Raw genomic sequence first — 72,089 nt, forward strand, 5'->3', positions numbered from 1 at the left:
GCGACGTGTATGCAGGTAAAACTTCAGCTCTCTTCACTCGACCAGCAACCTGTTCACTGGGAAAATTGAAACTGGAGATGCTACTCCTACAAGCAGAAACCCCAAAGCACTTAGTTTATGATGCAACTTGTTTCATTAAACTGGTTTAACCAGTATTCCCACTAGGAATAAACAAGTTGTTACACCTCCTGTAAGGTTCAGAATTGCAAAACCAGCAGCTCAGAACCCAAAGCACCCAATGTGTTTCCTTCAGGCAGCTAAATTCCTATAGTCTCAGACTAGACCTCCTGCTTGGTCACTTGTGCACTAAGTAATCAGGGGGCTCCACTTCACTGTACTTACTGCCTGCATCAACTTATCAACTAAACAAACTGCTCCTGGTTAAGCAATGCCTCAATTTTAAAATTCTCAGCCTTGTTTTCAAATCCCTCTATGGCCTCATTCCCTCTCTATCTGTAATCTTGGGTCCCACAACCCTCCTAGATATCTGCGCTCCTCGAATTCTGGCCTCTTGACCATCCCCGATTTTAATCACTCCACCACTGGTGGCTGCACCTTCACCTGTCTAAGCCCTAAGCTCTGGAATTTTTTTTTAATTTCCAAAATATACTTTATTCATAAAAATCTGTAAAAATTACATTACCAGTTTCAAACAGCACCAAGTCAAAAAATACGAACAGTGCAAAGGAGGTCCGTTTGCTTCATTACAATCATGAGTTGCCTCACAACCCTTCCATTTCACATTTGTCATGCCAATTAGATTTTTACATTTTACAGCAAATGAAAATTTTCCCCGATACAGTTCGAGGGATTTCCCATGGATCCAGCCCCTCAATTCAGCTTGGTGGGGGGACCTTACACTGTGGTCTTTCCCCATTGAGCCTTTGCTGCGGCTGAATCAAGCTTTAGTGCGTCCCTCAGCACGTAGTCCTGGACCTTGGAATGTGCCAGTCTGCAACATTTGGTCGTGAACAACTCGGGCAGACCAAAGGGCGTCTTTCACCGAATTGATAGCCCTCCAGCAACAGTTGATGTTTATCTCAGTGTGTGTCCCTGGGAACAGCCCGTAGAGCACAGACTCCTGTGTTACAGAGCTGCTTGGGATGAACCTCGACAAAACCCACTGCATCTCTTTCCACACCTGCTTTGCAAAGACACATTCCAGGAGGAGGTGGGCAACTGTCTCTTCCCCACCACAGCCACCACGGGGGCATTGTGCGGAGGGTGCGAGACATCGGGCGTGCAGGAAGGATCTGACGGGGAGGGCTCTTCTCACCACCAGCCAAGCTACATCTTGGTGCTTATTTAAAAGTTCTGGTGATGAGGCATTCTGCCAAATGACTGACGGTCTGCTCGGGGAACCATCCGACAGGATCCATCGTCTCCTTTTCCCGTAGGGCCTTGAGGACATTCCGTGCAGACCACTGCCCGATGGATCGGTGGTCAAAGGTGTTTTCCCGCAGAAACTGCTCCACGAAGGATAGGTGGCACAGCACAGTCCAACTGGATGGAGCGTTCCGCGGCAATGTGACCAGGCCCATCCTTCGCAACACCGGGGACAGATAGAACCTCAGCACGTAGTGACACTTGGAGTTTGCATACTGGAGGTCTACACACAGCTTGATGCAGCCACACACGAAGGTGGTCATCAGGATGAGGGCCACGTTGGGTACATTTTTCCCGCCCTTATCCAGAGGTTTGAACATCGTGTCCCTCCGGACCCGGTCCATTTTAGATCCCCAGATGAAGCGGAAAATGGCTCGGGTGACCGCCACAGCGCAGGAGTGGGGTATGGGCCAGACCTGCGCCACGTACAGCAACAACGTGAGCGCCTCGCACCTGATGACCAGGTTCTTATCCACAATGGAGAGAGATCGCTGCCCCCACAAGCTCAACTTGTGTTGTACCTTGGCTACTCGCTCCTCCCAGGTTTTGGTGCACGCCCTGGCCCTTTCCCTCCCTAAATCTCTCCACCTCTCTAAACAAAGCTTGGCAGTTAACTGTCAGTCACCATAAACTGGTGCATTCTCCAAGGCAACGCCTCTAGCAATCAGAGTCCATTTGCCAACCAACCAGCACTCTCTTCTCATATAATATAAATCTGTTGTTTCCCTTACATTGGTATTCTTGCGAATTGTCCTGATGAGTACAAGACGAAAAGCTTTGACAAAATGTCTCTGTTTTCGGCAATACACATTTCATGTTCAAGGTCCCATATAAATACAAGGCGGCGTTGTTGATAAATTGTTCAAACTGACCAGGTCTGTCATTGGCATGGGTAGTGATGTAAACCAACTTAGAAGCACTTTCATACAGCTGTACTAGTCACTTGACACTGAGACATTGGAGAAAGTACAAGAACATTACCAGAATTGAGAGGATCCAACTAACAGGGGAACATCTGATCAGCCAGGGGCTCTTTTCTCTGGAAAAGAGACCTGATAGAAGTCTTGAAAATTATGAATGGGGTCGATGGGGAAGATGTGGAGAAACTGTTTTCACTTGTGGGTGAGCCCAGACGATAGAGAATAGATTATAAGATAGACACTGACAGACAAAATAGAGAATTTGGGATAAATTTCTTTACACGGTGAGTGGCAAGAATGTGGAACTCACTGCCACATGGAGTGATTGGAGCAGCGAGCATAGATAAGTTGAACAGGAGACTTGATGCATCCATGGGGTGTAGGGAATAGAGATTTCCAGGGTCTGGGTGGGGAAAGGTCATTATAGTGGGGGGGGTGTGTGTAGTACAAACACCAGCATGAAATTGTTCGCAGAATTGCCTGTTTCTGTGCAATAGATTCCAAACAATTTGACAGCTGTTGACCAATTATCCCTTTATAGTCTATCTCTGAGAAATCATAATTTGCATTAAAATAATTATGCAATAGTTTGAATTCAGCAACATAAACAACAAAGTGGGAACTTAGTGCACAAATTTGCATTATCAGATAATGTGAATTAAACAACTTTGAATAAACAAAGCTTAGCGTGCATCTCCCAGACTCCACGCTGCAAAACGTTTCTGGACTTCCCAAAGTTGTGAAAGATGCTATATAAATGCAAGTCCTTTGTTCTTCCTCATTTTACTACACTATCACACCAGTATCGTATGTTATTGCATTACTCCAGTCTCACCCCATGCCACCGGGCTATCACTCCAGTCTCACCTCTTAATGCCTCCTCCTATATTATTGCTTACTGCTAATGTTCCTTCTTAAATGTCAGGTGTGGTTCAGTGGGTGGCACTCTAGCCTCTGAGTCATAAGATTCCAGGTTCAAGTGCCACTCCAGGACTCGAACACAAAAATCAATGCTGACGCTCCAGTGCAGCACTGAGGGAGCGCTGCACTGTCAGAGGTGCAACTTTCAGACGAAATGTTAAACTGAGGCCCCATCTGGACATACAAGATCTCATGATGCTATTCAAAGAGCAGGGGAGTTTATCCCATGTCCTGGCCAATATTTATCCCTTAATCAACATCACAAAAAAATGATTATCTTGTCATTATCACATTGCTGTTTGTGGGATCTTGCTGTATGGAAATTGGCTGGTGCTTTCCCTACATTAAAACAGTGACCACACTTCAAAAGTATTTCATTGGCTGTAAAGCACTTTGAAACATCTGGGCAATCATGAAAAGCACTATACAAATGTATTTGCATGTACAAATGTTTTTGTAACATGTTACTGGGTAATACTCCAGACTTTCTCACTATACCATCAAGCAATGTTACTACACTCCTATTCCACTCTCCCTTATTTACTGTGCTATTAGGTAAGTCACCTCATATTACTACACTATTATCTGAATCTCATACATGCTGCTGCTATTACACCAGTCTCATTCTATTCCTACACCATCACTTCAGTTTGCTGTCTCACTATCTTATTTTATTTGTCTCATTTGATGTACCATGCTGTTATTCTAGTCTCCCCGTGCAACTGCACAATTCCCATGATATCAGAAACTTAACTGGATGAGCCACATAAATACTGCAGCTGCAAGAAGAGGTCAGAGGCTGGATATTGTGCAATGAGTGACTCAACTCCTGACCCTCCAAAGTGTTTCCACCATCTACAAGGAACAAGTCAGGAGTGTGATGGAATACTCTTCACTCACCTGGATGAGTGCAGCTCCAACAACACTCAAGAAGCTCAACACCATCCAGGACAATGCAGTCCGCTTGATCAGCACCCCATCCACCATCTTAAAACATTTGCTCCCACCAACGACACAATGGCAGCAGTGTGTACCAGCTGTAAGATACACTGCAGCAACTCGCTAGCGCTTCAACAGCACCTTCCAAACCTGCAACCTCTATCGAACAAGGGCAGCAGACGCATAGGAACACCACCACCTGCAAGTCACACACCATCGTGAACTGGAAATATATCACTGTTACTTCATCATCACTGGGTCAAAATCCTGGAACTCCCTCCCCAACATCACTGCGGGTGTGCCTACACCACATGAACACAGCAGTTCAAGAAGGGTGCTCACCACCTTCTCAAGGGCAATTACGATTGGCAATAAATGCTGGCATTGCCAGTGATGCCCACATCTGCTGAATAAAACAAAACTGTGCTATTACTCTCATCTCAATCTTCATTTCTGTGCCACTACTGCAGACTCTGCTTACTGCTGCACTTACACAGATGTGGAAAGGATGTTTCCCCTTGTGGGAGAATCTAGAACCACGGGTCACTGTTTAAAAATAAGGGGTCGCCCATTTAAAGCATGAGGAGAATTTTTTTCTCTCAGAGGGCAGTGAGTCTTTGGAACTCTCTTCCTGAAAAGGAGGTGGGAGCAGTCTTTGAATGGGTTTGAGGCAGAGGTAGATAGATTCTTGATAAGCAAGGGTAGGTGGTAATGTGGAGAAATCAGTTCAGCCATGAACTTATTGAATGGCAGAGCAGGCTCGAGGGGCCGAGTGGCCTACTCCTGCTCCTAATTTGTATGTTCATATATTATATATAGTCTCCCTAGACTTTCTTTTGCATGTTGAATGCACTCACCTTACATTCTTGTCTTATTGTATCACTCTTTCCAATGTTCTCACATTATTACTACTCTTGCCCCGTTTTATTGTACAACTGCTGCAGTCTCCTTTGTATTGCTGCACGATTACTCCAGTCTCTCATATGAATGTGGTGTTACTCCAGTATACCCATGTTTTTGGAGCACTCTAACTCTCCTCTTAAATTCCTACATTATTAATCCAGTCTCGCAATGGTACTGGAGTATGACTGCATTATTACTCCACCCATCGCCAAGTTGCTGCATTACTCCAGTCTCTGTGTAGAAAACTATTACTTCAGTCTTCCTGGACTATTACTCCACTCTCCCAACACCTCCCACCCCCCCATGCAAATGCAGGAGATGCAACAACTGCCCTTTTAACTCCTCCCTTCTCACCGCCCAAGACCCCAAACATTCCTTCCAAGTGAAACAGCAATTTACTTGTACATCTTTCAATTTAGTATACTGCTCACAATATGTTCTCCTCTACATTGGGGAGACCAAACGCAGACTGGGTGACCGCTTTGCGAAACACCCCTGTTCAGTCCGCAAGCACAACCCCAAGCTTCCCATCTCTTGTCATTTCAATTCTCCACCTTGCTCCAACTCTACCCTTTCTGTCCCCTGGCCTGCTGCAGTGTTCCAGTGAAGCTCAAGGAATAGCAGCTCATTTCTCAACTGGGTACTTTACAGCCTTCTGGATTCGACATTGAGTTCAACAATTTTAAATCATAACCTCAGCCCTGGTTGTTTTTCCTCTTTGCCCCAGCCTTTGTTTCTTTCTTAATCCCTTTACTTTGTGTTTGGACAGCTGCTATCCTGCCATTTACACCTCATCCAGACACATCTTTTGTTTCTTTACTTGTCCCATTACCACTCCCTTTGGCTCTGTACCATGAAACCTTTTGTCATTTAATCAGTCCTGCCCTCCACCCTATCACAGATCTTCCCATCCCACCATTTCACTTGCTCAAAACCCATTACATTTACAACTTTTGCCAGTTCTGATGAAAGGTCACAGACCTGAAACATTAACTCTTGTTTTTCTCTCTATTTTCTGTTTTTGTTTCATATTTCTAGCATCTGGAGTATTGTGATTTTGTATTACTCCACTCTCATTGTGTTACTCCATTATTGCTCCAGCCTCTCCCTGTATTACTGCACTATTATCAAGTCTTTCTGTCTACTCCAGTCTATCCAACTTTTTCGCATTACTCCAATGTTTGCCCAGTACTCCATTAGTCCAGTCTCTCCTCATTATCCCCAAGGTCTCTCCCAGTTACTCCACTATTACTTTAATCTTTTCCCAGTCTTTCCCTGTTGCTGTCCTATTACTCCAGTTCCATCATTTAGAAGAATGAGAGGTGATCTAATGGAAAGATATAAAATTCTTAAGGGCAGAAGCTGAGAAAATGCTTCCCCTGGCTGACAGGGTCACTGTCTCAGAGCAAGGAGTTGAGCATTTGAAGGTGGAAGGATATATTGGGAGAGTGGTTAACAAAGCATAGGAACTAGAGCATGGCTCCCCGACCTGAAGCCGATGACGGGTTGGGTCACTCTTTCAGATCCGGCATTCAGGCTCGGGTTGGGTCAGACACATTCTATCGCCACCTCCGGTACGTGGCTCCAATCTTAATGTACTTTTTAAACAACCTTTCAAGTCCAGTTACAGTTTTTGTTGCTTATCTGAACAAGCTTAAAAAATGAAAAAAGAAACTAGGTTAACTGAACATTCCGGTGGTCGAGGTGGGCGTGGGAAAAAATGAAAGGACTTGGGCTGGATGCGGTTCTGTCGGGCTCGGGTCAGGTTTCATTTGCAGTACCAAGCCGGCCTTTAATAGGAACACAGAAAATATGAGGAATAGGCCATTCGGTCCCTCGAGCCTGCTCCATCTATCATTCGACTAGATCATAGCTGATCTTCGACTCAATGTCATTTTCCCACACTATCCCCATATCCCTTGATATCTTTAATATCTAGAAATCTATCGATCTCTGTCTTGAATATACTCAATGACTGAGTCTCCACAGCCCTCTCGGGGTAGAGAATTCCAAAGATTCACCACCCTCTGAGTGAAGAAATTCCTCATCTCTGTCCAAAATGGCCTATCCCTTATTCAGAGACTGTGTCCCCTGGTTCTAGACACCTCCCCCACCCCAACCAGGGGAATCATCCTTCCTGCATCCACCCTGTCAGGCCCCATAAGAATTTTGTATGCTTCAATGAGATCACCTCTCATTCTTCTAAACTCTAGAGAATATAGGCCCAGTCTCCTCATAGGACAATCCTGCCATCCCAGAAACCAGTCTGGTGAACCTTTGTTGCACTCCCTGTACGGCAAGTTGGGTGAGGAGACCAAAACTGTACACAATACTCCAGGTGCGGTCTCACCAAGGCTTTATACAATTTCAACAAGACTACTTTACTCCTGTACTCAAATCCTCTTGCAATTAAGGCCAATAAACATTTGCCTACCTAATTGCTTGCTGCAACGGCATGTTATCTTTCAGTGACTTATGAATAAGGACACCCAGGTCATGTTGGACATCAACACTTCCCAATCTCTCACCATTTAAGAAATGCTGTGTATTTCTGTTTTTCCTACCAATGTGGACAACTTCACCTTTTTCCACATTATATTCCATCTGCCATGTTCTTGCCCACTCACTTAAGTCTGTCCAAATCTATTTGAAGCCTCTTTGCATCCTCCTCACAACTCACATTCCCACCTAGTTTTGTGTCATTAGCAAACTTGCCAACCTGTGAATTTATTCCTATTTATTCTATTTTCTGTCCGTTAACCAATTGTCAATCCATGCCAGTATATTACCCCCAATCCCATGTGCTCTGATTTTGTTTACTAACCTCCTGTGTGGGACCTCATCGAAAACCTTCTGAAAATCCAAATACACCACATCCACTAGTTCCCCATAATCTATTCTGCTAGCTACATCCTCAAAAAACTCCAACAGGTTTGTCAAATGTGATTTCCCTTCCATAAATCCATGTGGATTCTGCCCAATCCTACTATTATTTTCTAAGTGTCCAGTTATCACATCCTTTATAATAGATTCTATTACTTTCCCTACTACTGATGTCACGTTAACAGGTCTGAAGTTCCGTTTAATCTCTCGCTCCTTTCCTAGATAGTGGGGTTATATTTGCTACCTTCCAATCTGCAGGAACCGTGCCAAAATCTACAGAATTTTAGAAAATGACCACCAACACATCCAATACCTCTACAGCCACCTCTTTCAATACTCTGGGATGTGGGATATGGGATCTTGGGCTTCATAAATAGAGACATCAAGTACAAAAGCAAAGAAGTTATGCTGAACCTTTCTAAAGCTCTGGATAGGCCCCAACTGGAGTACTGCATCCAGTTCTGGTCACCATACTTTAGGAAGGATGTGAGGGTCCTAGAGAGGGTGCAGAGGAGATTTACCACAATGGTTCCAGGGGTGGGGGATTTTAGTTACAAGGTTAGGTTGGAAAAGTTGGGGTTGTTCTCCTTGGAGCAAAGGAGATTGAGGGGAGATTTAATAGAGGTGTACAAGATCATGACAGGCTTGGATAAGTTGGACAAGCAAAAACTGTTCCCATTAACTAATGGTACAAGGACTAAGGGACACAGAGTGAAGGTTCTGGGCAAGAGATGCAGGGAGAATGGGAGGAAAAACGTTTTTATACTGCAGGTGGTAATGACCTGGAACTCGCTGCCTACGAGGGTGGTGGAAGCAGAGACAATCAATGACCTCAAAAGGAAATTGTATAGCCACTTGAAGGAATTAAACTTTCAGGGATCGAGCAGGGGAGTGGGACTGACTGGATAGTTCCGTGGAGAGCAGACACGGACTCAATGGGCAGAGTGGCATCCTTTTGTGTTGTAAATAAATGACTATGACTGAGATGAGGAGATATTTCTTCACACAAAGGGTTGTGAATCTTTGGAATTCTACCCTAGACAGTTGTCGATGCTCAGTTGTTAAGTACATTCAGGACTAAGATCAATAGATTTTTGGGTACTAAGGGAAGTCAAGGATATCACAGAATTGTTACAGCACAGGAGGCGACTATTCTGCCAGTCGTGTCTGTGCTGGTTCTCCGAAAGAGCAATTTACCTAGTACCACTCCCCCGCCTTCTCCCCGTAGCCCTGCACATTCTTCCTTTGCAGATAACAATACAATTCCCTCTTGAATGCCTTGATTGAACCTGCCTCCACCACACTCTCAGGCAGTGCATTCTAAAGGCCAGCTACCCGACCCAAACCCGACGGGACCCAATGACATGTCAGGTTTGGGTTGGGTTGCAGTTCCGGCATTCGGGCTCGGGTTGGGCCGGGCCAGACATGCTTATCACAGGTAAGTGGCTCTACTGTTGATTTAATTTTTGGAATAGAAAGGTGGTTTTGTTACAGTTATTCTAAGCTTGTGCAGATCAGGAACAAAGTGAAAAACGGAAACTCGGTTTGGGTCGGGCATGGGAAAAAATGGAAGGACTCGGGGCGGGTCAGGTTGGATGTGGTTCTGATGGGCTCGAGTCAATTTCCTTTTGAGGTCATTGATTGTCTCCGCTTCCACCACCCTCGTAGGCAGTGAGTTCCAGGTCATTACCACCTACAGTGTAAAAAAGTTCTTCCTCACATTCCCCCTGCATCTCTTGCCCAAAACCTTCACTCTGTGTCCCTTAGTCCTTGCAGACCCGAGCAGGCCTTTAATGCATTCCAGATCCTAACCACCCTCTGGGTGGAAAAGTTTTTCCTCATGATGCCATTGGTTCTTTTGTCAATTACCTTAAATCTGTGCCCTCTAATTCTCAATCCTTCCACCAGTGGTAACAGTTTTTCCCATCTACTCTGTCCAGATCCCTCATGATTTTGAACACCTCTATCAAATCTTTCAACCTTCTCTTCTCCAAGGAATACAGTCCCAACTTCTCTAATCTATCCATGTAAGTGAATTTCCTCATTCCTGGAACCATTCTTAGGAATCTTTTCTGCACTCTCTCTAATGCCTTCATATCTTTCCTAAAGTGTGCTGCCCAGAACCAGACACAATACTCCAGTTGTGAGCGAACCAGTGTTCTATACAAGGTTAACATAACTTTGTTGCTTTTGTACACTATGCCCCTATGGGGCGGCACAGTGGTTAGCACTGCAGCCTCACAGCTTCAGGGACCCGGGTTCAATTCTGGGTACTGCCTGTGCGGAGTTTGCAAGTTCTCCCTGTGTCTGCGTGGGTTTCCTCCAGGTGCTCCGGTTTCCTCCCACATGCCAAAGACTTGCAGGTTGATAGGTTAATTGGCCATTATAAATTGCCCCTAGTATAGGTAGGTGGTAGGGAAATATATAGGGACAGGTGGGGATGTGATAGGAATATAGGATTGGTGTAGGATTAGTATAAATGGGTGGTTGATGGTCGGCACAGACTCGGTGGGCCGAAGGGCCTGTTTCAGTGCTGTATCTCTAAACTAAACTAAGAAACCTAGGATACTGTATGCTTTATTAACCATGCTCAGCCTGTCCTGTCACCTTCAATGCTTCTGCACCTTTAGACCCAGGTTCCTCTGCTCCTGCAACCCTCTTTAGAATTATACATTTTATTTTTTTTGTCTCTCAGCATCCTTCTAACAAAATAAATCACTTCACATGTCTCTGCATTAAATTTCATCTGCCACTTGTCCGACCATTCCAGCAACTTGTCTATGTCTTTTTGAAGTTCTACACTATCCTCCTCACAGTTCACAACGTACCCAAATCTATCATCCACAAATGTTGAAATTGTGCCCTGTACACCAAAGCCTAGGTCATTAATACATCAGGAAAAGCAAGGGTCCCAACACTGACCCCTGAGGAACTCCACTACAAACCTTCCTCCAGCCCAAAAAACATCCATTAGCCACTACTCTTTGTTTCCTGTCACTCATCCAATTTCATATCCATGTTGCTACTGTCCCTTTTATTCCATGAGTTATAACTTTGCTCACAAGTCTGCTGTGTAGTAGCACTTTATCGAATGCTTTTCGGATATGAAGATAGAACTGGAAGGTGGAGTTGAGGTAGAAGATCAGCAGTGATCTTATGAAATGGTGGTACAGGCTCAAGGGGCTGAATGGCCTCCCACTAATTCTTATGTTCAACAGTGACCACACTACAAAACGACTTCACTGATTGCAAAGCGCTTTGAGACACCGTGGTCGTGAAAGGCGCTATGGAAATGCAAGTCTTTTTCTTTTTTTATTATACACATTCCCGCATTTGCCTGAGGCCAGATTCTGCCAGGTGTTGTCCAGGCCTGTTGTTACCCGGAAGCCCTCAACCGGCGGGCTTTAAGCGCGAAGCCCGGGCCTTCCCCGCCGCCCCCCGTCCGCTCCCTCCTTCACTCACTCACGGTATTGCCGATCTCTGCCACTCCTGCACTCGCTCTCCCGCCGTCCGCTTCTTTCCGCTTCCGCCCTTCGGGTCGCCCGGGCAACGGCTCCACACGGGGTCTCCAGGGAGCTCCGACAGGGGCTGGGACGTCACCGTTTCCGCGGCAACCAGCGACCCGCCGGCAGGTCAAAGTACGCCTGCGTAGAACCAGATAGGGGCGGGGGCCTGGGCTGAGGGCGCCTGCGCAGTAGGGGCGGAGGCGACTGCAGGCTACGCCCTAAACTTTCCTGGAATTAGAGTCATGCAGCTCAGAAAGAGGCCCTTTGGCCCATCATGTCTGTGCTGGCCATCAAGCACCTAACTATGCTAATCCCATTTTCCAGCACTTGGCCCGTAGCCTTGTATGCTGTGGCGTTTCAAGTGCTTATCTAAATACTTCTTAACTTCTCCTTCAACTCCACGCACTTCCTTCAAGTAAAAGGTGTCGCTATGGGTACCCGCATGGGTCCTAGTTATGCCTGTCTTTTTGTGGGATATGTCGAGCATTCTTTGTTCCAGTCCTACTCAGGCCCCCTCCCCCAACTCTTTTTCCGGTACATTGATGACTGTATCGGTGCCGTTTCCTGCTCCCGCCCCGAACTCGAAAACTTTATCAACTTTGCTTCCAATTTCCACCCTTCTCTCACCTTTACATGGTCCATCTCTGACACTTCCCTTCCCTTCCTCGACTTCTCTGTCTCCATCTCTGGGGATAGGTTGTCTACCAATATCCATTATAAGCCCACTGACTCCCACAGCTACCTCGACTACACTTCTTCACACCCTACCCCCTGTAAGGACTCCATTCCATTCTCCCAGTTTCTCCGTCTCCGACGCATCTGCTCTGATGATGCTACCTTCCATGACGGTGCTTCTGATATGACCTCCTTTTTCCTCAACCGAGGATTTCCCCCCACTGTGGTTGACAGGGCCCTCAACCGTGTCCAACCCATTCCCCGCACCTCTACCCTCACCCCTTCCCCTCCCTCCCAGAACCGTGACAGGGTTCCCCTTGTCCTCACTTTTCATCCCACCAGCCTCCATATCCAAAGGATCATCCTCCGCCATTTTCGCCACCTCCAGCGTGATGCCACTACCAGTCGCATCTTCCCCTCCCTTCCCCTGTCAGCATTCCGAAGGGATCATTCCCTCCGCGACACCCTGGTCCACTCCTCCATTACCCCCACCACCTCGTCCCCGTCCCAGGGCACCTTCCCTTGCAATCGCAGGAGGTGTAATACCTGCCCATTTACCTCCTCTCTCCTCACTATCCCAGGCCCCAAACACTCCTTTCAGGTGAAGCAGCGATTTACTTGTACTTCTTTCAATGTAGTATACTGTATTCGCTGCTCACAGTGTGGTCTCCTCTACATTGGGGAGACCAAGCGCAGACTGGGTGACCGCTTTGCGGAACATCTCCGCTCAGTCCGCAAGCAGGACCCTGAGCTTCCGGTTGCTTGCCATTTCAACACTCCCCCCTGCTCTCATGCTCACATCTCTGTCCTGGGATTGCTGCAGTGTTCCAGTGAACATCAACGCAAGCTCGAGGAACAGCATCTCATCTACCGATTAGGCACACTACAGCCTGCCGGACTGAACATTGAGTTCAATAATTTCAGAGCATGACAGCCCCCCACTTTACTTTCATTTTTAGTAATTTTTAGTTATTTTTTCTTCCTTTTTTTTGCATTCCTTTTTACATTTTTTGCATTTATTTCATTTCATCTTAGTTTGTTCAGTTTGCTTACCCACTGTTTTTTCAGGTTGTTTTTCTTCAGGTTTGCACTTGCTGATGTTCTATATTCAGTATATTCACACCTAATCTGTACTAATGCTTTGTCTTTCAAAACACCATTAACATATTGTTTGCCTTTGCTCCGTGACCTTTTGGTCAGCTATGTGGCCTGGTCCAATCGGCACCTTCTCCTTTGTTATCTCTTGCCCAACCCCCACCTCACTTGTTTATAATCTGTGACTTTTCTAATATTTGTCAGTTCCGAAGAAGGGTCACTGACCCGAAACGTTAACTCTGCTTCTCTTTCCACAGATGCTGCCAGACCTGCTGAGTGAATCCAGCATTTCTTGTTTTTGTTTCAGATTTCCAGCATCCGCAGTATTTTGCTTTTACTTCTTAAATGCTGTAGGGTTCCTGCCTCTACCATCTCTTCAGGCAGTGTGTTCCAGATTCCAACCACCCTCTGGGTGAAAAATATTTCCTCAAATCCCCTCTAAACCTCCTGCGCCTTACCTTAAATCTATGCCCACTGGTTATTGATCCCTCCGCTAAGGGAAAAGTTTCTTCCTATCTAACCGATCAATGCCCCTCATAATCTTGTACACCTCAATCATGTCCCCCCCCCCCTCATCCTTCTCTGCTGTAATGAAAACAACCCTAGCCTTTTCAGTCTTTCCTCATAGCTGAAATACTCCAGCCCAGGCAACATGGGTTGTGAAAAATGCTTCTCTTATAGAAGAAAACAGAAGCAAAAAAAAAGGCGGCACAGTGGTTAGCACCGCAGCCTCACAGCTCCAGTGATCTGGGTGCAATTCTGGGTACTGCCTGTGTGGAGTTTGCAAGTTTTCCCTGTGACCCTTTCAATGCTAATGTGTTCAAGTATATCACAATCCCCCTCCCTGGTCTCTATGTCTACATTGTCCTTCTCCATAGTGAACACAGATGTAAAGTAATCAGTTAAAACCTCACCTATGTCCTCTGGCTGCACACACCACTTTGGTCCCTAATGGGCTCCACTCTTTCCCTGGTTATCCTCTTGCCCTTAATATACTTATAAGATGCCTTAGGATTTTCCTTTATCTTGCCCGCCAGTGTTTTTTCATGTCCCCTCCTCGCTCTCCTAATTACTTTTTTTAGTACACCCTACACTTTCTATACTCCTGAATCATAGAATGTTTAAGGCACAGAAAGAGGCCACTTGGCCCATTGTGTCTGTGCTGGCCAAGAAACGATCCACCCATTCTAATGCCACCTTCCAGTATTTGGTCCGTAGCCCTGCAGTTTACGGCACTTGAGGTGCATATCCAGACTTCTTTTAAATGAGTTGAGGGTCTCTGCCTCAACTACCCTTTCACCCTCTGGGTGAAAAACCTTTCTTTGTCTCCCCTCTAATCACTTTAAATCTATTCCCCCTAATCACTGACCTCTCTGCTAAAGCAAATAGACCTTTCACATTCACTCTATCACAATTTTGTACATCTCAATCAAATTTCCTCTCAGCCTCCTCTGTTCCAAGGAGAACAACCCCAGCCTATCCAATCTTTCCTCATAGCTGCATTTTTCCAGTCCTGGCAACATCCTCGTAAATTTCCTCTGTACCCTCTCTAGTACAAATTACATCCTTCATTGATCAGCCCTAATAGAGTAGGACAGGGGCTGGAGGGCGAAAACCAAGAGTGTGCTTCAGCTAAAGCACAGTTAGTGGCGGGACATGACAACAAAACTCAGGATGACATTCCCAATGCAATACTGAGGGAATGCTGCATTGTCAGAGGGGCAGAACTGAGGACGCACCACGCTGTCGGAGTTGCCATTTTTCGGATGAGATGTTAAACTGAGACCCTGTCTGCCCTCTCTAGTGGATGTAAAAGATCCTGTGGCAACTATTGCAAAGAAGAGCAGGAGAGTTATTCCTGTTGTCCTGGACAATATTTATCCCTCAACCAACATCAGAAAAACAGATAATCTTGGCATTATCACATTGCTGTTATGTGAGATTTTACCTGGACTGAGTGGGGAGAGCTGGTGGAGACATATTTCCACAGTATTGCCTGAACTCAAATATAAATAATCCCAACAGCATTGCAGCAGCAGCACAGACTCACTTTTACTGATGAGTCACCTGATCTCCCACCCTGGTAAGAAACCTCTTTGCCCAGTTAAACATATTGAGCATGGGAGGTAATGGCATATTGGTATTGTCACTGGGCTAGTAATCTAGAGCCCAGATTAATGCACTGGGAGCATGGGTACAAATCCCACCACAGCAGATGGTGAAATTTGAAATCTCTTAATAAAGCTGGATGAGTCTCTGAATCTAGAAAGTAATCTAATGATGACCATAAAACCATTGTTGATTGTTGTAAAAACCCATCTGGTTCACTAATGTCCTTTAGGGAAGGAAATCCTGCTGTCCTTACTTGGTGTGGCCTACATGTGACATCAATGTGGTTGACATTTAAAATGACCTAGCCATCAAGGGCAATAAATATTGGCCTGGCCAGAGACACCCACAAATATTTAAAAAAAGCCACGACAGTGCATCATTATGTGAAATAGGAACTGGAGAAGGCAATTCAGCCTCTTGAACCTCTTCTGCCATTCAATGAGATTGTAGCTGATTAGTAATATAACTGCCTTTGCCCCATATCTCTTAATACCTTTGGTTAACAAAAATCTATAAATCTCAGATTTCAAATTAACAGTTGATCTAGCATCAATCAGCCTTTGTAGAGTGTTTCCTAATTTTACTCCTGATCCGTCTCCGACGCATCTGCTCTGATGATGCTACCTTCCATGACGGTGCTTCTGATATGTCTTCCTTTTCCCTCAACTGAGGATTGCCCCCACTGTGGTTGACAGGGCCCTCAACTGTGTCCGGCCCATTTACCGCATCTCTACCCTCACCCCTTCCCCTCCCTCCCAGAACCACAGCAGGGTTCCCCTTGTCCTCACTTTCCAGCCCATCAGCCTCCATATCCAAAGGATCATTCTCTGCCATTTCCACCACATCCAGCGTGATGCCACTACCAAGCGCATCTTCCCCTGTCAGCATTCCAAAGGGATCGTTCCCTCCGCAACACCCTAGTCCACTCCTCCATTATCCCCACCACCTCATCCCCTTCCCATGGCACCTTCCCCTGCAATCGCAGGAGGTGTAATACCTGCCCGTTTACCTCCTCTCTCCTCACTATCCAAGGCCCCAAACACTCCTTTCAGGTGAAGCAGCGATTTACTTGTACTTCTTTCAATGTAGTATACTGTATTCGCTGCTCACAGTATGGTCTCCTCTACATTGGGGAGACCAAACGCAGACTGGGTGACCGCTTTGCGGAACACCTCCACTCAGTCCGAAAGCTTGCTTACCATTTCAACACTCCCCCCTGCTCTCATGCTCACATCTCTGTCCTGGGATTGCTGCAATATTCCAGTGAACATCAACGCAAGCTCGAGGAACAGCATCTCATTTACCGATTAGGCACACTACAGCCTGCCGGACTGAACATTGAGTTCAATAATTTCAGAGCATGACGGGCCCCCCATTTTACTTTATTTCTAGTTATTTTTTTATTTTTTATATATTTTTTGTGTTTATTTTATTTTATCTTAGTTTGTTCAGTTTGCCTACCCACTGTTTTTTTTTCATGTTGTACTTGTGGCTGTTTGCAGCTTATTAACACCCTCTCTGTACTAATGCTTTGTCTTTCAACACACCATTAACATATTGTTTGCCTTTGCTCCATGACCTTCTGGTCGGTTATTCTCTGTGACTTTGTCCTATCTACACCTTCTCCTTTGTTATCTCTTGCCCCATCCCTGCTTTACTTGCTTAAAGCCTTTCACATTTCTAATATTTGCTCGTTCTGAAGAAGGGTCACTGACCTGAAACGTTAACTCTGCTTCTCTCTCCACAGATGCTGCCAGACCTGCTGAGTATTTCCTGCATTTCTTGTTTTTATTACTCCTGGAGAGTTTGACTCTAATTTATAAACTATGTCCCCAAGTCCTAGATTCCCTAACAGGTGGAAATAGTTTATCTATCCTAACTGTTCCTCTTAATATCTTGAAAACTTCGATTGAATCACCCCTTAACCTTCTAAATTCCAGGGAATACAACTCTAATTTGTGTAGTCTCTCCTTGTAATCTAATCAATAACTCTTAATTAGTGCTTAAATTTACTATGGACACTGATTTTGAGAAACTGAAACAAAAAAATCTTAAGCATAAAAACATCTTTAAAAACGAACTGGAATTTATATAGTGCCTTTGACCAAGTAAACTATCCTAAGATGCTTCACAAGAGCATTAAGAGACAAGTAAAGATATTAGGGCTGGTGACCAATAGCTTGGCCAAAGATGTAGGTTTTAAGGAGTGTCTTAAAGGAGGAGAGAGAGGTGGAGAGATTTAGGGAGAGAATTCCAGAGCTTAGGGCCCAGGCAGCTGACAACACAGTCGCCAATGGTGGAGTGATGGAAATAGGGGATGTTGAAGTGGCCAGATGCAGAGGAGCACAGAGATCTCAGCGGGTTTTGAATATGACACACCCTTTCTTGCCTTAGGGGAAGTGTCTGAGGTCTCATTTCCTGCTTTCTTGTTTGTTGCTTCTATATTTAATCCTCTGCATATCGCAGTGCGATATGAAAGCGCAAAACGTGCATTGGTTACTTCACAAGTTGAATCACAAAGATGCTTACTTTGCACATCAACCTGTTGCAGTGATTAGAATTTGTCGGAAGTCAAATGAGGCCCAGGCTTAGGGAGGGTTTGAAACTCATGCCTGTAAAAGTCAGAAATGAAAGTAATGCTGGATACTCCTTCCCAGTGAGTGAGAACACTGTTTTTTTAAAAAAAATCAGTGAGTTCAAATCCAACTCCATTAATAATGGGGTGAAAGCCTCCTTTCTCTGCCAGTTCTAAAAAAGACTTGCATTTATATGGTGCCTTTTACAATTCAGAATGTCCCAAATCGTTTTATAGCCAATGAAGTACTTTTGAAGTGTAACCACTGTTGGAATGTATTCCCTATGGAGTTCATTCACTTCCAAGTGAGCAAAGGAAATCAGAGGATGGGATCAGACTTGACATTGAAGCTCTCATGGTTACATTTATCATGGACACTGACCATTTAGGATGGTGTGAAAAAGAGTGGCCATTTGGCCTTTTCCTGATATATATTAATGATCTAGACCTTGGTGTACAGGGCACAATTTCAAAGTTTGCAGGTGATACAAAACTTGGAAGCATTGTGAACTGTGAGGATAGTGTAGAACTTCAAAAGGACATAGCCAATTCCACCAACTTGTCTGACAGGTGTCAGATGAAATTTAATGCAGAGAAATGTGAGGTGATTCATTTTGGTAGGAAGAACATGGACAGACAATATAAAATAAAGGGCACAATTCTAAAGGGAATGCAGGAGCAGAGGGACCTGGGTGTATATGTGCATAAGTCATTGAAGGTGGCAGGACAGGTTGAGAGAGAGGTTAATAAAGCATACAGTGTCTTGGGCTTTATCAATGGGGGCATAGAGTACAAGAGCAAGGAAGTTATGTTGAACTTGTATAAGACACTAGTTCAGCCTCAGCTGGAGTATTGCGTCCAGTTCTGGGTGCCACACTTGAGGAAAGACATGAGGGCATTGGAGAGAGTACAGAAAAAATTCACAAGAATGGTTCCAGGGATGAGGAATTTCAGTTTGACAATAGATTGGAGAAGTTAGGACTGTTTTCCTTGCAGAAGAGAAGGCTGAGAGGTGATTTGATAGAGGTATTCAAAATCATGAGGGGTCTGGACAGAGTAGATAGAGAGAAACTGTTCCCACTTGTGAAAGGATCGAGAACGAGAGGGCACAGATTTAAAGTATTTGGTAAGAGAAGCAAAAGTGACATGAGGAAAAACTTTTTCAATCAGCAAGTGGTTAAGGTCTGGCATGCACTGCCTGAGAACGCGGTGGAGGCAGGTTCAATTGAAGCATTAAAAAAGTAATTAGACAGTTATATGAAAAGGAAAAATGTGCAGGTTTATGGGGAGACGGTAGGAGAATGGGACTGAGGGATTTGGTCTTTCAGAGAGCCAGTGCGGACAGGATTGGCCAAACGGCCTCATTCTGTGCTGTAACAATTCTGCGATTCTGTGATTTGGACAAATGTCCAATAGCACCTTCCTGCCACTGGTTAGGGAGCCATATCCCACCGAGTTATACCATCTTCAGGGAAAGAGGGAGGAAAATTGGAGAGGTGGAGTGAGGGAGATAGCTAATTGAATACACTGCAAAAAATGTAACCCCATCTACTCCCAATAATTCATAGTTCGTCCCAGCTAAAAATGTAAATGATCAGATAATGTAAATTAAGGAATCAGCCCTGGCTCAGTGGGTAGCACCCTCACCTCTGAGTAAAAGGCTGTGGGTTCAAGTCCTATTCCAGAGACTTGAGTACATAATCCAGACTGACACTCCCAGTGCAGTACTGAGGAGGTGCTGCACTGTCAGTGGTGCTATCCGACAGATGAGATGTTAAATTGAGGCTCCATCTGCCCTCTCAGGTAGACACAAAAGATCCCATGACACTATTACGAAGAGAGCAGGGGAGTTAACCCCGGTGTCCCGGCCAATATTTATCCCTCAATCAACATCATAAAAACAGATCATCTGGTCATTAGAGCATTGCTGTTTGTGGGATCTTGCTGTGTGCAAATTGGCTGCCATGTTTCCAACATTACAATAGTAACTACACTTCAAAAGTACCTCATTGGCTGCAAAGTGCTTTGGAACATCCTGAGGATGTGAAAGGTGCCATCCTAATGCATTTTTTCTTAATTTTGTGGGTACAGTGCAACAGTTCAGTCCCTAATTTAAGTAATAAATTGCTTGCAAATGGGAACAAGCAGGACTAGACAAAATGCTATTCCTGCTTTTATTTTTGAAATAGTTCCAGTACTCACTACTTCCTTCAAAACCTTAATTTCCCCTTTGAGTTGGCCACAGTCCACCTGACTTCACTGCACCTACTTGGGAACGGAGATAGAGGTGAAACTCCTGACCAACTTCCACTTAATACACAAAGTACCTTGTCACCCTTTGCCCTAACATCATCTATATTTGAGGAACGAGTTTTGAGGTGAAGATTCAGTAGTTTGTAAGACTGGAGTACAAGAGAAATCAGATACATTCTTTTCATCATTTTGTGACAACACCCACCTTGTTATTTTCTTTCCCTCGGCTTCCCTGAAGGGTGTAACTTATTGTTAGTTTGCAGGGCGTCAGCAGCTCTTGACTGCCTTCCACAGGCCAACTATTTTTCTCTCTTAATTTTTAACTATATAACCATGAGTGGCATCTCATGGCTCTTTGATCCGAACCTTTGCTCCTGTTTTTTTGACAGGAACTGTTGGTAATGATTCTGCTGTTGCTATTTACATCTCCTCTGGACCCAAATTTTGTTTCATTTCTTGTCCCGTTTCCATCTCCTTTTGCCTTGCATCATCATCATCATCCCTTTTGTTATTTGACCTCTCCTACCTTCTTCCACCCGATCGGAGACCATCACTTTTGTTCTATCCTCCCCTTTCCCTGCCTCTGGAATTGCTTAAAAACCTGTTACATCTCTAACTTTTTCCAGTTCTGATTCAATCTGATCATAGAATGGTTACAGCACAGAAGGAGGCCATTCAGTCCGTCATGTCCATGCTTCCTCTCTGCAAGAGAAACTCAGCAAGTCCCGTTCCCCTGTAGTCCAGAATTACTTTCCTCTTCAGGTGCTTCTCCAATTTCCTTTTGAAATCCATGATTGAATCTGCCTCCAGCACACTCTCAGGCAGTGTATTCCAGATCCTAACCACTTACTGAGCAGAAGCTTTTCCTCATGTTGCCATTAGTTCTTTTGCCATTCACCTTAAATTGATGTCCTATGGTTCTTGACCCTTCTGCCAATGGGCACAGTTTCTTTCTATCTACTCTGTCTAGATCCCTCATGATTTTGAATACCTCTATCAAATCTCCTCTCAACTTTCTCTAAAGCAAACAGCCCCAGCTTCTCTAATCTATGCATGTATCCAAAGTTCCATTCTTGTAAGTCTTTTCTGCACTCTCTCTAAAGCCTTCACATCCTGCGTGAAATGTGATGCCCAGAATTGGACACAACACTTTAATTGAGGCTGAACCAGTGTTTTATAAAGGTTCATCACAAGTTTCTTGCTTTTGTACGCTGTGCCTCTATTTATAAAACCCTGGATCCCAAATGCCTTACTAACTACATCAAAATGTAACACTTCACACTTAAATTTCATCTGCCATGTGTCTGCCCATTCCACCTGCCTTTGTCCTCTGGAAGTACATCACTATCCTCCTCACAGTTCACAATACTTCCAAGTTTTGTGTCTAATTTTTGAAATTGTGCCTTGCACACCCAAGTCTAGCTCATTAATATAGATCAAGAAAAGAAGTGGTCCTAATACGGATGCCTGCGGATCCCCACTGTATACCTACCTCCAGTCCGAAAAACAACAATTCACCACTACTCTCTGTTTCCTGTCACTCAGTCAACTTCGTAGCCATGATCATCAACCTGAAACATTAACTCTTTCCACACGTGCTATCAAACCTGCTATTTCTGGCATTTTCTGTTCGTATTTCAGATTTCCAGTATGTTGTTATTACATCCACTTGAAAGGGCAGGCAGAAATACAGTTTAACAGCACCACCAACAGTGCAGCACTCCCTCAGAACTGCACTGGAGGGTCTGCCTAGATTGTGTGATTAAATCTCTGGAGCAGGATGTGAATGTATAACCTTCTGATCCGGAGGCAAGAGTGTGACTTACTGAGCTGTGGCTGACACCGTTTGGTGGGAGGGTGTGGAGATGTGCTTGTTGGGCCTGATTGTCTTTTCCTGTTCCTGGATTAAGAAAGTGACACTCTTTTAAAATAATCTCAGAGAACTCGTGACGTTACATAAACACGTCTGTTATTTCACGGTACAATGATTGATTTACAGCACAAGAAGGCCCAAAAGTTCAGTACCATTCGAGACTGCTCAGATACTGAATCAGCCCGTGTCCACATGTAGCAAGACCTGGACAACATTCAGGCTTGGGTTAATAAGTGGCAAGTAATATACATGCAACACAAGTGCCAGGCAAAGATGGTCCCCAACAAGAGAGACTCTAACCCTTGACCATTCGCCTACCATCAACATCCTGGAGGATACTGTTGACCAGAAACTTAACTGGACCAGCCACATAAATACTGTGGCTACAAGAGCAGGTCAAAGGCTGGGAATTCTGCAGTAAGCAATTCACCTCCTGACTCCCCAAAGCCTGTGCACCATCTACAAAGGACAAGTGTGATGGAATACTCTCCATTTGCCTGGACGAGTGCAGCCACAACAGCACCCAAGAAGCTTGACACCATCCAGGACAAAGCACCCCACTTGATCAGCATCCCAACCACTAACTTAAACATTTATTCTCTCCACCACCAGCGCACTGGCAGCAGTGTGTACCATATACAATATGCATTGCAGCAACTCACTAAGGCACCTTTGACAGCACCTTCCAAATGCACGACCTCTACCATCTTGAAAGAAAAGGGCAGCTGATGCATGGGAACACCACCACCTGCAAGTTCCCCTCCAAGTCACACATCATCCTGACTTGGAACTATATCACCGTTCCTTCACTGTCACTGGGTCAAAATCCTGGACGTGGTTCAAGAAGGTGGTTCACCATCACCTTTACAAGGGGCAATTAGGGATGGGCAATAAATGCCAGCATTGCCAGTGACAGTCACACCCTGGAATGAATTAAAAAAAACACTTTATGAAGAAAAGAATCCCAAGAAGTGGCTGGTTAGGTGATTTATACAGTTTTAATTTTTACTCTGATCAAGGCAAATAAACATTACTATCCCTTTATGACATTTAAGAGGATCACTGACTCCATGATAGAGTGCTGAACCAGCTTGAGAACAAACAAATTAAACAACTCACACAAATATCGAAAAAAAATTGCAAATTAAATATTAATGAGTACTGTTAAACTTTAAATAGCTGATCCATTCTTTTCCCTCCATAAGCCTGAGGTAAACCAGACACACTGGAAATTCCACAACAGGAACTCAGCCGAAACATTTTATCTTGTGGTAAATGGTTGAACAATATAAGCCCACTGCCTTTACCCAGGACTACTTGTCGACTGGACCACCTTCCAGAACAGTCTTAGACCATCTGTCCATCAGCCCCAGTGTGATGTATCTAGGAATGGGGTGGTATAATGTGGCGTGGTGTGTGGTGCTGCACGGAAACCATGTACTTACACAGTGACACACCCTTCATCTGTTTGGTCTTGCTCTGTTTACAGGCCAGGACTTTAGCATAATCGTGGTGGAACTCCAGGCAGCTCAGAACTGCAGGATTTAAAGTAAACTCAGATTCTAATAAAACCAGTGCTGCCATAAGGTTTAATGGAAACTTTCAGAACTCCTCCATTCTACTCAATTTCCTTCCCTCCTCCCCCCAACATTTAGTCTTGCTTCAATTCTATGGGACACGGCACCATGTCCAAGTGGCCATGTGTGTTATCAAGATTGTTGACGGTGTAGGGAATTATGGACAAGGGCATTTCCCCATGCTCAACACCCCCACACACTCGCGTCCCTGCAGAATGTTACTAAATCAGGGGATTGGACCCTTGTTCCCTTTAAAATTTTGTTGTGTGTGGCCAGTTTTTACAGTGCATGATCCCTTTAAGTATGTTTGCAGGGCCGCGCACATGCAATATTTATCACAGGACAAGATTAGTGCTCCGACCCGTGCAGCTTAACAGGAGCATTGCTGCGGACACTGGCTGATATTTCAGATAACGTTTGAGATCTGGAGTTTTGACAAAGGGTCATGATCCTGAATGGTTAACCCTACCTTCCTGTTCCCACAGCTGCTGCCTGACCTGCTGAGTGTTTCCAGCACTTCCTCTTTATTTCAGATTTCCAGCATCCGCAGTATTTTGCTTTCTGTTCTGGGTGAAGATTGGCCCTTGCATACCTATTCCGTTTTCAAAGCTTTATTCACTCATCTTTCATAGACATAGTCTGCAAAAGTAGTTCCTCATTCTGATTGTAATGTAGGATCAGGTAAACTTCAGAACATTTTTTAATTCAAAGCACAGAATAAACATTTAAAACAATGAACTCAGAGGTGGGATAGTGACTCGAGTTGCCAACCCTCCAGGATTGCCCTGGAGTCTCTAGCAATTAAATATTAATCTCCAGGACACTGCTGCAAGCAACACATCCAGGAGAAAAAGCACCAGGGCATTAAAAGATAATTTTTTGAACTGTTCTTTGGAAAATTGGCTTCACTAATCACAAAAATAATGGACATTGGGGCCAAAAAGCTGCTTGTCTGGCAGTCAGGAATTATCTAATCAGGTAATGAAGAGTGTATTGGCTTTCTGATTGGCCGGGGCACAGCGAGGATAGACATGAAAGGTGACCAATGACGGGAGAGTGGGGGGAGGTGGAGAGGCAGAGCGGTTGGAGGCAGGATGTCACATCCAGGAGTATGTCCAACCAGAGTTGGCGACCCTATCTGCTACTGCAGTGAGAGAGCTAAATCCTATTTTTGCTGGACAATTCTTGTGTTGCAGTGCAGGACGGAATTAACTGAGTCTCAGTGACTGACCTTAGAATAAAGAGGAGCAGCACAAGGCAGACTGAAACCAACAACCTGAGCATTAGGAGCATGAGTGGTGGCTGTCACTGGCACTGGGGATGATTATGTATGGCACTTGCATTTTGTTAGATGAACACCAGGTGTCCCTCTGTTTGGAGGATGTGCATTGAAGCAATTGGACTTCAAAGTTTGACGAAACATTCTATAGGCTCTGAAGATAAAAGTAACTAGTTATTAGAACACCCACAGGAATGTTCATTCAGACACAATAGGGGTTAAAAAGCAAGGAAACCATCAGTGATACTTCGTTATGAGACTGGGAATTTGAGAAGATAACCATAATCACGGATGACACTTTATATCTTTTGGGGCTTCCCGAGACATTTTGAAGGGAGATAAACATCTTTGTTTAGCACAATGGTATGCCTGTTTCTTATACATGTAGTAAACTCAAGTCTGTATTATCCCTGGCCTCACTCAACGTATTCTAAGACAATCTGAATGAAGGGAAGGGGCAGAGTATAGAATAGAAGAAAGGCACAATGGCGACATGAGAACTGACTTTGGCAACTGGCATCAAAGGCTAAGCATAATGGAAGTTATAAATGCAGTAATAGCCCTATAGAGAGAATAAGGTGCAAAAGGTAGTCTGCATTGACTTCAGACAGTGCTGACCAATACATTATACACTAACCAGATGTGGCCGATTAGTAATCCAGATGTGGCTAATTGCATTTTTAATTAGCAAATTTAAAAAATGGCCATTTTTGGACATGTGGTCTACAATGATTCTAGTGAAGAGACTTGTGGACAATAGGAAAGCATTTTGGGGTTAAATGGTGTTTTAGTGGAGTTTCAAAGGCTCTTCTGGTGAATGAATGGGAGACCCTCACCCCTGAAATTCAACCTGATGCATTTATATTAGGAGTCAGGAAAACTGATTGGATCATTACAATGACTAGAGGACTGTTATAAATCATCATAAAGGCATGACAGAAATACTCTGTATTTGTGTTCAACTGCAGGATGTTGGATCTGCCCCTTGTCCAGCAGATTGGACTAAGACCCAGAGAGACTCTTTGCTTTTCTCAAGTGGGGCAACATGGTAGGTCAAGGTATAGAAAAAGAGGTGAGGACTTGGAAGAAATGGCGGACGTTTGGTGTGATTGCTGTGGCAGATGGTTTGAAAAGCTCACTGAGAAGTTGGGTAGTATCAAATGCCTGTCGGAAAATACATGCGGTCCCTTAGTTCAAATCCAGGAACCGTAGACCAGTGAATTTACCCTCTGAGGTGGACAAGATGTCGGAAAGTAGCATTAATTTCAGGATGCCAAAGTCAAGGCAGACAGGGTCCTGAAATGAGAACATAATAATTAGGCCATAGAAGGTAAGACACAATTTGAATATCTTGGGCCAAGTCAGGAAAGATGTTGTTACTTTGGAGAAAGTGCAGAGAAGCTCGAGTGACTGCCTGATAACACTGAGTTATGGAGATACCCTTGATGTTAATTTGTACAAACAGGAGAGGCTTAGCATGGACCTGGTCCATAAATTTAAGATTGTTAAAGACAGAGACATCATTACAGTGGATAGTGAGTTTGAGGTGGTGGAGAAAGATAGATCTAGGGGCCAACCATGTAACCTGGGCAATGGGGGAGGTGAGGCTGCAGCTGTTGCAGTTTTACTTATCTCAGAAGGTGTAGAGGAGCATTCCAGAGCAAAGAGGGATTCTTTGCAGTCCATCAGGAAGGTGACAGATGGAGAAAGGGGTAAACACATGACATGGAAGGGTAGGAGTGAATCATTTTGGGGGATAATTATGGGTTTGGGGCTTTGTGGTCGCAAATGGAGGAAATGTTTCACAGGATCCACTGAACTGGCAATAAGTTCATTGGCTGTTCCTTGGAGGTATGGGCTGAAGGTCTCCTTCTGTGCCATAACTTTCCTATAGTATGGGGTAGGAGAGAGGACGAGGGAGAGTTGGTACATGGATATGGAATAGGCCAAAGATGGAAGAAGCATGTATGAACCTGATGGCTTTTTCATGCCCTTGATACATAAATGTAAACATTGACCCACCAGAGTTTGGTCCTCATTCTCCCTGGTTTCATCAAGTACAAATTAGAAATCAGTGCAGTTAAAATAAAATGACACATTTCATCTGTGAAAAGCAAACAATGGACCAGACAAATCTAATAAAACACACTTTCTTCTGCTCTGTTGTCTAGTTACACTATTATCCAGAACAGCGCATCACCCAAATAAAGATGAGACGGTGTTTATGTTGGTTGACCAGCTCAGCTCCGCTTAATTTGGCACATTTACACATCTAGAACTCATTTACTGTACTATGTCACGATCTGTTTCTTCATGCAGTTTCTTCATCTCATGGAAGGATGCTCAGTTTTGGCAGATGCCAGTGTTCTGTTTGCCTGAGCATGAATTTATTTTCCACCAGTGTCTTTGCCGGTCCACTCTTGGGTTGCCATTGACAGGAACGGTGGGAGTAACCGAATCTGTTCCGCCGGACAGTGTCTCAGAACTGGCCTGCGGTGCTGGGGTCACATTGCAAGAGGCGAACGATGGATGGGTCTTTTTTTGCTCCATTGATGAACTCTTCTAGAGAAAGTCTGCCTAGAAATCCAATAATAGATAGTTAAGAATGAGGTTTTCAGGACCAGGGAGAAACAGGCGGCACAGTGGCGCAGTGGTTAGCACCGCAGGCTCATATCTCCAGCGACCCGGGTTCGATTCTGGGTACTGCCTGTGCGGAGTTTGCAAGTTCTCCCTGTGACCGCGTGGGTTTTCGCCGGGTGCTCCGGTTTCCTCCCACAGCCAAAGACTTGTAGGTTGATAGGTAAATTGGCCATTGTAAATTGCCCCTAGTATAGGTAGGTGGTAGGGGAATTGAGGGAAGGTGATGGGATTAATGTAGGATTAGTATAAATGGGTGGTTGATGGTTGGCACAGACTCGGTGGGCCGAAGGGCCTGTTTCAGTGCTGTATCTCTTAAAAAAAAAAACCATGATCCTTCCAACATGCTTGACTCTTTCTGATAGATTAGCCTTCACCTACCCGCCTCTCTCCAGAAACATACTTGATAAAACTTATATTTATATAGCACCTTTAATGTAATAAAATGTCCCAAGGTACTTTACGAAATGTTATAATGCAAAATTAGACACCGAGCTACGTAAGGTGATATTAGGGCGGTTGGTCAAAGAAGTAGGTTTTAAGGAGAATCTTAAAGGAGGAAAGAGAGGTAGAGACGCGGAGGTGTTTAGGGAAGAAATTCCAGAGTTTAGGCCCAGGCAGCTGAAGGTGCAACCACCAATGGTGGAGTGATTAAAATCGGGGATGCTCAAGAGGCCTGAATTAGAGGAGCGCAGAGATCTCAGAGGGTTGTGGGGTTGGAGGAGATTACAGAGATAGGGTCATGGAGAAATTTGAAAACAAGGATAAGAATTTTAAAATTGAGGTGTTGCTTGACCACCCTTTGAGCCCAATATTCCAAAGTTCTTCCCAAAATCTGCTCCAAAATCCTTCCCTGGTAACTTATTTCACAACTTTATTACTCTTTGAGTGAAGAATTCCCAACAAATAATAAAGTAATTAAGGAGGAAAACATTTTTCCATTGGCAGGAGTGGACACAGATTTAATGTAATTGGCAGAAAGATCGGAGGGGAGATGAGCAGAATTGTTATTTTTACGCAGTGGGTTGTTGTGATCTGGAATGTGCTGCCTGAAAGGGCGGTAGAAACAGATTCAATTGTAACTTTCAAAAGGAAATTGGATCAATACTTGAAAAAAGAGCAGAGGAGTGGGATTAATTGGATAGCTCTCTCAAAGAATCAGCACAGGCATGATGGGCTGAATGGCCTCCTTCTGTGCTGTATCATTCTATGATTACTTCATCTTAAATGACAAGAGTAAAGAACAGCTCGTTGACTGCATTTCCACTTACCATCTGCGTTGGTGTCCATCTGACGGAAGATTTTTTCTGTTCTTTTCTCCGGAGTAGCTTCATCCTCGGACAACTTCATCACTGATGAAACCATCTTGTAGATAGCCTGTCCGAGGAGAACAAACATCAGTACTAAAGATCCCCTCAGTTTGAAAACACTCGTCTGACTGGAGAGGCAGAGTTCTGTGCATGCTCCTGTTCAAAGCACCGAGAGGGTTATTATTTTTATTTTTTGAAGGCAGTGGTCCAGAAATCAGATCAAACGGTGCCCAATTTTCTAGCACCAAAGGGTCCAATATGGAGTGTGCCTCGTTGATTCTGGAGATCAGAGCACGCCCAATTGGTTAGGGCACCCAGAGTTGTCCTGCACCCACAACTGACCCAGTGCCAACCCATGCCCAAGACTTCTTAATACAACTCTGCGGGAACAGGTGCTCCGCCATGAGAGTCTGCCTCCCATTGGCCAACACGCGGGACAAGAGAAGACAGGATAGCGTTTGGAGAGTCGTACTTAATGAAATAAACCACTTTTCAAAAACCGTGTCTGGCCTCAAAGTAAATCGATTCTAAATCAGATGGAACTGTGCCTCTTGGTAGAGTTAAAGGGCTAATTAGTGAGACACTGCGGAGGCGGTTTTGGGGAAGTGGTCGTATAAAGATACACGCAATAATGCAGTGCAGAGAAAATAAAAATCCACTTAATTTCTGAGTCTCATGATGGGCAAGTTATTGTATAATAGATATTGAGGTTATTGCTTTTTAAAAAATCATCATAGAATGACATAGTACAGGAGAGGCCATTCGGCTCATTCCAACTCCTCCCGTTCCTCCCTCCACAGCCCTGCAAAGTTTTACCCTTCAAACATTTATCCAATTCTGCTTCCACCACCCTTTCAGGCAACACAATCCAGATCACAACTCACTGTGTGAAAATAATTTCTCTTTGTCTCGCCCTCTGGCTTTTCTTTTTGCCAGTTGTCTTAAATCTGTGTCCCCTGGTTACCGATCCTTCTACCACTGGTTAAAAGTTCTACATCAATATAGCGAATCCAAGCCGTGATCTACCTCCTCCCTGCTCCTGCTTGGCACTGACTTAGGAAAAAGGGAGGAATTTTCGTCTAGAATCTCAGCTATTCCAAAAAGAGAGGCAGGACAGGAAAAAAACTGAAGGAAACAGCAAAGGGTGGGGGAGATCCAGATAAAGAAATTCCCCTTTTCTCTGATGGGGAATCCCATACCTGGACAATCTCCAACATCTCAGATTTGCTGATATAACCATTCCCGTCAACATCATACATGTTAAACGCCCACTTCAGCTTCTGCTCCAAGCCCCCTCTGGAAGTCACACTCAGTGCGATGATGAACTCGCGGAAGTCTATCGTGCCGTCTCCATTGGTGTCAAAGGTACGGAAAACGTGCTCCGCAAACTTGGAGGCATCGCCGTAGGGAAAGAAGTTGCCGTAGAGCTTTTTGAACTCGTCCATCGTCAGGTAGCCGCTGGGGCAGTCCTTCACAAATCCCTTGTACCAATCCTGAATCTCATTCTCAGTGAACTCCGTGTTTTCCCGTAAATCCTGCAGCACCTCGGGACGTAGCTTGCTGTTCTGTTTCCCCATTCTCACCGCCCCACAACGTATCTGCAATAGGAAGGGATAGAGTAGCAATGTTGCCTTGTCAAAATTGCTTCACAGAGTGCATTACTCCTAGAGTGGGCTTACTGACATTTTAGCAAGAACGTGCTCCTTTCATGACTTCAGGATGCCCCAGTGAAGCGTAGTCACTGTTGAAGTGCAGGAAACGCAGCAGCCAATTTGCGCACAGTTAAGATTGCAGGATGGAAGATGGTCACATACCCAAGGACCTTCTGTATGGTGAGGTTGCCAGGGCCAGACGACCAGTGGGGCACCCAAAGCTCCGCTTCAAGGATGCTTGCAAGCGTGACGTGAAGACCCTAAATGTTGACTATCACACTTGGGAGTCACAAGCTGGCGAAAGAGGGAAATGGCAACACATCCTGTGGACTGGTGTGCACTACCACGATGACCAGTGGCTACAGCAGCTTGGCAACAGGCACCAACATCAGAAACAACAATTCATGGTGTCACTTGGCAGCTTCACGTGCGGCAGTTGTGGCAGAACCTGCCTCTCAAGGATTGGCCTTCACAGACATCAGCAAAGGTGCACCAAGAGAAGACATCCCACCTAAATGGATTGTTTGCTGTGTGTCCATCAGCTTTCATAGATGGAAGGATGGCAAGCACGATCCCAGAAACTACAACAACCAGATAATCAGTTTCAGTGCTGTTGATTGAGGGTTATACTTTCCTGACATCTTTTAAACACAAAATATTAAAATAGTGATGATAAAAAACCTACCCTCACCAACTTTCCCTACCTTTCCCAAACAGAATACGGGATTCAGGAAGCTCCTGCCTCTGGGAGAAGGCAAAACGAATAAAGAAAATGGAAGAGTTCACTAACTTCCTCTTTTACAGAGACTCTATTGTGACTGAACCAGGAAGTGGCATCAATAACAGAACAGAATCCATGGCTCCCATCCAGCCAGTTTCTATAACTATTTGAAAGTAAATAATGTGTGAGGCTGCAGAAGAGAAGATATATGGTGGGAAGGTGATCTGTGTCACCAGATTACTGTCCAATCGCTGAAGGTGAAAACATAGTTTCGGTTACTTGGATCAATTTGTTCCAACTTCCTGCTGTACCAGGAACTGACAAGATGGAAGTGCTTCCCAATCACTCCCGCTCCAGGATTGCTTCTCAATCACTCCTGCTCTGGGACTGCTCCCCAATCACTCCCGCTCCAGGATTGCTTCTCAATCACTCCTGCTCCAGGACTGCTTCCCAATCACTCCCGCTCCAGGATTGCTTCTCAATCACTCCCGCTCCAGGACTGCTTCCTAGTCACTCCCGCTCTGGGATTGCTCACCAATCACTCCCGCTCTGGGACTGCACCCCAATCACTCCCGCTCCGGGACTGCATCCCAATCACTCCCGCTCCGGGACTGCATCCCAATCACTCCCGCTCCGGGACTGCATCCCAATCACTCCCGCTCCGGGACTGCATCCCAATCACTCCCGCTCCGGGACTGCATCCCAATCACTCCCGCTCCGGGATTGCTCCCCGGTCACTTCCGCTCCGGGACTGCTCCCCAATCACTCCCGCTCTGGGACTGCTCCCCAATCACTCCCGCTCTGGGACTGCACCCCAATCACTCCCGCTCTGGGACTGCACCCCAATCACTCCCGCTCTGGGACTGCACCCCAATCACTCCCGCTCTGGAACTGCACCCCAATCACTCCCGCTCTGGGACTGCACCCCAATCACTCCCGCTCTGGGACTGCACCCCAATCACTCCCGCTCTGGGACTGCACCCCAATCACTCCCGCTCTGGGACTGCACCCCAATCACTCCCGCTCTGGGACTGCACCCCAATCACTCCCGCTCTGGGACTGCACCCCAATCACTCCCGCTCTGGGACTGCACCCCAATCACTCCCGCTCTGGGACTGCACCCCAATCACTCCCGCTCTGGGACTGCACCCCAATCACTCCCGCTCTGGGACTGCACCCCAATCACTCCCGCTCTGGGACTGCTCCCCAATCACTCCCGCTCTGGGACTGCTCCCCAATCACTCCCGCTCTGGGACTGCTCCCCGGTCACTCCCGCTCTGGGACTGCTCCCCAATCACTCCCGCTCTGGGACTGCTCCCTGGTCTCTCCCACTCTGGGATTGTTCCCCATCACCCGCTCTGGGACTGCTCCCCAGTCACTCCCGCTCTGGGACCGCTCCCCAGTCACTCGCAACTCAGAGGTTATTGATAATAGGAATGGAAACAGGCCATTCAGCCCATCGAGACTGTTCTGCCATTCAATTAGATTATGGATGCTCGGTATCTCAATTCCATTTATCTGCTTTAGTTACATATCCTTTGATATCCTGACCCAACAACATTTTAACAATCTGTCTTTAAAGTTCTAATTGACCCCCTGGGTCCACAGCCTTTGGAGGCAGAGAAGTTCCAGATGTTTACTCCCCTTTGTGTGAAAAAGTCTTTCCTCATTTCACCCCTTAACAGCCTGGCTCTGATTTTAAGATTGTGTCCCCTTGTTCTCAATTCTCCTATCAGAGGAAATCCTTTCTCTCTATCTAACCTATCGAATGACTTTATCATTTTACACACCTTGATTGGATCACCCCTTAACCTTTTAAACTCAGAGGGATACAAGCCAAGTTTAAGCAACCTGTCCTCATGATTTCACCCTTAAATCCCTATGTCATCCCAGTGAATCTGTGCTGCCCACCCTCCAAGGCCAATGGATGTTTGTTTCATGAGTACAAATCCCACCATGACAAATTGTGAAAGTGAATTTGGTAAAATCTGGTGTCTACCTACTGGGTAAGACAGTGTTGTGGTTATGTTACTGGTTCAAATCGCACGGTGGTGTTTGAGAACTTGAATTCGACTTAAATAATCTGAAATGACAATAAAGTTGACCATGAAGCTGTTGGGGTGTTTTAACAAAACACCAACTGCCTCATAATGGCGTTTAGGTGAAGGAAACCTGCTGTCTTTACCCAGTCTGGTTGAATTTTCACTGACACCCTGAAGTGCTCCAGTGAGTCACTGTCAGTTATATCAAATGTGGCTCTGCATTGCCCACATTCTGAGGACAAATAAAGAAACAAACAAGACTACAGTTGAAGTGGGAAGGGGTCAGTGTTGGGTCTAGAGATGATTCTAACAGCACCGTACATTCGAGCGAAAATGGATGGTGGCCACCAGTGTCTCCACTTCTCACCCCAGTCAATCCTTACCCACATGAACCCACAGTTAACACAAAGCGGAGAATAGAACCTGGGATCCTTAGCGGGCTGTACATGTACCAGTCGTCAGCAAGTCAGAACTGTTAACAGGCACCGAACAGCAGCAAATGTAACTCCTTTATTCAAAAAGGTGGGGGGACAGAAAGCAGGAAACTACAGGCCAGTGAGCTTAACATCTGTCTTAGGGAAAATTTTAGAAGCTATTATTAAATACGTTATAGCAGGGCATTTAGAAAAAAATCAAGGTAATCAGGCAGAGTCAACATGGTTTTGTGAAAGGGAAATCATCTTTAACCAATTTATTGGAGCTCTTTGAAGAAGTGACATGCGCTGTGGATAAAGGGGAACCGGTGGATGTATTGTACTTAGATTTCCAGAAGGCATTTGATAAGGTGCCACAGCAAAGGTTATTGCAGAAAATAAAAGCTCATGGTATAAGGGGTAACATCATGGATAGAAGATTGGCTAGCTAACAGGAAACAGAGAGTAGGTATAAATGGGTCATTTTCTGGTTGGCAAGATGTAACGAGTGGTGTGCCACAGGGATCAGTGCTGGGGCCTCAATTTTTTACAATTTATATAAATGACTTGGATGAAGGGACTGAAGGTAAGGTTGCTAAATTTGCTGATGACACAAAGATAGGTAGGAAAGTAAGTTGTGCAGAGGACATAAGGAGGCTACAAAGGGATAGAGATAGGTTAAGAGAGTGGGCAAAGATCTGGCAAATTGAGTATAATGTGGGAAAATGTAAAGTTGTCCATTTTGGCAGGACGAATTAAAAAGCATATTATCGAAATGGTGAGAGATTGCAGACCTTTGAGATGCAGAGGGATCTGGGTGTCCTATTGCATGAATCGCAAAAGGTTAGCAGGTTCAGCAAGTAACTCGGAAAGCTCATTGAATGTTATTGTTTATTGCGAGGGGAATTGAATACAAAAGTAGAGAGGTTATGCTTCAGTTATACAGGGCATTGGTGAGACCACATCTGGAGTACTGTGTACAGTACTGGTCTCCTTATTTAAGGAAGGATGTAAATGCGTTGGAAGCTGTTTAGAGAAGGTTTACAAGACTAATACCTGGAATGGGCAGGTTGTCTTATGAGTAAAGGTTGGACAGGCTAGGCTTGCATCCACTGGAGTTTAGAAGACTAAGAGGTGACTTGATTGAAACATGTAAGTTCCTGAGGGGTCTTGACAGGGTGGATGTGGAAAGGATAGAAACCACAGAAAAATTACTGCACAGAAGGAGACCATTCACTAGGGGTCACCCATTTAAGACAGAGATGAGGAGAATTTTTTTCTCTCAGACGGTAGTGAGTTTTTGGAACTCACAAAAGGCAGTGGAAGCAGAGTCTTTGAATATTTTTAAGGCAGGGGTAGCTAGATTCTTGATAAGCAAGGGAGCGAAAGGTTATCAGGAATATGGAGTCAAGGTTACAATCAGTTCAGCCATGATCTTATGGAATGCCAGAGCAGACTTGAGGGGCCGAGTGGCCTGCTCCTAATTTGTATGAATTCTGGGTTCACACTGTGCATGTGCAGAAATGCCCAGCAGGAGTAAAGAAGTCAGGTGTCTTGGTTTAACACCAATTGAAACCTGATTGGTTACCGTCATGCCTAAGCCAGCATTTTTTTTTTATTATTTGTTCCTGGGATGTAGGCATTGCTGGCAAGGCCATCATTTGTTGCCCATCAACTGAGTAGCTGGCTATGCCATTTCAGAGTCAACCACATTGCTGTGTAGTCTGGAGTTACATGTAGGCCAGACCAGGTAATGACAGCAGATTTCCTTCATCATTACTGAGAGTAGCTTTCAACTCCAGATTTTTATTAATTTAAATTCTACCAGCTGCTGTGGTGGTGGGATTTGAACCCATGTCCCCCAGCATCAACCTAGACCTCTGGATTAGTAAGCCACTGTTACTGGAAGCAGTCTGCAGATAGAGAGTCCGTGGGTTAAACACATTAACATTACCTCTTGCCTGGTTCAATCTTCCACCAGTTATATTCATTGAAAATTTTACTGTTGACTTTAGATATTACGAGGAGCTGCTTTGGTGATTCTTGGCACTGCTAACCTTCCTCACCGTCTGAAGTAATTTTCTTTTTCTGTTTCTGTGCAGAGCACACAGCAGAGTGTGGAAGGCACAAAGCTCAATGCTGTGCTTCTGCGACCACATCCGAGCTGCCTATTTGTGGAGCTCTGCAATCAGGCTGACAGGAAGCTAGGTACAGCTGCATGGAGAAATCTAGAACATCCAAAAACCCACAAGGTGAAGTTTTAGTAGCTCATTCACAGACCATCACTAACACGTTACAGGCATGCACAGAAATAAAATGCACTCTGCACTGAATCAGAGCTACTCCCTCCCCACCCTGCTTCCTCCACTATAGTCACTTCCACAGCTAGCAACCTGCCTTGCTGTTGGCCGTGACTCAAATGGTAGCATTTTCACCGTTAAAACAGAAGGTATGTGGGTTCAAATCCCACTCCAGCCAGCTGAGCACATAATCCAGGCTGACAATATTAGTGCAACGCTGAAGGAGTGCTGCACTGTCAGAGGTTCCATCTTTCAGATCAGATGCTGAACCAACGTGCTGTCTGCCCTCTCAGGTGGATATAAAAGATCCCATTGCCACTATTCCGCAGAAGAGCAGGGGAGTTTTGCCCGATGTTCTCGTCAAGATTTATCCCTCAACCAACAGCACTAAAACATACTATCCGGTCATTATCACATTCCAGTTTGTGGGATCTTGCTGTGCACAAATTGGCTGCTGTGTTTCCTACGTTACAACAGTGATTACACTTTAAACGTTCTTCATTGGCTGGAAAGTGCTTTGGGAAATCCTGAGGTTTGGGCACAAGTGTCCTTACTGTTTGAAATCTAAAAATTGAAGCTAGCTAGATGAGGGCTGGAAGGTAAATTGGCCGTCTCTATTTTAACTGCCCACCCACAGGGTTGTCAGCCAGGTGGGAGGGGGAGTGGGGGCTTTAAATTCCCTGCCCCCACTCTGTGTAAGTAATATTTGGGCCGGGGCTTGTACGGTGAGTTAACAGGACTGGGAGTTGCAGTACTGCAGGAAGGGACTGAATACTTGCCTTTGACACAGAGCTACCAGTAACCAGACAAGTGTCTGGGAGTCCAGAACAATGGCAAAAATAACAGGCAATTATGTTGAAATAAAACTAGGGAGGGCAGCTTTAAATATCAGCAAACCTCAGTTTAAAAACAAGGGACTACAGGAAGATAGAAACATATTGAAATTTCAGCTAATGACAGTCATATCGATTTGTTCATATTTGCACAGTTTGATGAACTAATGTAGGATAGATAATCACCTATTCTCTTTTACACAGCAACTGGCTGCTGTCATCTCTCCCATATGTTCACGTTTGATTAACTATGATAGCTCTGTGCAAAGTCTGCTATCATCAGCAGCTATTTGAATTTTGATTAGCCACGGTAAATCTGACCTTGGGTTGCCAACTCCGGTGGGACGTATTCCTGGAGAACTCATCATGCGAGCTCCCAAACCGCCCACCCCCCACTCTCCCGCCATTGGCCGCCCAACAAATACTAGAACTACTTCTGCATCTTGCATTTACAATGTGCCTTTAATGTAGTAAAACATCCCACAGTGTTTCACCGGGAGCGTAATCAAATAAAAACTGACACTGATCCAAAGAAGGAGATATTAGGCCAAATGATCAAATGCTGGGAGTATCTTAAAGGAAGAGAGAGAGGCGGAGATGTTTAGGGATGGAATTGTCGAGCTTGTAGCCCAGGCAGCTGAAGACACGGCCTCCGATGGTGGAGCGAAGGGAGTGAGGGATGTGTATTCAATCCAAATATAGATGAGCATAAAGACCCCCAAGCAAGAAGTGCAGTGTGTCCACGTCCTGTGATGTGACAAGACAATACATTGTCTTTCCACAGATTAATATAATTTTGTTTAAAATTATAATTATTTTTAAACTTCCTGTTACCTGTGTGAAGTATCATGTTACAAAAGCAAAAACTTTGAAATCTGGTGGGGATGCTTCAATTTGGAGAGAAAGGCAAGTGAAATTTAAAAAACTATAGATTATAAAAATAAGCAGGACCTGCTTCTCCTCTTTCAATGAATGTTCTCCTTCACCCACCCATCCTTCAGTATTTCTTCGGCAAAGCTTTGTTGAGTGTATTATTTCCATCGAGACAAGTATCAATGTTCAACGAATTCAGCAAAAGGTTCTACAGTCTGTTAATAATTGTGAGTAAAAGCATGAATCTTGGGCTCGGCTCAGTGGGGAGCATTCTCACCTCTGAATTAAGAAAGTCATGTGTTCAAGACCCACTCCAAAGACTCAGAGCACAAAATCCAGGTTAACACTCCCAGTACCAACACTGACGCAGCACAGCACTGTCAGAGGGTCAGTACTGAGGGAGCGCTACACTGCCGGAGGGTCAGTACTGAGGGAGTGCCGCACTGCCGGAGGGTCAGTACTGAGGGAGTGCCGCACTGCCGGAGGGTCAGTACTGAGGGAGCGCCGCACTGCCGGAGGGTCAGTACTGAGGGAGTGCCGCACTGCCGGAGGGTCAGAACTGAGGGAGTGCCGCACTGCCGGAGGGTCAGTACTGAGGGAGTGCCGCACTGCCGGAGGGTCAGTACTGAGGGAGTGCCGCACTGCCGGAGGGTCAGTACTGAGGGAGCGCCGCACTGCCGGAGGGTCAGTACTGAGGGAGCGCCGCACTGCCGGAGGGTCAGTACTGAGGCAGCGCTGCACTGTCGGAGGGTCAGTACTGAGGGAGCGCTACACTGCCGGAGGGTCAGTACTGAGGGAGCGCTGCACTGCTGGAGGGTCAGTACTGAGGGAGTGCCGCACTGCCGGAGGGTCAGTACTGAGGGAGTGCCGCACTGCCGGAGGGTCAGTACTGAGGGAGTGCCGCACTGCCGGAGGGTCAGTACTGAGGGAGTGCCACACTGCCGGAGGGTCAGTACTGAGGGAGTGCCGCACTGCCGGAGGGTCAGTACTGAGGGAGTGCCGCACTGCCGGAGGGTCAGTACTGAGGGAGCGCTGCACTGTCGGAGGGTCAGTACTGAGGGAGCGCTGCACTGCCGGAGGGTCAGTACTGAGGGTGTGCCGCACTGCCGGAGGGTCAGTACTGAGGGAGTGCCGCACTGTCGGAGGGTCAGTACTGAGGGAGCGCTGCACTGCCGGAGGGTCAGTACTGAGGGAGCGCTGCATTGTAGGAGGTATTGTGTTTCAAATGAGATAGTAAACCTGTCTGCCTGCTCAGGTGGACCTGAACTCAGTTCCACAGCAGCTGGTTAAATTGCTAACTGTACCATTATGAGCACAATAAAGTTCCAATGACTTAATTTGAAATATATTAGAGGTTGAGAAGATAAATTTTTCTAACAAATATATGAAGAATCTATTTACATATAACTAATTAAAAAAAACTTGCATTTATATAGCACCTTTCATGAGCTCCCAAAGCATTCTAAATGAAATATTTTTTTAAGTGTTATCACTGTTGTAACGTAGGAAACACAGCAGCCAATTTGCGTACAAGTTCCCACAAACATCGAAACAGATGCACAAACAGCACTCAACAGTTCCTGTTTCCTGAGGGAAGTGATAGCTGCACTCAAAACTCCTGTGACCCCAATGAGGAAATCTTCCATTACAATGTGCATCAGCTTCTATTATTGCACTACATGCAACATCACTGTAAACAACATTAACCGCAAACAACGTTACCACAAACAACATCAACGTAAACATTAACGCAAACGTTACCACAAACAATATTGACGCAAACAGCATTAATTCAAACAGTACTGCAAACATTATCACCATAAACATTACTGCAAACAGGACCACAAATATCATCGCCATAAACAACATGGCAAATATTACCACAAACTTTACTGCGTACAACAATATCACAAACAACATCGCAGTCGGCATCACTGCAAACACCATAACCAACATCACCGCAAACACCATCACCACCGCAAACACCATCACTGCAAACAACATCACCATCATCACCACAAACATCACCATAACCAACATCACCGCAAACACCATCACCATCACCGCAAACACCATCACCATCACCGCAAACACCATCACCATCACCGCAAACACCACCATAACCAACATCACTGCAAACATCACCATAACCAACATCACTGCAAACATCACCATAACCAACATCACTGCAAACAACACCATAACCAACATCACTGCAAACACCATCACCATCACCGCAAACACCATCACCATCATCACCGCAAACACCATCACCATCACTGCAAACAACATCACCATCACTGCAAACAACATCACCAACATCACTGCAAACATCACCATAACCAACATCACTGCAAACAACACCATAACCAACATCACCGCAAACACCATCACCATCACCGCAAACACCAACACCGCAAACACCATCACCAACACCGCAAACACCATCACCATCACCGCAAACACCATCACCATAAACACCATCACCATCACCGCAAACACCATCACCATAAACACCATCACCATCACTGCAAACAACATCACCATCACTGCAAACATCACCATAACCAACATTACTGCAAACATCACCATCACCAACATCACCGCAAGCAACATCACCATCACCATCACTGCAAACAACATTACCGCAAACACCATCACCAACATCACCGCAAACACCATCACCATAACCATTACCGCAAACAATACTGCAAACAACATCACCGCAAACACCACCATAACCAACATCACCGCAAACAATACTGCAAGCACCATCACCGCAAACAACATCACCGTAAACATTATTGCAAATAACAACACTACAAACATCACTGCCAACATTACTGTAAACGTCACTGTAAATAACACTACTGCTAACATTATCACAAGCAACGTTACTGCAAACATTACCGCAAACGTTACTGGAACCATCAACACTGTAAACAACATTACTGCAAACGTTACCATGTGCAACATCACCACAAACATTACCGCAAAAATTACCACAAGTAACATTACCACAAACATTACTGAAGACATCATCATCGCAAACAACATTACAAAGATCATCACTGCAAAAAAATCACCATAAACAACAACACTGTAAACAACACCATAAACAACATCAACGCAAACATCACCAGCATAATCAGCATTACTGCAAACATCACCGCAGCCAACACCACCACAAACAACATCGCAAACAACATCACTGTAAATAACCTTACCGCAAACAACATCACTGCACAGATCACTGTAAACAGTACCACTGCAACCAGCATCACCGCAAAACAACATCACCGCAAGCTGGCCTTGCTGCCGATAAGTACCACCACAAGGCAGGACACACGAAAGCACACAGGAACATGCCACTACACACTGAGAGATGGTATGGCATGCAGCAACACACCGAGACACACAAAGACACTCAGTGGCACACCAAGACATGGCACAACATGTTGAGATACATCGCGACAGACTGTGAAAGACCTAAACACAGGGAGATGACTGAGCTACACCACCAGTAATCATACTTCAGAATCTTTTTGTTCTTCCTATGTTTTTTTATTTGTTTTTGGGATGTGAGCAACTCTGGCAAGACTATTGTTCCTAGCTCGTTACCGGAGGGCACTGTGATGTTAGGATTCTCGCCTCGGAGTCAGAAGGTTGTGGATTCACTCCAGAGACTTCAGCACAAATCCATGCTGGGGGAGTGCTGCACTGTCAGAGGTGCTGTCTTTCAGCCAAGGCCCTGTCTTCTGTCTCAGGTGTATGTAAGGAATCCCATGGCATTATTTTGAAGCAGAGCAGGGAAGTTCTCTCCAGTGTCCTGGTCAATATTTATTCCTCAATCAACACCGCTAAGGGAGACGGTGGCACAGCGGTAATGTCACTGGACTAGTAATCCAGGCCTAATGTCCTGGGGCACAGGTTTAAATCCCACCATAGCAGCTGGTGGAATTTAAAATTCAATTAGTTAAAAAAAATCTGGAATTGAAACCTAGTCTCAGTAATGTTACCACAAACTATCATCAATTGTGGTAAAAAAAACCATTTGCTTTGCTAATGTCCTTTAGGGAAGGAAATCTGCTGTCCTTATCTGATCTGGGCTACATGTGACTCCAGACCCACAGCAATGTGGTTAACTCTTAAATGGCCGAGCAAACCACTCAGTTCAAGGACAATTAGGGATGGGCAATAAATGCTGGCCTTGCCAGTGATACCCGCATCCTGATTGTGTGGTCATGATCCCATTGACGTTTGTGGGAGATTACTGTGTGCAAATTAGCTGCTGCATTTCCTACATTACAAAAGCGAAAGTACTTCATTGGCTGTAAAGTGCTCTGGGACGCCCTGCAGTTTTGAAAGGCGCTATAGAAATGCAAGGGTCAAGCACGTAAGAGTCAAATGTTGTCGAGACCTGGTGATTCGACAAGTTCCTTTCTCTGATGGTCAATAGTGAACCAATTGGGTTTTTACAACTATCTGGGGATGTTCACGGTTATTTTCTACCCACAGATGACCATGTTTGTTAAACAAAATTCATAACCTGCCATGACTTGAATCAAGAAGTCTCAGGGTTGTTAGTCCAGCAGCATAAACAACACCACCACCTGCAAGTTCCCCTCCAAGTCACACACCATCCTGACTTGGAACTATATCGCCGTTCCTTCACTGTCACTGGGTCAAAATCCTGGAACTCCCTTCCTAACAGCAACGTGGGAGTGTGCCTACGCCACATGGACTGCATCGGTTCAAGAAGGCAGCTCACCACCACCTTCTCAAGGGCAGTTTAGGATGGGCAATAAATGCTGGCCTGGCCAGTGACGCCCACATCCCATGAATGAATATAAAAAAAACCACCAGGCTACCTAACCCCTAACACAAAACAAAGCCCAGCACAGACAGGGCCAATTAATCAGGCAGTCTCAGCTACTGACACTGTGCATCTGCTAAGTGTTGCATCATTTCTCATCCATTTAACAGAGGACCCTCAGCAGCCCATGTGTGCTTCAAGCTGGAGTTAAACTGTACTTTGGCGCGAACTCAAACCAGCGGACTAGGAGTCCTGACCCTCACTGGGGGGAGGGGGGAGTGGGGTTCATATACACCATCGTCTCCTCGCTTATGCTGCTGTCTTGGGCTGATTCACATTGATAAACCACTCTGACTTGAAGGTGTCAATCTAGCTGGTTTTTGACAGTGGCCTTGCAGCAGGCAAAAATTAGATGTTAGTGAAACAGATTCAGCTAGATAAGCAATTTTAATTAAGTACTGATAAAACACACCAAACAAACACAAGCAAACCCAGCAGCACCTGAGAGATTAAGCTGCAGTTCAGCTCATGTGTTTTCAATCCAAAATTTAAACCTATCATTCTTTCTCTGGTGCAGGATAGTTCCAGCATTTTCATCTTTAATTAATGGGATAACACTAGCATAGGTTTGAAAGAAGATGCCAAAAGCAAAAGACCCTTATTAAAGTGGACAATGGGGAAAGAAAACATTAAACCTGAAGGAGTGTCAAAGGGCCCTGAGTGGGGAGGAGGGAGGGCTAGTGATCTGCCCATGGAGAAACTCCCACCATATATCCTGTTGACATTGGGGTACCAGGGAAGGGAGAGTATGTGCTGAACGATACAGCTTGGTTTGCTGCAATGCAGATGTTTGGAGCTGGGAGAGCTCCTGTGCATTTTTTAAAAATTAAACACTGCTCGTTTCCTATTCCTGTACAATCAACCCTACCAACAAAGAACAAAGAAAATTACAGCACAGTAACAGGCCCTTCGGCCCTCCAAGCCTGCGCCGATCCAGATCCTCTATCCAAACCTGTCGCCTATTTTCTAAGGGTCTGTATCTCTTTGCTTCCTGCCCATTCATGTATCTGTCTAGATACATCTTAAAAGACGCTATCGTGCCCGCGTCTACCACCTCCACTGGCAACGCGTTCCAGGCACCCACTACTCTCTGCGTAAAGAACTTTCCATGCATATCCCCCCTAAACTTTTCCCCTTTCACTTTGAACTCGTGACCCCTAGTAATTGAATCCCCCACCTGTTTAATCTCCTGAACTTCTGCATACATAAATCCCAATCCCCCCAGCAACATCTACCCTTACATCCCCATTTTTCAACCCCACTTTACAGCCTCTGAGAGACAGTATTCCCTTTAACCCTGGTAGCATAGGAACCTCACTTACCTTTCCAAACAGAAATTAATGCGACTCCTTTTTGAAGCAGTCACTCGAACAATGTTACTGGTTTTGCTGGGACTCAGTCCCACATATCTACTGATGTGTGAGAAGTGAACTGTTGAATCTCTATAAGTTACTTAGTGTATCACAATATTCTGCTGCTCATTATTCTTTGTGTCCGTTGCAGCTCTGTGGGTAGGAGAGAATCAGATCTCCTGGTTCAAACCCCACTACTGAGGGAGTGCTGCACTGTCGGAGGTTCCATCTTTTGAATGAGATGTTAAACCAAGGTCCCATCTTCCCTCTCAGGTGAAAGATCCCACAGCACTATTTGAAAGTTGTCCTGGGGCCAATATTTATCTCAACCAGCATTACTAAAACAGATCATCTGGTCATTATTGCATTGCTGTGTGCAAATTAGCTGTTGCTTTTCCTACATTACAACAGTGACTACACTTCAAAAGTACTTCATTGGCTGTGAAGCTCTTTGAGATGTCCTGAGATTGTGAAAGGCACTATAGAAATGCAATTTGTTTATTCTTTTACAGCTTCCCCTCCAGAAGGTACTGACTGTTGCTCATTGCTGTCAGCAGGAAGAGCCCGTTACACACTCGCAGACCCTGAATTTCCTGCATGGGTACATCCTGGAGTTAGACCTGCAGGGGAATGCCTGTGCATCATATTCGAATACACCAGAGTGTAAAACGGCTGTAACTCAGGGTAACAATTCCAGCCCAGGGAAAGTGCTCAGCTCACTTATATCTCTTCTGAAGTATAAGTCGCATCCCCTTCCCCATCCCACACTCCCATCCCCACTCCTCCAACCCGAAACACTGACCCTAATAGTAAACTTTAAACTCCATCACTGATCGTAAAACTAAACCATAAACCCCATCACTGATCCGAAAACTGCAATTTCCCAGATTGTTGAGTACAATTTCAGCAGCTGCAACAGTGGAATCTGAACTCATAAACTCTGAGTTACTATTTCACTATGATTAGCTCTCGTTACCTTACAAAACCCGAAACACTGCCCATATAAGCTGGTACTGACGCCGGATACCCAAAGCAGCAGTGCTGACCCGAAACATTAACCCTAGAAAGCTCTGCACAGATCCTAAATAGTCATTAAAATAACATTAATTCTGCATCCCAGCAAAATCAGGATGTGATCAGAGCAGATACGCAGGATGTTTCTGGAACAGACCCAGAGTAATCCAGACACTTTCCCACAAATTCTCTCACACTTCTGTGTTTACATACTCTGATTTTCCAATGTGTACACCCACTCCTTTCACCCTGCAGTTCTCACACTGATTCACACACTCACACTGATTTACACATTAATTCTCAAACGTTCCATTGCATTAACTGATTCATTTTTTTGCTCCCTCATTTTCTCACACTCTTTCACATTGAGTGTCAGGGAAGCATTCAGCTGCACACTGGCTCTCTCACAACCCCCTCTACATGCTAAATTCTCTCCCTGGCTGGTTTGCACGTACACACTGTTTTTAAAAATCAGTCTTCCCAAGCTCACACTCTGGCTGATTCCCAGTCATTCCTGCACACACTGATTGCTAACACTTTTTGCACACTTGCTTTCACACTGGAACGCTTCCCGCTCCCGGTTCCTTTTGTCTCATGTTTTTTTAAAATCTTGTTTTAAGTCTCGACTCCGACCGGAATTTGAAGGGTAATAATTCTCACCGAGCGCTGGGCTCCGGATCCCAGGAACAGACACACACTGAGACACTGACTGAGACTGACTGCTCACTGCGGGATTCTCCCTGTCCCCGCTCACCTTCCCGCTCCCCGTCCCGCTTCCAGCTGAAACTGAAGCCACTTTCGCGGCAAACAGCCCCGGAACCCCAGGAAACTGGATGACATCAGAGCAGAGACCTTAAATGGAATAAAGGAAGAGGAAGTAAGAGAGCATTTCAAACGACAGCTTCAGTGAAACTGCAATACTGCCCTGGGACTGAGGGCGCTGTCAACACCCACCCAGTAAAACAGAGTGACAGAGAGAGACACAGAGAGACAGACACACATATACAGTGACAGAGAGAGAGAGAGAGAGAGAGAGACTGATACAGAGACAGACACACATATACAGTGACAGAGAGAGAGAGAGAGAGACTGATACAGAGACAGACACACATATACAGTGACAGAGAGAGAGAGAGAGAGACTGATACAGAGACAGACACACATATACAGTGACAGAGAGAGAGAGAGAGAGACTGATACAGAGACAGACACACATATACAGTGACAGAGAGAGAGAGAGAGAGACTGATACAGAGACAGACACACATATACAGTGACAGAGAGAGAGAGAGAGAGACTGATACAGAGACAGACACACATATACAGTGACAGAGAGAGAGAGAGAGAGACTGATACAGAGACAGACACACATATACAGTGACAGAGAGAGAGAGAGAGAGACTGATACAGAGACACACACACACATACAGTGACAGAGAGAGAGAGACTGATACAGAGACACACACACATACAGTGACAGAGAGAGAGAGAGAGAGAGACTGATACAGAGACAGACACACACATACAGTGACAGAGAGAGAGAGAGAGACTGATACAGAGACAGACACACATACACAGTGACAGAGAGAGAGAGAGACTGATACAGAGACAGACACACATATACAGTGACAGAGAGAGAGAGAGAGAGACTGATACAGAGACACACACACACATACAGTGACAGAGAGAGAGAGACTGATACAGAGACAGACACACATATACAGTGACAGAGAGAGAGAGAGAGAGACTGATACAGAGACACACACACACATACAGTGACAGAGAGAGAGAGACTGATACAGAGACACACACACATACAGTGACAGAGAGAGAGAGAGAGAGAGACTGATACAGAGACAGACACACACATACAGTGACAGAGAGAGAGAGAGAGACTGATACAGAGACAGACACACATACACAGTGACAGAGAGAGAGAGAGACCGATACAGAGACAGACACACATATACAGTGACAGAGAGAGAGAGAGAGAGACTGATACAGAGACAGACACACATATACAGTGACAGAGAGAGAGAGAGAGAGAGACTGATACAGAGACAGACACACATATACAGTGACAGAGAGAGAGAGAGAGAGAGACTGATACAGAGACAGACACACATATACAGTGACAGAGAGAGAGAGAGAGAGACTGATACAGAGACAGACACACATATACAGTGACAGAGAGAGAGAGAGAGAGACTGATACAGAGACAGACACACATATACAGTGACAGAGAGAGAGAGAGAGAGACTGATACAGAGACAGACACACATATACAGTGACAGAGAGAGAGAGAGAGAGACTGATACAGAGACAGACACACATATACAGTGACAGAGAGAGAGAGAGAGAGACTGATACAGAGACAGACACACATATACAGTGACAGAGAGAGAGAGAGAGAGACTGATACAGAGACACACACACACATACAGTGACAGAGAGAGAGAGACTGATACAGAGACACACACACATACAGTGACAGAGAGAGAGAGAGAGAGAGACTGATACAGAGACAGACACACACATACAGTGACAGAGAGAGAGAGAGAGACTGATACAGAGACAGACACACATACACAGTGACAGAGAGAGAGAGAGACTGATACAGAGACAGACACACATATACAGTGACAGAGAGAGAGAGAGAGAGACTGATACAGAGACACACACACACATACAGTGACAGAGAGAGAGAGACTGATACAGAGACAGACACACATATACAGTGACAGAGAGAGAGAGAGAGAGACTGATACAGAGACACACACACACATACAGTGACAGAGAGAGAGAGACTGATACAGAGACACACACACATACAGTGACAGAGAGAGAGAGAGAGAGAGACTGATACAGAGACAGACACACACATACAGTGACAGAGAGAGAGAGAGAGACTGATACAGAGACAGACACACATACACAGTGACAGAGAGAGAGAGAGACCGATACAGAGACAGACACACATATACAGTGACAGAGAGAGAGAGAGAGAGACTGATACAGAGACAGACACACATATACAGTGACAGAGAGAGAGAGAGAGAGAGACTGATACAGAGACAGACACACATATACAGTGACAGAGAGAGAGAGAGAGAGACTGATACAGAGACAGACACACATATACAGTGACAGAGAGAGAGAGAGAGAGACTGATACAGAGACACACACACACATACAGTGACAGAGAGAGAGAGACTGATACAGAGACACACACACATACAGTGACAGAGAGAGAGAGAGAGAGAGACTGATACAGAGACAGACACACACATACAGTGACAGAGAGAGAGAGAGAGACTGATACAGAGACAGACACACATACACAGTGACAGAGAGAGAGAGAGACTGATACAGAGACAGACACACATATACAGTGACAGAGAGAGAGAGAGAGAGACTGATACAGAGACACACACACACATACAGTGACAGAGAGAGAGAGACTGATACAGAGACAGACACACATATACAGTGACAGAGAGAGAGAGAGAGAGACTGATACAGAGACACACACACACATACAGTGACAGAGAGAGAGAGACTGATACAGAGACACACACACATACAGTGACAGAGAGAGAGAGAGAGAGAGACTGATACAGAGACAGACACACACATACAGTGACAGAGAGAGAGAGAGAGACTGATACAGAGACAGACACACATACACAGTGACAGAGAGAGAGAGAGACTGATACAGAGACAGACACACATATACAGTGACAGAGAGAGAGAGAGAGAGACTGATACAGAGACAGACACACATATACAGTGACAGAGAGAGAGAGAGAGAGAGACTGATACAGAGACAGACACACATATACAGTGACAGAGAGAGAGAGAGAGAGACTGATACAGAGACAGACACACATATACAGTGACAGAGAGAGAGAGAGAGAGACTGATACAGAGACACACACACACATACAGTGACAGAGAGAGAGAGACTGATACAGAGACACACACACATACAGTGACAGAGAGAGAGAGAGAGAGAGACTGATACAGAGACAGACACACACATACAGTGACAGAGAGAGAGAGAGAGACTGATACAGAGACAGACACACATACACAGTGACAGAGAGAGAGAGAGAGACTGATACAGAGACAGACACAGATATACAGTGACAGAGAGAGAGAGAGAGAGAGACTGATACAGAGACACACACACACATACAGTGACAGAGAGAGAGAGAGAGACTGATACAGAGACAGACACACATACACAGTGACAGAGAGAGAGAGAGACTGATACAGAGACACACACACACATACAGTGACAGAGAGAGAGAGAGAGAGAGAGACTGATACAGAGACAGACACACATACACAGTGACAGAGAGAGAGAGAGACTGATACAGAGACACACACACACATACAGTGACAGAGAGAGAGAGAGACTGATACAGAGACAGACACACATACACAGTGACAGAGAGAGAGAGAGACTGATACAGAGACAGACACACATACACAGTGACAGAGAGAGAGAGAGAGACTGATACAGAGACACACACACACATACAGTGACAGAGAGAGAGAGAGACTGATACAGAGACAGACACACATATACAGTGACAGAGAGAGAGAGAGAGACTGATACAGAGACAGACACACATACACAGTGACAGAGAGAGAGAGAGACTGATACAGAGACACACACACATATACAGTGAGAGAGAGAGAGACTGATACAGAGACACACACACATACACAGTGACAGAGAGAGAGAGAGAGACTGATACAGAGACACACACACATATCCAGTGACAGAGAGAGAGAGAGAGAGAGACTGATACAGAGACATACACACATATACAGTGAGAGAGAGAGAGACTGATACAGAGACACACACACATACACAGTGACAGAGAGAGAGAGAGAGACTGATACAGAGACACACACACATACACAGTGACAGAGAGAGAGAGAGAGACTGATACAGAGACACACACACACACACATATACAGTGAGAGAGAGAGAGACTGATACAGAGACACACACACATACACAGTGACAGAGAGAGAGAGAGAGACTGATACAGAGACACACACACATATACAGTGACAGAGAGAGAGAGAGAGAGAGACTGATACAGAGACAGACACACATATACAGTGACAGAGAGAGAGAGAGAGACTGATACAGAGACAGACACACATAGACAGTGACAGAGAGAGAGAGAGAGAGAGACTGATACAGAGACAGACACACATATACAGTGACAGAGAGAGAGAGAGAGAGAGACTGATACAGAGACAGACACAGACACACATACACAGTGACAGAGAGAGAGAGAGACTGATACAGAGACAGACACACATACACAGTGACAGAGAGAGAGAGAGACTGATACAGAGACACACACACATATACAGTGAGAGAGAGAGAGACTGATACAGAGACACACACACATACACAGTGACAGAGAGAGAGAGAGAGACTGATACAGAGACACACACACATATACAGTGACAGAGAGAGAGAGAGAGAGAGACTGATACAGAGACAGACACACATATACAGTGACAGAGAGAGAGAGAGAGACTGATACAGAGACAGACACACATAGACAGTGACAGAGAGAGAGAGAGAGACTGATACAGAGACATACACGCATATACAGTGACAGAGAGAGAGAGAGAGAGACTGATACAGAGACAGACACACATATACAGTGACAGAGAGAGAGAGAGAGAGAGACTGATACAGAGACAGACACACATATACAGTGACAGAGAGAGAGAGAGAGAGACTGATACAGAGACAGACACACATAGACAGTGACAGAGAGAGAGAGAGAGACTGATACAGAGACATACACACATATACAGTGACAGAGAGAGAGAGAGAGAGAGACTGATACAGAGACAGACACACATATACAGTGACAGAGAGAGAGAGAGAGAGAGACTGATACAGAGACATACACACATATACAGTGACAGAGAGAGAGAGAGACTGATACAGAGACAGACACACATATACAGTGACAGAGAGAGAGAGAGAGAGAGACTGATACAGAGACAGACACACATATACAGTGACAGAGAGAGAGAGAGAGAGACTGATACAGAGACAGACACACATACACAGTGACAGAGAGAGAGAGAGACTGATACAGAGACACACACACATATACAGTGAGAGAGAGAGAGACTGATACAGAGACACACACACATACACAGTGACAGAGAGAGAGAGAGAGAGACTGATACAGAGACACACACACATATACAGTGACAGAGAGAGAGAGAGAGAGAGACTGATACAGAGACAGACACACATATACAGTGACAGAGAGAGAGAGAGAGACTGATACAGAGACAGACACACATAGACAGTGACAGAGAGAGAGAGAGAGAGAGAGAGACTGATACAGAGACAGACACACATATACAGTGACAGAGAGAGAGAGAGAGAGACTGATACAGAGACAGACACACATATACAGTGACAGAGAGAGAGACTGATACAGAGACAGACACACATATACAGTGACAGAGAGAGAGAGAGAGAGACTGATACAGAGACAGACACACAAAAACAGTGACAGAGAGAGAGAGAGAGAGAGACTGATACAGAGACATACACACATACACAGTGACAGAGAGAGAGAGAGAGAGACTGATACAGAGACACACACACATATACAGTGACAGAGAGAGAGAGAGAGACTGATACAGAGACACACACACATATACAGTGACAGAGAGAGAGAGAGAGACTGATACAGAGACAGACACACATATACAGTGACAGAGAGAGAGAGAGAGAGACTGATACAGAGACAGACACACATAGACAGTGACAGAGAGAGAGAGAGAGAGAGAGACTGATACAGAGACATACACACATACACAGTGAGAGAGAGAGAGAGAGACTGATACAGAGACACACACACATATAGAGTGACAGAGAGAGAGAGAGAGACTGATACAGAGACACACACACATATACAGTGACAGAGAGAGAGAGAGAGAGACTGATACAGAGACACACACACATATACAGTGACAGAGAGAGAGAGAGAGAGAGAGACTGATACAGAGACACACACACATATACAGTGACAGAGAGAGAGAGAGAGACTGATACAGAGACAGACACACATATACAGTGACAGAGAGAGAGAGAGAGAGAGACTGATACAGAGACACACACACATATACAGTGACAGAGAGAGAGAGAGAGAGAGACTGATACAGAGACACACACACATATACAGTGACAGAGAGAGAGAGAGACTGATACAGAGACACACACACATATACAGTGACAGAGAGAGAGAGAGAGAGAGACTGATACAGAGACAGACACACATATACAGTGACACAGAGAGAGAGAGAGACTGATACAGAGACATACACACATACACAGTGACAGAGAGAGAGAGAGAGAGACTGATACAGAGACAGACACACATATACAGTGACACAGAGAGAGAGAGACTGATACAGAGACACACACACATATACAGTGACAGAGAGAGAGAGAGAGACTGATACAGAGACAGACACACATATACAGTGACAGAGAGAGAGAGAGAGACTGATACAGAGACAGACACACATATACAGTGACAGAGAGAGAGAGAGACTGATACAGAGACATACACACATATACAGTGACAGAGAGAGAGAGAGAGACTGATGCAGAGACATACACACATACACAGTGACAGAGAGAGAGAGAGAGAGACTGATACAGAGACATACACACATACACAGTGACAGAGAGAGAGAGAGAGACTGATACAGAGACATACACACATATACAGTGGCAGAGAGAGAGAGAGAGAGACTGATACAGAGACATACACACATATACAGTGACAGAGAGAGAGAGAGAGAGAGAGACTGATACAGAGACATACACACATATACAGTGACAGAGAGAGAGAGAGAGAGACTGATACAGAGACGTACACACATATACAGTGACAGAGAGAGAGAGAGAGAGACTGATACAGAGACAGACACACATACACAGTGACAGAGAGAGAGAGAGAGAGACTGATACAGAGACATACACACATATACAGTGACAGAGAGAGAGAGAGAGAGAGACTGATACAGAGACACACACACACATACAGTGACAGAGAGAGAGAGACTGATACAGAGACACACACACATATACAGTGACAGAGAGAGAGAGAGAGAGAGACTGATACAGAGACACACACACACATACAGTGACAGAGAGAGAGAGAGAGACTGATACAGAGACATACACACATATACAGTGACAGAGAGAGAGAGAGAGAGAGACTGATACAGAGACATACACACATATACAGTGACAGAGAGAGAGAGAGAGAGAGACTGATACAGAGACATACACACATATACAGTGACAGAGAGAGAGAGAGAGAGAGACTGATACAGAGACACACACACATATACAGTGACAGAGAGAGAGAGAGACTGATACAGAGACACACACACATATACAGTGACAGAGAGAGAGAGAGACTGATACAGAGACAGACACACATATACAGTGACAGAGAGAGAGACTGATACAGAGACAGACACACATACACAGTGACAGAGAGAGAGAGAGACTGATACAGAGACAGACACACAAAAACAGTGACAGAGAGAGAGAGAGAGAGAGACTGATACAGAGACATACACACATACACAGTGACAGAGAGAGAGAGAGAGAGACTGATACAGAGACACACACACATATACAGTGACAGAGAGAGAGAGAGAGACTGATACAGAGACACACACACATATACAGTGACAGAGAGAGAGAGAGAGAGAGAGACTGATACAGAGACAGACACACATATACAGTGACAGAGGGAGAGAGAGAGACTGATACAGAGACAGACACACATAGACAGTGACAGAGAGAGAGAGAGAGAGAGACTGATACAGAGACATACACACATACACAGTGAGAGAGAGAGAGAGAGACTGATACAGAGACACACACACATATAGAGTGACAGAGAGAGAGAGAGAGACTGATACAGAGACACACACACATATACAGTGACAGAGAGAGAGAGAGAGAGACTGATACAGAGACACACACACATATACAGTGACAGAGAGAGAGAGAGAGAGAGAGACTGATACAGAGACACACACACATATACAGTGACAGAGAGAGAGAGAGAGACTGATACAGAGACAGACACACATATACAGTGACAGAGAGAGAGAGAGAGAGAGAGACTGATACAGAGACACACACACATATACAGTGACAGAGAGAGAGAGAGAGAGAGACTGATACAGAGACACACACACATATACAGTGACAGAGAGAGAGAGAGACTGATACAGAGACACACACACATATACAGTGACAGAGAGAGAGAGAGAGAGAGACTGATACAGAGACAGACACACATATACAGTGACACAGAGAGAGAGAGAGACTGATACAGAGACATACACACATACACAGTGACAGAGAGAGAGAGAGAGAGAGACTGATACAGAGACAGACACACATATACAGTGACACAGAGAGAGAGAGACTGATACAGAGACACACACACATATACAGTGACAGAGAGAGAGAGAGAGACTGATACAGAGACAGACACACATATACAGTGACAGAGAGAGAGAGAGAGACTGATACAGAGACAGACACACATATACAGTGACAGAGAGAGAGAGAGAGACTGATACAGAGACATACACACATATACAGTGACAGAGAGAGAGAGAGAGACTGATGCAGAGACATACACACATACACAGTGACAGAGAGAGAGAGAGAGAGACTGATACAGAGACATACACACATACACAGTGACAGAGAGAGAGAGAGAGACTGATACAGAGACATACACACATATACAGTGGCAGAGAGAGAGAGAGAGAGACTGATACAGAGACATACACACATATACAGTGACAGAGAGAGAGAGAGAGACTGATACAGAGACATACACACATATACAGTGACAGAGAGAGAGAGAGAGAGACTGATACAGAGACATACACACATATACAGTGACAGAGAGAGAGAGAGAGAGACTGATACAGAGACAGACACACATACACAGTGACAGAGAGAGAGAGAGAGAGACTGATACAGAGACATACACACATATACAGTGACAGAGAGAGAGAGAGAGAGAGACTGATACAGAGACACACACACACATACAGTGACAGAGAGAGAGAGACTGATACAGAGACACACACACATATACAGTGACAGAGAGAGAGAGAGAGAGAGACTGATACAGAGACACACACACACATACAGTGACAGAGAGAGAGAGAGAGACTGATACAGAGACATACACACATATACAGTGACAGAGAGAGAGAGAGAGAGAGACTGATACAGAGACATACACACATATACAGTGACAGAGAGAGAGAGAGAGAGAGACTGATACAGAGACATACACACATATACAGTGACAGAGAGAGAGAGAGAGAGAGACTGATACAGAGACACACACACATATACAGTGACAGAGAGAGAGAGAGAGAGACTGATACAGAGACACACACACATATACAGTGACAGAGAGAGCGAGAGAGAGAGACTGATACAGAGACACACACACATATACAGTGACAGAGAGAGAGAGAGAGAGACTGACACAGAGACACACACACATATACAGTGACAGAGAGAGAGAGAGAGAGAGACTGATACAGAGACACACACACACATACAGTGACAGAGAGAGAGAGAGAGACTGATACAGAGACAGACACACATATACAGTGACAGAGAGAGAGAGAGAGAGACTGATACAGAGACAGACACACATACACAGTGACAGAGAGAGAGAGAGACTGATACAGAGACACACACACATATACAGTGAGAGAGAGAGAGACTGATACAGAGACACACACACATACACAGTGACAGAGAGAGAGAGAGAGACTGATACAGAGACACACACACATATACAGTGACAGAGAGAGAGAGAGAGAGAGACTGATACAGAGACAGACACACATATACAGTGACAGAGAGAGAGAGAGAGACTGATACAGAGACAGACACACATACACAGTGACAGAGAGAGAGAGAGAGAGAGACTGATACAGAGACACACACACACATACAGTGACAGAGAGAGAGAGACTGATACAGAGACACACACACATATACAGTGACAGAGAGAGAGAGAGAGAGAGACTGATACAGAGACACACACACATATACAGTGACAGAGAGAGAGAGAGAGACTGATACAGAGACATACACACATATACAGTGACAGAGAGAGAGAGAGAGAGAGACTGATACAGAGACATACACACATATACAGTGACAGAGAGAGAGAGAGAGAGAGACTGATACAGAGACATACACACATATACAGTGACAGAGAGAGAGAGAGAGAGAGACTGATACAGAGACACACACACATATACAGTGACAGAGAGAGAGAGAGACTGATACAGAGACACACACACATATACAGTGACAGAGAGAGAGAGAGAGAGAGACTGATACAGAGACAGACACACATATACAGTGACAGAGAGAGAGACTGATACAGAGACAGACACACATACACAGTGACAGAGAGAGAGAGAGACTGATACAGAGACAGACACACAAAAACAGTGACAGAGAGAGAGAGAGAGAGAGACTGATACAGAGACATACACACATACACAGTGACAGAGAGAGAGAGAGAGAGACTGATACAGAGACACACACACATATACAGTGACAGAGAGAGAGAGAGAGACTGATACAGAGACACACACACATATACAGTGACAGAGAGAGAGAGAGAGAGACTGATACAGAGACAGACACACATATACAGTGACAGAGAGAGAGAGAGAGACTGATACAGAGACAGACACACATAGACAGTGACAGAGAGAGAGAGAGAGAGAGACTGATACAGAGACATACACACATACACAGTGACAGAGAGAGAGAGAGAGACTGATACAGAGACACACACACATATAGAGTGACAGAGAGAGAGAGAGAGACTGATACAGAGACACACACACATATACAGTGACAGAGAGAGAGAGAGAGAGAGACTGATACAGAGACACACACACACATACAGTGACAGAGAGAGAGAGAGACTGATACAGAGACACACACACATATACAGTGACAGAGAGAGAGAGAGAGAGAGACTGATACAGAGACACACACACACATACAGTGACAGAGAGAGAGAGAGAGACTGATACAGAGACATACACACATATACAGTGACAGAGAGAGAGAGAGAGAGACTGATACAGAGACATACACACATATACAGTGACAGAGAGAGAGAGAGAGAGACTGATACAGAGACAGACACACATACACAGTGACAGAGAGAGAGAGAGAGAGACTGATACAGAGACATACACACATATACAGTGACAGAGAGAGAGAGAGAGAGAGACTGATACAGAGACACACACACACATACAGTGACAGAGAGAGAGAGACTGATACAGAGACACACACACATATACAGTGACAGAGAGAGAGAGAGAGAGAGACTGATACAGAGACACACACACACATACAGTGACAGAGAGAGAGAGAGAGACTGATACAGAGACATACACACATATACAGTGACAGAGAGAGAGAGAGAGAGAGACTGATACAGAGACATACACACATATACAGTGACAGAGAGAGAGAGAGAGAGAGACTGATACAGAGACATACACACATATACAGTGACAGAGAGAGAGAGAGAGAGAGACTGATACAGAGACACACACACATATACAGTGACAGAGAGAGAGAGAGAGAGACTGATACAGAGACACACACACATATACAGTGACAGAGAGAGAGAGAGAGAGAGACTGATACAGAGACACACACACATATACAGTGACAGAGAGAGAGAGAGAGAGACTGATACAGAGACACACACACATATACAGTGACAGAGAGAGAGAGAGAGAGAGACTGATACAGAGACACACACACACATACAGTGACAGAGAGAGAGAGAGAGACTGATACAGAGACAGACACACATATACAGTGACAGAGAGAGAGAGAGAGAGACTGATACAGAGACAGACACACATACACAGTGACAGAGAGAGAGAGAGACTGATACAGAGACACACACACATATACAGTGAGAGAGAGAGAGACTGATACAGAGACACACACACATACACAGTGACAGAGAGAGAGAGAGAGACTGATACAGAGACACACACACATATACAGTGACAGAGAGAGAGAGAGAGAGAGACTGATACAGAGACAGACACACATATACAGTGACAGAGAGAGAGAGAGAGACTGATACAGAGACAGACACACATACACAGTGACAGAGAGAGAGAGAGAGAGAGACTGATACAGAGACACACACACACATACAGTGACAGAGAGAGAGAGACTGATACAGAGACACACACACATATACAGTGACAGAGAGAGAGAGAGAGAGAGACTGATACAGAGACACACACACATATACAGTGACAGAGAGAGAGAGAGAGACTGATACAGAGACATACACACATATACAGTGACAGAGAGAGAGAGAGAGAGAGACTGATACAGAGACATACACACATATACAGTGACAGAGAGAGAGAGAGAGAGAGACTGATACAGAGACATACACACATATACAGTGACAGAGAGAGAGAGAGAGAGAGACTGATACAGAGACACACACACATATACAGTGACAGAGAGAGAGAGAGACTGATACAGAGACACACACACATATACAGTGACAGAGAGAGAGAGAGAGAGAGACTGATACAGAGACAGACACACATATACAGTGACAGAGAGAGAGACTGATACAGAGACAGACACACATACACAGTGACAGAGAGAGAGAGAGACTGATACAGAGACAGACACACAAAAACAGTGACAGAGAGAGAGAGAGAGAGAGACTGATACAGAGACATACACACATACACAGTGACAGAGAGAGAGAGAGAGAGACTGATACAGAGACACACACACATATACAGTGACAGAGAGAGAGAGAGAGACTGATACAGAGACACACACACATATACAGTGACAGAGAGAGAGAGAGAGAGACTGATACAGAGACAGACACACATATACAGTGACAGAGAGAGAGAGAGAGACTGATACAGAGACAGACACACATAGACAGTGACAGAGAGAGAGAGAGAGAGAGACTGATACAGAGACATACACACATACACAGTGAGAGAGAGAGAGAGAGACTGATACAGAGACACACACACATATAGCAGTGACAGAGAGAGAGAGAGAGACTGATACAGAGACACACACACATATACAGTGACAGAGAGAGAGAGAGAGAGACTGATACAGAGACACACACACATATACAGTGACAGAGAGAGAGAGAGAGACTGATACAGAGACATACACACATATACAGTGACAGAGAGAGAGAGAGAGAGAGACTGATACAGAGACATACACACATATACAGTGACAGAGAGAGAGAGAGAGAGAGACTGATACAGAGACATACACACATATACAGTGACAGAGAGAGAGAGAGAGAGAGACTGATACAGAGACACACACACATATACAGTGACAGAGAGAGAGAGAGACTGATACAGAGACACACACACATATACAGTGACAGAGAGAGAGAGAGAGAGAGACTGATACAGAGACAGACACACATATACAGTGACAGAGAGAGAGACTGATACAGAGACAGACACACATACACAGTGACAGAGAGAGAGAGAGACTGATACAGAGACAGACACACAAAAACAGTGACAGAGAGAGAGAGAGAGAGAGACTGATACAGAGACATACACACATACACAGTGACAGAGAGAGAGAGAGAGAGAGACTGATACAGAGACACACACACATATACAGTGACAGAGAGAGAGAGAGAGACTGATACAGAGACACACACACATATACAGTGACAGAGAGAGAGAGAGAGAGACTGATACAGAGACAGACACACATATACAGTGACAGAGAGAGAGAGAGAGACTGATACAGAGACAGACACACATAGACAGTGACAGAGAGAGAGAGAGAGAGAGACTGATACAGAGACATACACACATACACAGTGAGAGAGAGAGAGAGAGACTGATACAGAGACACACACACATATAGAGTGACAGAGAGAGAGAGAGAGACTGATACAGAGACACACACACATATACAGTGACAGAGAGAGAGAGAGAGAGACTGATACAGAGACACACACACATATACAGTGACAGAGAGAGAGAGAGAGAGAGACTGATACAGAGACACACACACATATACAGTGACAGAGAGAGAGAGAGAGACTGATACAGAGACAGACACACATATACAGTGACAGAGAGAGAGAGAGAGAGACTGATACAGAGACACACACACATATACAGTGACAGAGAGAGAGAGAGAGAGAGACTGATACAGAGACACACACACATATACAGTGACAGAGAGAGAGAGAGACTGATACAGAGACACACACACATATACAGTGACAGAGAGAGAGAGAGAGAGAGACTGATACAGAGACAGACACACATATACAGTGACACAGAGAGAGAGAGAGACTGATACAGAGACATACACACATACACAGTGACAGAGAGAGAGAGAGAGACTGATACAGAGACAGACACACATATACAGTGACACAGAGAGAGAGAGACTGATACAGAGACACACACACATATACAGTGACAGAGAGAGAGAGAGAGACTGATACAGAGACAGACACACATATACAGTGACAGAGAGAGAGAGAGAGACTGATACAGAGACAGACACACATATACAGTGACAGAGAGAGAGAGAGAGACTGATACAGAGACATACACACATATACAGTGACAGAGAGAGAGAGAGAGACTGATGCAGAGACATACACACATACACAGTGACAGAGAGAGAGAGAGAGAGACTGATACAGAGACATACACACATACACAGTGACAGAGAGAGAGAGAGAGACTGATACAGAGACATACACACATATACAGTGCAGAGAGAGAGAGAGAGAGACTGATACAGAGACATACACACATATACAGTGACAGAGAGAGAGAGAGAGACTGATACAGAGACATACACACATATACAGTGACAGAGAGAGAGAGAGAGAGACTGATACAGAGACATACACACATATACAGTGACAGAGAGAGAGAGAGAGAGACTGATACAGAGACAGACACACATACACAGTGACAGAGAGAGAGAGAGAGAGACTGATACAGAGACATACACACATATACAGTGACAGAGAGAGAGAGAGAGAGAGACTGATACAGAGACACACACACACATACAGTGACAGAGAGAGAGAGACTGATACAGAGACACACACACATATACAGTGACAGAGAGAGAGAGAGAGAGAGACTGATACAGAGACACACACACACATACAGTGACAGAGAGAGAGAGAGAGAGACTGATACAGAGACATACACACATATACAGTGACAGAGAGAGAGAGAGAGAGAGACTGATACAGAGACATACACACATATACAGTGACAGAGAGAGAGAGAGAGAGAGACTGATACAGAGACATACACACATATACAGTGACAGAGAGAGAGAGACTGATACAGAGACACACACACATATACAGTGACAGAGAGAGAGAGAGAGAGACTGATACAGAGACACACACACATATACAGTGACAGAGAGAGAGAGAGAGAGAGACTGATACAGAGACACACACACATATACAGTGACAGAGAGAGAGAGAGAGAGACTGACACAGAGACACACACACATATACAGTGACAGAGAGAGAGAGAGAGAGAGACTGATACAGAGACACACACACACATACAGTGACAGAGAGAGAGAGAGAGACTGATACAGAGACAGACACACATATACAGTGACAGAGAGAGAGAGAGAGAGACTGATACAGAGACAGACACACATACACAGTGACAGAGAGAGAGAGAGACCGATACAGAGACACACACACATATACAGTGAGAGAGAGAGAGACTGATACAGAGACACACACACATACACAGTGACAGAGAGAGAGAGAGAGACTGATACAGAGACACACACACATATACAGTGACAGAGAGAGAGAGAGAGAGAGACTGATACAGAGACAGACACACATATACAGTGACAGAGAGAGAGAGAGAGACTGATACAGAGACAGACACACATAGACAGTGACAGAGAGAGAGAGAGAGACTGATACAGAGACATACACACATATACAGTGACAGAGAGAGAGAGAGAAAGACTGATACAGAGACAGACACACATATACAGTGACAGAGAGAGAGAGAGAGAGAGACTGATACAGAGACAGACACACATATACAGTGACAGAGAGAGAGAGAGAGACTGATACAGAGACAGACACACATAGACAGTGACAGAGAGAGAGAGAGAGACTGATACAGAGACATACACACATATACAGTGACAGAGAGAGAGAGAGAGACTGATACAGAGACAGACACACATATACAGTGACAGAGAGAGAGAGAGAGACTGATACAGAGACATACACACATATACAGTGACAGAGAGAGAGAGAGAGAGACTGATACAGAGACAGACACACATATACAGTGACAGAGAGAGAGAGAGAGAGAGACTGATACAGAGACAGACACACATATACAGTGACAGAGAGAGAGAGAGAGAGACTGATACAGAGACAGACACACATACACAGTGACAGAGAGAGAGAGAGACTGATACAGAGACACACACACATATACAGTGAGAGAGAGAGAGACTGATACAGAGACACACACACATACACAGTGACAGAGAGAGAGAGAGAGAGACTGATACAGAGACACACACACATATACAGTGACAGAGAGAGAGAGAGAGAGAGACTGATACAGAGACAGACACACATATACAGTGACAGAGAGAGAGAGAGAGACTGATACAGAGACAGACACACATAGACAGTGACAGAGAGAGAGAGAGAGAGAGAGAGACTGATACAGAGACAGACACACATATACAGTGACAGAGAGAGAGAGAGACTGATACAGAGACAGACACACATATACAGTGACAGAGAGAGAGAGAGAGAGAGAGAGACTGATACAGAGACAGACACACATATACAGTGACAGAGAGAGAGAGAGACTGATACAGACACACACACACATATACAGTGACAGAGAGAGAGAGAGAGACTGATACAGAGACACACACACACATACAGTGACAGAGAGAGAGAGAGAGAGACTGATACAGAGACACACACACACATACAGTGACAGAGAGAGAGAGAGAGAGACTGATACAGAGACACACACACACATACAGTGACAGAGAGAGAGAGAGAGAGACTGATACAGAGACACACACACACATACAGTGACAGAGAGAGAGAAGAGAGAGAGAGACTGATACAGAGACACACACACACATACAGTGACAGAGAGAGAGAGAGAGACTGATACAGAGACACACACACATATACAGTGACAGAGAGAGAGAGAGACTGATACAGAGACACACACACACATACAGTGACAGAGAGAGAGAGAGACTGATACAGAGACACACACACATACAGTGACAGAGAGAGAGAGAGAGACTGATACAGAGACACACACACATATACAGTGACAGAGAGAGAGAGAGAGAGAGAGACTGATACAGAGACACACACACACATACAGTGACAGAGAGAGAGAGAGAGACTGATACAGAGACACACACACATATACAGTGACAGAGAGAGAGAGAGACTGATACAGAGACACACACACACATACAGTGACAGAGAGAGAGAGAGAGACTGATACAGAGACACACACACATATACAGTGACAGAGAGAGAGAGAGAGAGAGACTGATACAGAGACACACACACACATACAGTGACAGAGAGAGAGAGAGAGAGACTGATACAGAGACACACACACATATACAGTGACAGAGAGAGAGAGAGAGAGACTGATACAGAGACACACACACACATACAGTGACAGAGAGAGAGAGACTGATACAGAGACACAGACACACATACAGTGACAGAGAGAGAGAGTGAGAGAGAGAGACTGATACAGAGACACACACACACATACAGTGACAGAGAGAGAGAGAGAGAGAGACTGATACAGAGACACACACACATATACAGTGACAGAGAGAGAGAGAGAGAGAGACTGATACAGAGACACACACACACATACAGTGACAGAGAGAGAGAGAGAGAGAGAGACTGATACAGAGACACACACACACATACAGTGACAGAGAGAGAGAGAGAGAGAGATAGACTGATACAGAGACACACACACACATACAGTGACAGAGAGAGAGAGAGAGAGAGAGAGAGAGAGACTGATACAGAGACACACACACACATACAGTGACAGAGAGAGAGAGAGAGACTGATACAGAGACACACACACATACAGTGACAGAGAGAGAGAGTGAGAGAGAGAGACTGATACAGAGACACACACACACATACAGTGACAGAGAGAGAGAGACTGATACAGAGACACAGACACACATACAGTGACAGAGAGAGAGAGTGAGAGAGAGAGACTGATACAGAGACACACACACACATACAGTGACAGAGAGAGAGAGAGAGAGAGACTGATACAGAGACACACACACATATACAGTGACAGAGAGAGAGAGAGAGAGAAACTGATACAGAGACACACACACACATACAGTGACAGAGAGAGAGAGAGAGAGAGAGACTGATACAGAGACACACACACACATACAGTGACAGAGAGAGAGAGAGAGAGAGATAGACTGATACAGAGACACACACACACATACAGTGACAGAGAGAGAGAGAGAGAGAGAGAGACTGATACAGAGACACACACACACATACAGTGACAGAGAGAGAGAGAGAGAGAGAGAGACTGATGCAGAGACACACACACATATACAGTGACAGAGAGAGAGAGAGAGAGAGACTGATACAGAGACACACACACACATACAGTGACAGAGAGAGAGAGAGAGAGAGAGACTGATACAGAGACACACACACATATACAGTGACAGAGAGAGAGAGAGACTGACACAGAGACACACACACATCTACAGTGACAGAGAGAGAGAGAGAGAGAGACTGATACAGAGACACACACACATATACAGTGACAGAGAGAGAGAGAGAGAGACTGATACAGAGACACACACACACATACAGTGACAGAGAGAGAGAGAGAGAGACTGATACAGAGACACACACACACATACAGTGACAGAGAGAGAGAGAGAGACTGATACAGAGACACACACACACATACAGTGACAGAGAGAGAGAGAGAGAGAGAGACTGATACAGAGACACACACACATATACAGTGACAGAGAGAGAGAGAGAGACTGACACAGAGACACACACACATATACAGTGACAGAGAGAGAGAGAGAGACTGATACAGAGACACACACACATATACAGTGACAGAGAGAGAGAGAGAGAGAGACTGATACAGAGACACACACACACATACAGTGACAGAGAGAGAGAGAGACTGATACAGAGAAACACACACATATACAGTGACAGAGAGAGAGAGAGAGACTGATACAGAGACATACACACATATACAGTGGCAGAGAGAGAGAGAGAGAGACTGATACAGAGACATACACACATATACAGTGACAGAGAGAGAGAGAGAGACTGATACAGAGACATACACACATATACAGTGACAGAGAGAGAGAGAGAGAGAGACTGATACAGAGACATACACACATATACAGTGACAGAGAGAGAGAGAGAGAGACTGATACAGAGACAGACACACATACACAGTGACAGAGAGAGAGAGAGAGAGACTGATACAGAGACATACACACATATACAGTGACAGAGAGAGAGAGAGAGAGAGACTGATACAGAGACACACACACACATACAGTGACAGAGAGAGAGAGACTGATACAGAGACACACACACATATACAGTGACAGAGAGAGAGAGAGAGAGAGACTGATACAGAGACACACACACACATACAGTGACAGAGAGAGAGAGAGAGACTGATACAGAGACATACACACATATACAGTGACAGAGAGAGAGAGAGAGAGAGACTGATACAGAGACATACACACATATACAGTGACAGAGAGAGAGAGAGAGAGAGACTGATACAGAGACATACACACATATACAGTGACAGAGAGAGAGAGAGAGAGAGACTGATACAGAGACACACACACATATACAGTGACAGAGAGAGAGAGAGAGAGACTGATACAGAGACACACACACATATACAGTGACAGAGAGAGCGAGAGAGAGAGACTGATACAGAGACACACACACATATACAGTGACAGAGAGAGAGAGAGAGAGACTGACACAGAGACACACACACATATACAGTGACAGAGAGAGAGAGAGAGAGAGACTGATACAGAGACACACACACACATACAGTGACAGAGAGAGAGAGAGAGACTGATACAGAGACAGACACACATATACAGTGACAGAGAGAGAGAGAGAGAGACTGATACAGAGACAGACACACATACACAGTGACAGAGAGAGAGAGAGACTGATACAGAGACACACACACATATACAGTGAGAGAGAGAGAGACTGATACAGAGACACACACACATACACAGTGACAGAGAGAGAGAGAGAGACTGATACAGAGACACACACACATATACAGTGACAGAGAGAGAGAGAGAGAGAGACTGATACAGAGACAGACACACATATACAGTGACAGAGAGAGAGAGAGAGACTGATACAGAGACAGACACACATAGACAGTGACAGAGAGAGAGAGAGAGACTGATACAGAGACATACACACATATACAGTGACAGAGAGAGAGAGAGAAGACTGATACAGAGACAGACACACATATACAGTGACAGAGAGAGAGAGAGAGAGAGACTGATACAGAGACAGACACACATATACAGTGACAGAGAGAGAGAGAGAGACTGATACAGAGACAGACACACATAGACAGTGACAGAGAGAGAGAGAGAGACTGATACAGAGACATACACACATATACAGTGACAGAGAGAGAGAGAGAGAGACTGATACAGAGACAGACACACATATACAGTGACAGAGAGAGAGAGAGAGAGACTGATACAGAGACATACACACATATACAGTGACAGAGAGAGAGAGAGAGAGACTGATACAGAGACATACACACATATACAGTGACAGAGAGAGAGAGAGAGAGAGACTGATACAGAGACAGACACACATATACAGTGACAGAGAGAGAGAGAGAGAGACTGATACAGAGACAGACACACATACACAGTGACAGAGAGAGAGAGTGACTGATACAGAGACACACACACATATACAGTGAGAGAGAGAGAGACTGATACAGAGACACACACACATACACAGTGACAGAGAGAGAGAGAGAGAGACTGATACAGAGACACACACACATATACAGTGACAGAGAGAGAGAGAGAGAGAGACTGATACAGAGACAGACACACATATACAGTGACAGAGAGAGAGAGAGAGACTGATACAGAGACAGACACACATAGACAGTGACAGAGAGAGAGAGAGAGAGAGAGAGAGAGACTGATACAGAGACAGACACACATATACAGTGACAGAGAGAGAGACTGATACAGAGACAGACACACATATACAGTGACAGAGAGAGAGAGAGAGAGAGAGAGAGACTGATACAGAGACAGACACACATATACAGTGACAGAGAGAGAGACTGATACAGACACACACACACACATATACAGTGACAGAGAGAGAGAGAGAGACTGATACAGAGACACACACACACATACAGTGACAGAGAGAGAGAGAGAGAGACTGATACAGAGACACACACACACATACAGTGCCAGAGAGAGAGAGAGAGAGACTGATACAGAGACACACACACACATACAGTGACAGAGAGAGAGAGAGAGAGACTGATACAGAGACACACACACACATACAGTGACAGAGAGAGAGAAGAGAGAGAGAGACTGATACAGAGACACACACACACATACAGTGACAGAGAGAGAGAGAGAGACTGATACAGAGACACACACACATATACAGTGACAGAGAGAGAGAGACTGATACAGAGACACACACACACATACAGTGACAGAGAGAGAGAGAGAGACTGATACAGAGAAACACACACATATACAGTGACAGAGAGAGAGAGAGAGAGAGACTGATACAGAGACACACACACACATACAGTGACAGAGAGAGAGAGAGAGAGACTGATACAGAGACACACACACATATACAGTGACAGAGAGAGAGAGAGAGAGACTGATACAGAGACACACACACACATACAGTGACAGAGAGAGAGAGACTGATACAGAGACACAGACACACATACAGTGACAGAGAGAGAGAGAGAGAGAGACTGATACAGAGACACACACACACATACAGTGACAGAGAGAGAGAGAGAGAGAGAGACTGATACAGAGACACACACACACATACAGTGACAGAGAGAGAGAGAGAGAGAGAGAGACTGATGCAGAGACACACACACATATACAGTGACAGAGAGAGAGAGAGAGAGAGACTGATACAGAGACACACACACACATACAGTGACAGAGAGAGAGAGAGAGAGAGACTGATACAGAGACACACACACATATACAGTGACAGAGAGAGAGAGAGACTGACACAGAGACACACACACATCTACAGTGACCGAGAGAGAGAGAGAGAGAGACTGATACAGAGACACACACACATATACAGTGACAGAGAGAGAGAGAGAGAGACTGATACAGAGACACACACACACATACAGTGACAGAGAGAGAGAGAGAGAGACTGATACAGAGACACACACACACATACAGTGACAGAGAGAGAGAGAGAGAGAGACTGATACAGAGACACACACACACATACAGTGACAGAGAGAGAGAGAGAGAGACTGATACAGAGACACACACACATATACAGTGACAGAGAGAGAGAGAGAGACTGACACAGAGACACACACACATATACAGTGACAGAGAGAGAGAGAGAGACTGATACAGAGACACACACACATATACAGTGACAGAGAGAGAGAGAGAGAGAGACTGATACAGAGACACACACACACATACAGTGACAGAGAGAGAGAGAGACTGATACAGAGAAACACACACATATACAGTGACAGAGAGAGAGAGAGAGACTGATACAGAGACACACACACATATACAGTGACAGAGAGAGAGAGAGAGAGACTGATACAGAGAAACACACACATATACAGTGACAGAGAGAGAGAGAGACTGATACAGAGACACACACACACATACAGTGACAGAGAGAGAGAGACTGATACAGAGACACACACACACATACAGTGACAGAGAGAGAGAGAGAGAGAGACTGATACAGAGACACACACACACATACAGTGACAGAGAGAGAGAGAGAGAGACTGATACAGAGACACACACACATATACAGTGACAGAGAGAGAGAGAGAGAGAGACTGATACAGAGACACACACACATATACAGTGACAGAGAGAGAGAGAGAGACTGATACAGAGACACACACACACATACAGTGACAGAGAGAGAGAGAGAGACTGATACAGAGACACACACACATATACAGTGACAGAGAGAGAGAGAGAGAGACTGATACAGAGACACACACACACATACAGTGACAGAGAGAGAGAGAGAGAGACTGATACAGAGACACACACACACATACAGTGACAGAGAGAGAGAGAGAGAGACTGATACAGAGACACACACACACATATACAGTGACAGAGAGAGAGAGAGAGACTGATACAGAGACACACACACACATACAGTGACAGAGAGAGAGAGAGAGAGAGACTGATACAGAGACACACACACACATACAGTGACAGAGAGAGAGAGAGAGAGACTGATACAGAGACACACACACACATACAGTGACAGAGAGAGAGAGAGAGAGAGAGACTGATACAGAGACACACACACATATACAGTGACAGAGAGAGAGAGAGACTGATACAGAGACACACACACACATACAGTGACAGAGAGAGAGAGAGACTGATACAGAGACACACACACAATACAGTGACAGAGAGAGAGAGAGAGACTGATACAGAGACACACACACATATACAGTGACAGAGAGAGAGAGAGAGAGAGACTGATACAGAGACACACACACACATACAGTGACAGAGAGAGAGAGAGAGACTGATACAGAGACACACACACATATACAGTGACAGAGAGAGAGAGACTGATACAGAGACACACACACACATACAGTGACAGAGAGAGAGAGAGAGACTGATACAGAGACACACACACATATACAGTGACAGAGAGAGAGAGAGAGAGAGAGACTGATACAGAGACACACACACACATACAGTGACAGAGAGAGAGAGAGAGAGACTGATACAGAGACATACACACATATACAGTGACAGAGAGAGAGAGAGAGAGAGAGACTGATACAGAGACACACACACACATACAGTGACAGAGAGAGAGAGAGAGACTGATACAGAGACACACACACATATACAGTGACAGAGAGAGAGAGACTGATACAGAGACACACACACACATACAGTGACAGAGAGAGAGAGAGAGACTGATACAGAGACAGACACACCTACACAGTGACAGAGAGAGAGAGAGAGACTGATACAGAGACATACACACATATACAGTGACAGAGAGAGAGAGAGAGACTGATACAGAGACATACACACATATACAGTGACAGAGAGAGAGAGAGAGACTGATACAGAGACAGACACACATACACAGTGACAGAGAGAGAGAGAGAGACTGATACAGAGACATACACACATACACAGTGACAGAGAGAGAGAGAGAGAGACTGATACAGAGACACACACACACATACAGTGACAGAGAGAGAGAGAGAGACTGATACAGAGACACACACACATATACAGTGACAGAGAGAGAGAGAGACTGATACAGAGACACACACACACATACAGTGACAGAGAGAGAGAGAGAGACTGATACAGAGAAACACACACATATACAGTGACAGAGAGAGAGAGAGAGACTGATACAGAGACACACACACACATACAGTGACAGAGAGAGAGAGAGAGAGACTGATACAGAGACACACACACATATACAGTGACAGAGAGAGAGAGACTGATACAGAGACACACACACACATACAGTGACAGAGAGAGAGAGACTGATACAGAGACACACACACACATACAGTGACAGAGAGAGAGAGAGAGAGAGAGACTGATACAGAGACACACACACACATACAGTGACAGAGAGAGAGAGAGAGAGAGACTGATACAGAGACACACACACATATACAGTGACAGAGAGAGAGAGAGAGAGAGACTGATACAGAGACACACACACACATACAGTGACAGAGAGAGAGAGAGAGACTGATACAGAGACACACACACACATACAGTGACAGAGAGAGAGAGAGAGAGAGAGACTGATACAGAGACACACACACACATACAGTGACAGAGAGAGAGAGAGAGAGAGAGACTGATACAGAGACACACACACATATACAGTGACAGAGAGAGAGAGAGAGAGAGACTGATACAGAGACACACACACACATACAGTGACAGAGAGAGAGAGAGAGAGAGAGACTGATACAGAGACACACACACATATACAGTGACAGAGAGAGAGAGAGACTGACACAGAGACAGACACACATATACAGTGACAGAGAGAGAGAGAGAGAGAGAGACTGATACAGAGACACACACACATATACAGTGACAGAGAGAGAGAGAGAGAGACTGATACAGAGACACACACACACATACAGTGACAGAGAGAGAGAGAGACTGATACAGAGAAACACACACATATACAGTGACAGAGAGAGAGAGAGAGACTGATACAGAGAAACACACACATATACAGTGACAGAGAGAGAGAGAGAGACTGATACAGAGACACACACACATATACAGTGACAGAGAGAGAGAGAGAGAGACTGATACAGAGACACACACACATATACAGTGACAGAGAGAGAGAGAGAGACTGATACAGAGAAACACACACATATACAGTGACAGAGAGAGAGAGAGAGAGAGAGAGAGACTGATACAGAGACACACACACACATACAGTGACAGAGAGAGAGAGAGAGAGACTGATACAGAGACACACACACATATACAGTGACAGAGAGAGAGAGAGAGAGAGACTGATACAGA

The 72,089-nt window shown here is 45.0% G+C and overlaps 2 protein-coding genes across 7 annotated transcripts in view; both read right to left on the reverse strand.

The window, feature by feature from the left end:
• LOC137378387 (14-3-3 protein beta/alpha-1-like) overlaps positions 1 to 11,529 on the reverse strand; it is a 46,332-nt gene extending 34,803 nt beyond the window's left edge. The window contains exon 1 of one of the 2 annotated variants that reach the window (XM_068048666.1): positions 11,415 to 11,529. The gene's annotated coding sequence lies outside the window, so the exon portion shown is untranslated. The remainder of the gene's footprint in view (positions 1 to 11,414) is intronic. The other variant, XM_068048667.1, reaches the window with a different exon arrangement.
• Positions 11,530 to 23,020: 11,491 nt separating this feature from the next.
• On the reverse strand, positions 23,021 to 45,773 carry LOC137378388 (neurocalcin-delta-like). Of its 5 annotated transcripts, none has more exons than XM_068048670.1 (4): positions 45,675 to 45,773; positions 30,044 to 30,442; positions 28,806 to 28,911; positions 23,021 to 27,474 (listed from the first exon to the last, which is right to left on the reverse strand). In XM_068048670.1, the coding sequence occupies exons 2-4, from the start codon at positions 30,419 to 30,421 to the stop codon at positions 27,377 to 27,379; spliced, it is 582 nt and encodes a 193-aa protein (XP_067904771.1). In that variant the 5' UTR covers positions 30,422 to 30,442; positions 45,675 to 45,773; the 3' UTR covers positions 23,021 to 27,376. The 5 variants fall into 5 exon arrangements, with proteins under 5 accessions (XP_067904771.1, XP_067904769.1, XP_067904773.1 ...); XM_068048668.1 differs by having other exon boundaries at positions 45,581 to 45,772; XM_068048672.1 differs by lacking the exon at positions 45,675 to 45,773 and adding an exon at positions 35,627 to 35,732.
• Positions 45,774 to 72,089: the final 26,316 nt, after the last annotated feature.

The sequence above is a fragment of the Heterodontus francisci genome, chromosome 16 (genome assembly GCF_036365525.1).
Source record: "Heterodontus francisci isolate sHetFra1 chromosome 16, sHetFra1.hap1, whole genome shotgun sequence".
Classification (NCBI taxonomy): Eukaryota; Metazoa; Chordata; class Chondrichthyes; order Heterodontiformes; family Heterodontidae; genus Heterodontus; species Heterodontus francisci.

Bases quoted from the DNA above. Each gene is read 5' to 3' on its own strand.
- LOC137378388 (XM_068048670.1), bottom strand. From the start codon at position 30,421: ATGGGGAAACAGAACAGCAAGCTACGTCCCGAGGTGCTGCAGGATTTA. The intron at 28,912-30,043 runs GTATGGGATTCC...CTCCTCGGACAG, and splicing joins AGATGTTGGAGATTGTCCAG to GCTATCTACAAGATGGTTTC. The intron at 27,475-28,805 runs GTAAGTGGAAAT...TTGGATTTCTAG, and splicing joins GATGGACACCAACGCAGATG to GCAGACTTTCTCTAGAAGAG.